A 72,089-nucleotide genomic window follows, 5' to 3' on the forward strand; every position below is an offset into this window, starting at 1 on the left:
TGCATACATTGCAAAAAAAATTCTCAATTCATTTACAAAATAATAATCATATTTTTTTTGGAGAAATTCATCACATAACTTTTTGCAAAATCAATTAAAATAGTAAGAGACTTAAATGGCTCTCAATTATAACTAAAATGTTAAAAATTAAAAATTAAAAATGTTAAAATCATAGTCTAAAATATAATTTATTCACTTTTTGTTAAAATTTTTATCTAGAAAATTGTTTTATTACTTGATATGGTAGCACAAATCTTACGAAGAAAAAATTTCAAATAAGATCAAAAAAACTTTAAAAATCCATTCCATCTCAAACTTATTTTATTTTACATATAAATTATTATTATTTAAAAATCATTAATGATACGTACGAGGTTTAATTATTAACAATAAAGCATACACGTACATTCTCTTATTCTAAGCAATTTCTTTCTTGGAAAAGGTCAAATCTTGTGAAACTATAACAGAAACAATTATTTATATATTAATCTTATTTTATTTTAAATATAAATTAAATTATTATTATTTAAAAATCATAATGATATGAAGTTTGATTATTAACAATAGAGCATACAGGTACATTCTCTTATTCTAAGCAATTTCTTTTTTGCAAGAGGTCAAATCTTGTGAAACTATAACAGAAACAATTATTATTTCCGTTGAAAAAAGTAGCAATTATTCTTTATGTTGATCAGAAATTAAAAATATTTATGTTAAGCATCTTCTCTGAAAATTTTATTAATTTTAAATTTTTGGTAAGTCTGTCAATTTAGAAAGTTTATGAGTGTTGGATCATCAAAGTTTCAAATCCATATATTTAAAAACAACAAAACCTAAATTAGAAATGACATGCACTTCAACTTATAATTTTGAGAACCAGTGATATTATAATGCACTCTACATAACCAACATCTTTGTTTTAATTTCAAATAGAATTTTACATAGTAATGTTATGGATGAATTAGAATTTTACGTAGTGTTGTCTTGTGTCAACAGTGTCATAATCAATGTACTTTTTCTATTATATAAAACAATAGTAATTGATTGATGATTTCTGAATTTGATTCTGTGATCAATTTTTTCATAATGTTAAGGGTGAATGCAAAATATTCTCATGTTTCCGTGATGAGGTGCTATGTTAAACTTAGATTGCACAACCCAAATCTTCATTATTGAAACACCACCTTTAGAAACGTGCATCCCCAAGCTATATTGAATTTTGTGCCTTGGGTTTCCGTACAAAGCTTCAGCTCCCACACAAATATTTTTATAAGCCTTTGATTTGGAACGCGTGTTATGCACCTAATTTTGTTTTCATGTGATATGCTCTAATAGTAGTCTGGCAATGATAATGTCATTTTTATGTTCAGGTTTCAATTTTGTTTCATTCACCCAGGCCTGTATGCACGTTTCAACTTTGTTTCATTCACCCAGGCCTGTATGCACCATTGCCAATTATATAATATTTGGATCTTTGTGCTTCAATTTATTACATGTTTGAATCGATTGTGGATCTGTTTTCCAGTAACATTGGCTATACCAAATTTGGTTTTATCCCACCTGATTATGATCTTTAATCCAAGGCTATTTAAGATGGGTTTCAAGGTTATGCTCGTTTCATTCAACATTGATTCACGACTAATAAAACGTTTGAGACCATAAAGTGGTTGAAGGTTTGTACAGGCATTTGCATGCAGTGATAATTGTTAGCTAATTCTGAAGTGCACAATCCAGCGTAACTGAGTGTAACAAGAAATTTCAAGATTGTTTTTTAAGGATTATATTTAAGATGTCCATTTTCTGATTTTGATGTGATCTCAAGCTTAGCAATTCCATACCACATTAATAATAATTCTGCTATTTGTTTGTTGCATACAGCAACAGGTTTTACCGCAGAAATGGTAACTAAGAGAAAGTAAAAGACTCCTGATCCAAAACAACGCAAAAGAGAAATGTAGCCATTAATACAATCCAGAAGTCTCTCATACAGAGAATCCAACCTCTTGAACTTACCATAAGCTTAAGCCCTAAGTGACCTTCGCTGATTTAACACAGTAGACCTAACAGCTCAATAATATGTACATACTGACTTGCCCGCTTATCTTCAACTGTCAGAAATGTTAAAAAAACAAGCACCACATAAAACGAGGTTTCAGTTGAGTTGCACAACAAAATATAACATGGAGTATTCGACACAGTTACTGGCAAGGCTCGGAACACAACCTTCCATGGGTAACAAAGTAATTGTTAAAGATTGCAAGAAGCACAAAATTTTGAAATATGTAAATCACTCGAGCCTGTCTTGCTGTGATTAATTTGAAGGCAAATACATTATGCTTGTGAAATGATTAGGTGCGTCTTGTATCCTCTTATGTAGCAACTGTTCAATTTGCATCCAAATCCCTCTTGAGCACGATTCTTCAAGATTGTAGGAATGTGTACAATGGCAATAGCTGCGCAGGTTCCCATATATTTGGTAGTTACATTCTGCTTGAATTACATGCAAAGTATAGAGGAAATTAATAACATAGTCTGCTTAGGGGAAAAAAAATGTTTTTAGTTACAACTGCATGTATATTACCCTCAGGAAACCAAATCACTTCGTCATATTCCTTCTTGTTCATGTGTCAGATTTGAATCTCAAAAGTGTCAACCGAAAATTGGAAAAAAGAGTAGTTCCGTCAAGTATTTATATATAATTTAACATGAACATGCACGGAGCAACAGAAGTCTATATGTTCAATGTTTTAACATGAACCAGTTGTTTAGAGGAGCGTGTCTTAGTTTCGTAAGTGATTTTGAAAGTTGGATGGAAAATATATATGATTGCATTACAATTTGTGCCTTGTAGTAATAGAAATCCATGTGCTCTTTCATTAAATTATTGCATTTTTAGAAAATTCCAGGAAACAATAAATAGACTTATAATGATGATCTCAAGAACAATTCATGCTTAAAAAATTGTTAGGAGTGACGGCAATGATACTTGAAGTAAATGTTTCCTGCAGATAGAAAGATGGTTGTTGACTTATGCTTATAAGATTTGTTTTAATGCTTGATAGCTAAACAAAATGATAATTACACTAGCTACAGATGTAAAACGGTTCCTTATCTAAGAAAATTTTACCTTATTAAAGGATCAACCAACATCCCTATATGTTTTCACTTGAACAAACAAGAATTATTTTCATTAAATTCCTAAAATGCAGAATTTCTAGAAGTGCGTGATACAAATAAGAGATTAATGATTATGTAAGAGCTTGAAGAATCTAACCTGTCCTACTTTCCAATTTTGGACATGTTCAAAGAGCATTGTCCAAATCAGTCCAATTAATCATGTTTTTTAAAGTGTATAACTAGATATAAACCAATGATCATATATTACAAAAATTCAATCTCAATGGTGCTGATACTAAATGCCACTAGAACTCTTCTAGAAGCCCTGCAGGTCAGGCAGGATGACATGAAATAGATTCTAAAGTTGCTATTGGCTCATAATGGTTCAGGCCGCATCAAGATTTAATAAATCCTCCTATGATAATCACTACCGACTGTTGTGTGGTGATGTCTTCTTTTGTCTTGGAATTGACTTCTTATGAATTGACTACTTACTTACCTGCTGGAGTTAGTTCTGAGAGTTTATGACAGTTCCAGAGTTTATGTTTTTGTACATCCACAGGAATCTGAACATAATGTAAATATTTTAAGCTGGGAGATACGGTCTAATAAATAGATGTCCCTTTTTAGTTACTAAAAGCAAGTGCTTGTGGTAGAGTATCCAATGTAGAATTAGATAATGAACTTTCCAACTATTTCTTGATTTCAAAACTCAGACAAGTCCATAATTTTCCGGCAAAGAAAAACATCATTTCTTCACTAATTTGCAACTAAAACATGTCTTCATGCTTCAGTGCAAAGACAATTGATGATCCTGGACACAGCAATGTACAAGGGAAAAATCTCTACGTGTCGTTTTATAAATGGAATATTTCTCTGTAAGCAAATATATAGCATTTATTCTTTTCGAGAGCTGCATTCAAAACTAAGATGAATGATGCACTCTTGACTACAAAGATCCCTTCCAAAACAACGAAAAAAAAATCTTGCAAGCACCTTGATCCCAGCAATGGTCCCTGTTTAACAACAATTTTTTAGGGTTTACTAGCTTAGTTGTGGGCCAGAGCACATTTGCATGTATCTAAATGACCACACCTCTATTAACTGCTGTCAATAAATGTTAATATATTTTCTTGTATATCAATAGTTCAAACCCATGCATACAAAGAGAGGGGATGGTAGAGGAGAGATCAACAAAACATTCATTCATAGTCATTTGTTTGTATTGATGTGCCTGCCATACATGATTGCAATATGCATGGAGTTATTACATTTGTGCATGCACAGTTCAAAATTATTGTGTTATATACATTATATATGAAAATACTTATACCCTTAATGCCTTATTATGTGTTATATATACGTATGTCTGACAAAAACTAGAAAATATGCTAAGTCCAACTGACCAACCTACACTTCACCTAAAAACTATCAAAACGAGCATTAGGTTAAATGATAGCGATGATTAAATGAACCAGACAATATTTATAGAATAGAATATAACACGGCTCACCAACTTCTGTATGTGGTACCAGCATCTCGTGGGGAAAACGTATTTCAAAGTGATTTCATAATAGATAAAATCAAATATCAATCTATGACTGATACTCACAGCGAGAAAAGATACACAAAAAAACAACATAAATAATAAACTAAGTGACCAGTGTTTCTCTGAGTTTCTGGAATGGAGACATGGGGGACCTTGGAGCAAAGTTTTAGGGGACAGTGAAAAAATTTCAGATTTTAGGGCTGGTGACAGGAGAGCCGTTAAAATATTTTTAATAAAATAAAAGCAGATGAAATTTGAAAAAGTAAACTGAATGTTAAAATATTTTTAATAAAATAAAAGCAGATGAAATTTGAAAAAGTAAACTGAATGTTCTCAGTATGTAATGATAATCCTTCCTTTAACTTTTTCGGGTTTTCAGCATTTTTCCTTAAAATTTTACCTTTTTTAATTTTTATGTCATCCAGTCCTGAGAAATGAGGACATTCTCTCCAAGTCCCAGTCCATCCAAAGGGGACAATGACCCAGAAACTCAGGAAGGCTCTCTGTGGAATACTGAAAATAACAAAAAGAAATATCTTCCATTTCCATTAAGGCCCTAGAAAGTTTTAGTCACGTAAGTCTAATCTGTATATTAAATTAAATTTTGAAAGTGGAGCAGGGGACAATCTAGGACCAACTGGTAGTTGTGAAGTTTATTGGAATTCCGTGGGCCAACAACTTTCAATCTATGCAATTTGTGCGAGTTCTAACAATAATAACTTTGGTCAGGCCATAGATATGGTAAAATAACTCAAATTAGTAAACTGGATGGTTTCTAAATGCCAACAAATTCACATAGTGGAATCATCCAAAGTGGCAATCAAATCAAGGACATAGCAGCAAATTAGGAAGCTGGGATAAAAATATCACTAGATTTCTAGATCCGGTACAGTATTCTATGCATTCCAAAGCAGTAGTTAAAGCAAGGACTTAGCAACGAATATATGATCTGAGATTACAAGACCACCAGAATTCTAAATAAGGTCTGCGATTCTATATGGCTTAAATAGTTCCTTGTCTAACAAGGTTCCTATAAGACTAGCATTTATTAAAAAACTGCAAAGCCCATGCAAGAAACCCAAATATATTATGGTCTTGAATTGTGGTATCAACAACAAAAGAACACACTAAACTCTAAACAAAAAGATGTCAAGAAGCGTGTAGAGATCCTCTTCACATAAATCTGTAATACCTAGCTTACTGAAAGAAAGGCACTGCAAAGAGTCCTGGGCCAAGTATATCCTTACAAAGAGCATAACTGATGTATTCGTTATACCTGTAATGCCAATCATTTCTGAAGCATCTAACAGGAAAACAAATTACTTTTCTTGAAAAGCATCAGACAAGATGTTTGCCTATTCATAGCCCAGACTAAGCTCTTACCTCACTACATCGGATTATGGAATACACAAAAACCAAATCATTCACGACTTAAAGAAAAGACATTTTCAAGCACTAGTTTGTTCTGAAAATTCTTCTCTAACATGCCCACTTGTTTATCATTTAATAAGCCCATCCCAAAATGAAAATTCAAAAAACTAGAATATATTAGATTCTCTCTACCTAATTGATTAGAAACTCTATCAAAAAAAATACTATGCCACGGCAAATATGCAACAAGGGTTTCAAGTATAAGAAAGAATGTAGGATGAGAGAATAAAGTTTCAAAACTATTTGTACCTCATATTTTGCATTATGTTTGATCAAACAACTAGTTATTATTGTTGATCCCCTGCCCTAGATTGCTGTTGAATCTGTTGAAGAAGAGCAGCTGCCAATTGCAATGTTGCTTGCAACCGCTTTTGTGGATCTGCTTCTGTCTCTTCTCTACCATCATTCTGTTTTTGATTGTCAGGTACTAGGGATTCTGCTGTTCGAACATCACTCAAATTCCCTGTGCGAAGTAGCATACCTTGTTGAGATGTTTGTTGCTGTGCTTGCTGACCATAACTGAATTGAGACGATGACAAGGGCAAAGGCACATTTGGCTGTATATGAAAGTTTGCCTGTGGAACAGAACTGAAATTTGGAGCTGCTTGAGGTGTTGGAGGTGGCGGTTTCTGCTGGATTTCCAGAAGAGGTTGTGTGACAGAGAGCTGTACAGATTGTGTTTGTTGACCTAAAAGGTTAGCAAGCTGAGCTAGATGTCCAGATTGTAATGGAATGTTAGCCGGTGCAAGAGGCATAGGGTGGCGCAAATGCTGATTTTGATCACTTGAACCAGCTATAATGGGATTATTTGCAACTCCCACAGACTGTTGCACAGAATTTGGTGCTAGAGTGAAGCTTGGTTGCTGCTGCACTGTAAGACCTTGTTGAGTAGATGAAAACTCAGGCTGTGATGCCATAATGAAACTGGAAGAGTCAGATGCAAATGTTCCAGCTCTTGAATTTGGAACATGTGATCGGTCTTGATTTAGAGCAGACCAAGGTGAGGCAGGAAGTTGACTTTGCGGTGAAATATTATGATGCATGTTATCATTTACAACAGTTGCATTCATGTTTCCTTCAAAAGAGCTGGAGGATGGAGAAGTCCCAGACCTGTGAGCCTGGTAAACAACTGGAGCACCTGCTGAAGGCGGAAGTGACTGCACTGAGGAAAACGATGTATTAGGGGCCTGATAATGTTCTGAATAGAAATTTGCATTGCCATGGCCTGCATATTGTTGTGGAGGTAATGGAGAAGGTGACTTTGAATGAATACTATCTTCATGCATTGGGATCCCATTTGTAACTGATGGTCTATGTAGGAAAGGATGTGGCTGAGCATTCACCAATTCAGAAGATGGGTGAGGAGGAAGACCATGGCCTGAGTTTGGCTGATCAAATTTCAAAATGACTCCAGAAATGCTCACTTTCCCTGGCACTTTCAGAACTTGCTCAGAAAATTGGGATGGTGGAACCAAGAACAAGGTAGTCCCTTCGCCCAGTTTTGTAACAGCAGCACGTTGCTTCTCACCTAGATAATGCATAAACTCATTGTATGGAACAATATCTGGATCACTTTCTGGAACAAAGAAAACAACTCCCACACTCCCTGCCTTATTAAAATGGGTGGCAAGCATGTCCAAACCAGTTCTAGCAGTGCAATTTAGAAATTCAGGCCTGCAGTGAGAAATATTTCCGAAAGACATGATTAAATGCATTGTATGATAAAAGGAAAGGCAACAAATGTAAATAGTAAATACAATATGCATTACAGCCAGAAAGACAAGTTATGAAAAAGCCTATTAAGTATGGCAAGATACGCAAAGTATTTCATTTAGACCTAAAACTTGGATCTGTAGAACTTCAAATTTTTCATGAAGAGAAACTTCAAAGGTTAATCTTGAGATTTCCTTCAAAAGCAAAAACTAGGTAAACTGGTTTAGAAAAGCCCCAACCAGTCCTACAAGGATGGGAAATGGTGTTTCTAGGTTTCCAAAGTTAATTTGAAAGAGATGAGATCATTTTTAATTTGAAAGAGATGAGATCATGTTTTAATGTCTTCTCTAAATTTGCATCTCTTTAACCAGAGGACCTTTTGGAAATTTCTGCAATGGTTCATTATTGGTATAAAAAATTTGTCTGACTACAGATTGTAGCTTCCTATGTCAAACAGTGTAACTAAATCAAATTTTCATCTTCAAATACCTAGCTCGTTTAGCATGCATGTTTAATGTTCTTATTGTTATTGGTTATAAAGTTCTTAAAACTATAAGCCCACAAACTTACAAACGAAAAAATTCCTTTGTATCTCCTTACTGCCTGAACTGTGTGATATAACCAGATATCCCTGCATCCTGTCAACTTTTTGTTATGCAATTAACACCAACTCCAGTTTCCTTATCCTCCATTTCTATATCAAGTGGGCAGTATAATGCTAGAATGGAAGGTATAATGAAGAAGATATGTAAAGAGTGTAGCCACCTCTCAGACTTCAAGGCTTCTTCTGAACCCCTCAGCTGCTATACAAGTAGGTTTGTATGGAAGGCTTTTCTGCTGTCCTCAATTACAAGTGGTACCATTTTTTCTCCTACAGCCCAAACTTGCACCCATTTAAACACAGCTGATGTTAAAAACATACAATATATTACTTTGAGCATTTGACAGGTTGCATAAAGGAAGTTCCTTGAAAGTTCTAACAGAGTTGCATTGCAAACAGGCTGTCCTCTGTAAATGCACATATCACATTCCTTCTCACCATTTTCATTTGATTTATCAGTTTTTGGCCTCTCATTTTTGGGTTCTAAGTTTTGAATTTCAGCTATTACAGGTTAAGAAAGCAGTTAAAAACCTACCAGATCATGACTTTTCTTTGCTTGGTCCGACCTGATATATAACCAGCATTCCATGGTAACATATTACCCCAGCCCCCCGCATCACCGAATTAAAAAATAAAAACTAAGGTTTCCAAGACAGGGACGACCACAGGGCGCACAGATGGGGCAAATATGTCCCCCTTCCAACCCTCCACTGTAAGAAGAAACATCCCTAAGATATTCTTGTGGAGAGGGGGATTGTTATTAAAATAATGTTAATATCTACTCTATAATGGTCATCTTTTATTCTCAGTGGTCATCTTAGTTGTCGACTTAATTTAGCTATTTAGCTTTTTAGTCGCCTTATTTAGTTTGTTTAGTCTTTTAAGTATAACTATTACTTCTTTATTAAAGCCGCATAGTTAGCTTTTTATTATTTAGTTTTTTCTAAGTTACCGGGTTCGCCCTTGGACCCCCCTGGTACCGGTCCTGGTTCGAACGGGTTCGTGGTTCGGGTCCGGTTCGGACTGGGTTCGACCAGGGTTCGAAAAACCTAGAGGTGGTTCGTCCTTGGTCGAACCCGGGTCGAACCCGGGTGGACCCAGGTCGAACCCAGGCAGCTGGGCGGCCCAAAAAAGCAAATTATATGCAAAATTTAATTTATTTTTGAATTCCGCCTACTAAAAAGTGAAACTTATATCCTAAAAGTGACTTTTTTTCTTGACAAATTGTCCAAAGGTTTTCATGATTTTTTCTTGACAAATTGTCCAAAGGTTTTCACGATTTTTTCCTCAAAAATCATCTGTAATACACAAAGTTCACGTGGGATTTTATGATTCACAAAGTTCTCAGGGTTTGACGTTTTTTTCCACAAAAATCGTGCTTTGTTGCAGTTGGTTTTGGGTCGCACCTGGAGTTGTCAAGGCGAACATCTGCAACCGTGGTATCTTGCAGTCTATTTTGGAGTTGCTGGAGCAAACAATGCTCAGTACTCTTCTGCAAAAAGGTTTGCTGATTTTTCCTCAAAATCATGGTTTCAAGCTTCAGTAATTCGCATGTGTCAGATCTCTAATTCGCATGTGAGGACTACATCAACTTGGATGGCTTTTGGTACTCTTGGTCATTTATATTCTGTAGATCTTGGGAGGGTCTTCGTACCAGCAGAGTGTTCTTTGCATTTGTGATCGAAAGACATGCAGTTTCTTCTGTAGGGTATTGAGTACGATGACCATGAGGGAGGGTATTAAAATAATGTTAATATCTATTCTATAATGGTCATCTTTTATTCTTAGTGGTCATCTTAGTTGTCGACTTAATTTAGCTATTTAGCTTTTTAGTCACCTTATTTAGTTTGTTTAGTCTTTTAAGTGTAACTATTGCTTCTTTAATAAAGACGCGTAGTTAGCTTTTTATTATTTAGTTTTTTAAAGCCTTAGCTTTTTAGTTTTCACTTAAACGACTAGTTCTTAATTTAGAACGTCGTCTTTGTAAACTCTTTATATAGGGTTGTATATAATTGATTAATTCATCTGATTATTTTGAGCAATCAATTTTTCAATTGTCACCTATAGGGTTGCCAACCAGGGTACTGGGGTTAAACAAAACCCTATTTTTTAAATTGTTAAAAACCATAAATTTGAGTTTTAAAGAACCATTACAGTTCTGCAAGTTTTCTTTTTGTAAGTGCTTGCAAGTTTCTGAATCTTCAATCTATTACTATTTCCTGGAAAGAGACATAATGAAAACAAGAAAAAAATAAGAAATATATTTAAAATAACTGCCTTCCAAAAGCTGGTGGGTAATGGGCTATTCCCTTAAGAATGTGTTTCCCATACCCCTCTTGTCGATTTATCCGAGGTGTCTATTCTACACATACCCATTTCCTTGAATGGCTACTACAATCTAAGAGAGGCATTTTTAAGAGTGATCTCTCCAATTTGTGAGACACGATCTACCCCCATTCTTGGAGAAGATAAGTATCCAGATTGCTTACACTAAAAAAGTCCTCCAAATTTCTAATTTTTCAATTTTCAATTTTTATGTATGTGCAATAAAATATGTATTTATTATTATGTTATTGTACATTAAATTTTGCAAAAAGGAATTATATACTTGATGCACAAGAATTATGGATCCCCACCCTGAAAGTTTCTGTAAAAGCTAATTTTGAAGGGGGCACCAAAGGAAATCCAAGTAAAACAGATGGAGGAATTGTACTGTGTGATAGCAATAATAAATTGTTATACAGGGGATCTTTATACCTTGGCAATAAGATGAACAAAGAAATTGAGTGGGAAGCACTATTGGCTGGGCTGGGATCAGGGTTATCTCTTAATTATAAACAAGTGATATTGGAAGGAGACTCTTTATAGTAGTTAATGATTTGATTAAAAGTCATTTCCTTAATAGGAGATTTATTTGTTTTGTGGAAGAAGTGCAAGGCCTAATAAGACATTTCACGGATGTTCATTTTAAGCACTGTGAGATAAGGGTGAATGCTGCTGTGGATTTTCTCACCAATCAGAGTGTGGCTCAATCACTTCTACATAATCCTGTTTGGGCAATTATAAGTAGCCACCCTCCTTGATTTTATATCTTCCTTTGTTTATTGGGTTAGCCTTTCACAGGCTTCATCCCATTTCTTTGTGTTATTTTCTCAGTGGAAAGTGGTAATTGTCATCATGGAGAGTACTTGTTTTAAATGGCTTGGCGCTTTCTGTATTTGATTGTGGGCATACCTTAGCTCTTACATGTGGAATACTGACAACAAAATAGGTGGCAATGAATGAGGGTTCTAAAGTCTGATTTCCTTCTCTTCTTATAGGATTAAATACATGTGTTTGCCACAGCGTGGCTCCAGTATTTGGTGCTTTTGGATTACATTGTTGTAAAGTGTGTATGACTTTTCTTTGCAAGGATGGCTATAAAAGAAGTGATGAGAAGGTGAAAGACTGAAAACTTTCATGATATGGAATTGAATTGGATCCATCATATTTTTATGCCATGAAAATAATGCAGCATTAGAGTTTGTGTATCAAGTGCTCAAAGATGTCAGTAGTAAGCATGATTATATAGACCAAAGGCAATCCTGCATAAGGAATTCATTGCTAATCTAGTGATGTGTGTACCAGATGTGGAGCTTCAGTTGTGTCTTTTAAAGAAGGTTCTTGCCAATGCAATTTGGGGATGTGTTACCGACCATGCTAGCAGAAGAAACTAGGGTAAGGTGTTGGTTTCTTTACGAATTATTCATTGTAATCAGGTTGCAAAATTGGACAATGATTATACAATGCCCATATTTTGTGGCTATTTGCTACACAAGACTAGGCGTCATAAGGATATGGTATTGGGACTGTGTTTCCCACCTCTACTATTGCACATAGCATCCCTCCTACGAGGTAGCTTGTTGGTCCAACAATGTGGGTTGAGGACTACGTAATTGATCAGGAGGATGTTGTTGTTGCTGGTTTTGATATTCTTTATGTCATGTTATTTTTTTGTAAGCTACTTGTTAGTTGCAGCCTCAAGCAATTATGATAGTCCTTGATATCTTCAAGAGACAAGTTTCTCATATTCGTCAAAAATTCAAGCTTGACAAAGGGGTGGTTGAAATTTGTTTTAAGCAGAGAAACGGGAATCCCCTGAAATCGCCTGGACTCAGCGACTCCCCAGCCGAGTAAGCCTTGGCGAGTCCAAGGGGCTCGGACTCAGACTCGGCCGAGTCTGAGTTCGAAATCGCCTAGACTCGGACTTGCCCAAAATCGCCGAGCTTGGCGAGTCCTAACTCCCAAACTCGGCCAGCAGCAGTGCATTTTAAGTTTTTTTTTTTTAAATTACAATATGTTTTCAATTGATTTTTTTTGTTTATATTATGCTTTTAGCCTAAAAGTGCACTTCGTTTCATTCATTTGGCAAAATGGGAGGAGAAAGGTGAGTTGTGAGGAGAAACAAGGATACATTGGAACTGCATTATAGTTTCATTTGGTGCATCAAGAGTTGGAAGGGAAGAGTTTGCATCTCATTTCAAGCTTGTTGCAAGAGATAAGATTGAGTTTTTGAGTTTTTTTGTTTCTTGTAAGCAAAATTTCATTGTAATTTGTTTGATTAATTTTCTATTCATTTCATTTGAAAGTTTTACATTTTCTTCCAAAATCTAATGTAGGTAAGCCACAGGGTTTGTAAATTTCTTTTTTTAGTTTGAAATTTTGATCAAACCCTGCATTTCTTTTTAAAGAAATTTACAAACACTACCTTAGTACCTACATTAGTAATAATGTCTTATTGCAGCAACCTTGACTAAGGGGACCAATTTTGTCTGAATCTGATTTAAGGGGACCAATTTTGTTAGATTTAGTGTGTGATGTGAAGGGTGAATTACAGGATCAACACCAGATATGGAGTAGGACAAGTTGCACCATCGTGACTGATGGTTGGACAGATAGGAGAAATAGAACTCTCCTTAATTTTATTGTTTCTTCCGCAGGTGATTGATTAATTTTAATTTCATTTGGTCATTAATTTTTTATTTTTTTTTATTTAATGATTTATTGAATGATCATTGATCTTGCTTTATTTTTAATTTCAGGGGGCATTGTTTTCATCAAGTCCATTGATGTCTCCGCACACTGCAAAAACGCCACATTCCTATGTGAGAAAATAGAGGAGGTGATACATGACGTGGGTGAGGAGAACGTGGTGCAGGTAGTCACCGATAATGCAGCAAATTATGTTGCTGCAGGTAGATTTTTGTTGGAGAGGCACCCATCTATATTTTGGACTCCATGTGCCGCCCATTGCATTGACCTCATGTTGGAGGATATTGGGAAACTCCCATGGATTAAGAGATGTGTAGAAAGGGCAAGAAATGTTTGCAAATTTGTATGTAATCATTCATGGGTATTATCTCTTATGAGGCAATACACGGAGCAGAGGGAGTTAGCTCGTCCTAGAATCACCAGATTTGCCACTAACTTCGTTACATTACAGTCCATGCTTCGATGTAAGGCGACTTTGAGACGTATGATTGTTAGTGAGGAGTGAGCTTCCTCATCCTATGAGGTATCGTCCCATTTGGGATATCATTGATAAGAGATGGCATAACCAGCTTCACAGGCCCATCCATGCAGCAGCATATTATCTTAATCCAACATTCCATTTCAGCCCTACTTTCAAGGCGGATGAGGAGGTTCTTAGTGGGTTGTACTCAGTCATAGAGCGGATGGCACCTGTTGGTTGTACTACTGCCAAAATTATGCGAGAGATACAGTTGTTTTCTAGTGCTCAAGGGGAGAACTTCTCTAGTCCTGTCTGCAAAGAAAGTAGGACAACTATGATGCCAAGTAAAAATACATTCTAAGGCATAATTTTAAATTTATTATATATTGTTAAATGAGAGTCAAGAGTAAGACTGATTTTTTTTATTTTTCTCATTTCAAATTCAAATAATTGGTGGAACTTTTTTGGCCCAAAAACACCAAATATTCAAAAATTGGCCATTCGCATTTTGAGCCAACCATGCAATGCATCTAGTTGTGAGCACAATTGGAGTATGTTTGAGCACATACACTCCAAGAGGCGCAATAGATTATCTGTGGAGAAGTTGAACGATCTTGTCTTTGTTCACTACAACCTCCGCCTCAAACAGAAACGGAGTGCACAAAATGATATCTCCCCTATCATTCTAGAGGAGGTCGATTACATGAGGACTGCCAAGAAGTAGTTTGTCATCATCTTTGTTAATTATGACCAAAGGATTGCAAATGATTTAAATTAGTGAGAAGGAATATGTAATGCATGGGAACAAGTATGAAAATCTAACTCCCCCAAAAAATACCTTCATTGGTTGGCCATGGAATAATCACACTTGGCAACCAATTGAATATTAGGATAGGGGCCTTCTACACTCTTACCAATCAAAAAAATATATAATATACTTCTTATATAACCTGATTAATGGAATATCCAAGAAAATCAAGGAATTGTATAGTTTGTAAATAGCAACCACCCCAAGAAGGTTTCATTAAACTTATTTGGATGGAGCTGCATAAGATAAGCCAAGTCTAGCTAGATTGGAGGTGGTTATTTTCTCTCATTCAAGCCCCTTAAAAAAAATTATATCTTCTTTGGCACTAAGATGAACATTAGAAGCATTAGCACTCATTGAAGGGGTTAAATTAGCCAAATCTCTATATGTAAGCTTTTGGAGGTAGGTGTCTCTCAAGTTATCATTTCTAGCTGCCGATAAAATAATTTGAAGCATTGGAAATTGAGAAGCATCAATGACAAAGTAAAGTTGATAGGTGGCAACATTGAAGTCATAAGATATAGTCAGTGTTTCCAAAAGAAACATCCTTTTTCTGCAAAGATAAGTGTTGATCTAGGTGAGTGGAAGATAGAGGACCTTCTATATGCCCAAGGCTTTGCATTGTTTTCTTCCACTCTCCAACATAGTGATATATCTTTAAGATCAGTAGGTTGGGTGTTCTAATTTACCGATTGCTGTTTTGGTCCATTATTATGGCTACCATTTATCATTCAAGTTAAATGTGACTCCTAGTTCCTACATGCATGCTTATACAAGATGGAAATAAATTCAATATAGATCTTTTGGCAATCCTCAGCCCAGATTTTTGCAATGCTTTCCTTAAAGTTTCTCTACAAACTTCATGAGACAAGTTCATGTTAGTGCATCAAGACAAAAGAGGCAAGAGATTTTGTGATTCTACTTATTGTACGGCAGTTTCCAGCTTCTAGTACAAGCTCACCTTTCAGATTTGAGACCTTACATCTTTAGCTTTCGTCAAAGATATTCTCACCAAATATCTTAGGCAAAACTTGAGTCAAAAGTGCAAGGCCTTACTATCTGAAGATTTTGGTACCAAGCTTAAAGCTAGTTGTGAGAGAATGTGTTTTAAATGCCCTCGCCTTGTCTGCTAAGGTATTGTGTATAGAAAGCAAAGAGGAGGACATATTGTTGTATTCTACAATCTAAGTTGTATGATGGAAGATTTGGCTCATTGTAGATACTCTCAAGGTCATTGTAAAGGATGGCAACTTGACAATTTCAAACATTTTTACCCTTTTGTCCTCAACATGTGGTGTAATCAGGACTGCCAAGGAGTAGTTTGTAGAGCATGTTGTGATCATAATTAACAAAGATGATGACAATTTTGCAAGCAGATATACAGACAAAAACATGCAAATACTAAAGGAGCTTATGTGAATCCTTCTCTAATATACGTAATCTTCTATTTTATTCTAGCATTTTAATTAATGACCTACACCATCTTTCTTCATGTACTCTCAACCAAGACACGATGCCTCCTCCACTCCTTTGGTGGGGGTGGACCTCCTTGTCCTTAGGATGCTTCTCTAATCCCCACGAGGAGCAATTGAGGTCTTTCAAAGACTACATTTCCATTTTCTATAGAGAATGCCCAATTAGCATCATATATAATCTACACATAAAATATAGCTCCTTTTTTGAGCTGTAGTTAAGATTTTAAAGGTTTATCTATGAGAAAAAATTGCCAACCTCCATCTTTAGAGTTGGGACTATCCTTGAGAAAATGTTGACTATGGAATTCAAGGAAGAAATAACCGAGGGAGGGGTGATTGGTATAAGCAAATTGCCCTTATTTGCAAATTCCAAAATTTATGGCCAAATTTGAACAAGCTTCGTGATTGGGAATCCTTTCATTGGAAACCCCTAATTAAATAAGGCATGAGAATTTGCCCTTGTGCAAAGGGCTAATTTATGGTTATTTGGAAATCCCTTTCTAATTGAGATGAGCTACTTAACAATGGTCCATGGTTCTAGGCCAAAGCTTTCTTGGGGATCAAACTCTACTATCCATAGTTTAATCTTCTCACATAATCATTTTCCTTTTCTCCAATGTCATGCCCCATCAAAGTTACATCTTTCACTGTCATATCAGAAAATTGTCTAAATTTTCTATAGCCCATGTCAGACAAGACGAACTCATAACAATAGGAGTCTGTTAAAATAAACAACAATGTCAAAATATGAATGGTAATATATGATCGACCTCACAGCAATAAAGACCAATATGAGGCGATCCAAGACAAAGACTGACAAAGCATTGACTAATAAAGAAGATTACCGAGTCAACATGAAAGAGACCTGTAGTTTAGTTCAAATGATTATTAAACAAATATGAGGGACACACTTAATTGGTAATAAATGATTATTAAACAAATATTATTATATTGAGGGTTATTCTCTATGACAGCAATTAGGAAAAGTAAAGACACATCTCTTCGGAAGAGATGTCCTTTCCAAACAGTATAACTTTTAGAAGGAGAAGATATAAATGTGGAGAGGATAATATGAGTAAGGGGATGGGATGGAATAAGAGGAAAATAATCATCATCGAAGAAGATAAGAAAAAGGAAATTAACTTGATATTTAGAGCCATACATGACAACACAGTAAATATGTATCAGCCATAAGAAGTAGAAGATTATCAAAAATAAACATTTCACTTTTGTTGTAAACAGATTCTAGCTTCATTGTGCTCTTATGCAAATACTTTGAATACAATTTAGAATGAAATCCTTGCCAACATCAATGTGGTGAAAGCAATCAAATTTGCCACTTCGATGAGCCTTTATTACCACCTTAAATATTCAAATTAATTCAATAATGATAACTAAATTTATGGAGATTACACATTCTATTTAATTAATAAGAATATATCTTTTAATATATAACAACACATACCATCAGTAGAATTATCAATAGCATACAACCACCTATTGGTTAAAAATATGGCTCAAAGAAAATTAAAACTTGAATAAGGAAAACGAATGCGAATAAATTCAAAAGAGGCAATTGCAGTACAAAAATAACGAGGCATCAAGAAGTCCTTCAATTCACAGCTGCTCTGCTTTTAGCTTTTCTGGTTCTTTGAGGATGCATAAAATATCAGAAATATAGACATGTGCCTCTTCATTTAGTTATCCATTTCATTGCCACATAATTTGCATCTTATTTTCTATAGCTTCAAACGAATATGACAAAATGAATGCATGTAATTTAAAACAAGAAACTTACAAGGTGACATCAAGAACTTTTCCCACTGGAAAGCAACGGGCTCGACAAACTGGGGTTCCTCCTTTAGCGATTGTCCCCTGCCACTTCCACTCCTCATTCAATGGTCCATGATGTGTCTCTGAAACAGATCCATCCCACTTACCAGAGTCTAAAGAAGGAGTAATAGTAGATACAATCCCTGATTCAAAATTATTTGGCACATTCCAAGGCCCGTCCAACTGCTGAGATGATCTGTTTGGATGCCTTGTATTTTCAGAAATAAGATTGTTACTGGAATGGCTAGCGCCAATGTCATTGTCAGAGCCTACAGAAAACCTAGAAAACTTGTAGGATTCAGACCCTGGATTCATTGCACCAGTTCTTGGGGAGCAAAATTGTTGCATATCTCGCCCTTGCTCAGAAAATGGCAGATCGGATGAATCACTTCTGGAGACTGGTGCAAACCTTGCCCGTTTAGCATCCCGGCTTGACACATCATCACTAGATGAGTCCCACATATCCTCATAATAAGGACCACCACCACGAGATTTATCGAGGGCATTGCTGCGCCAAAACGAACTCCTTTCAACACGAGGACTATTCATGGGAAGATCTGGTACTTCCTTTGCAACTCCCATCTCTGAACCTATCCTTGTTGCTCTTATTTCATCATACCCACTACCAATCTTGGACACTGCAGACATTGCCCTTACTGAATTAGCACGACTAATAAGATTGGCGTTAGAACTCGAGAGCATTCTATCAGTATTAGGACCAAAACTTGCACTTGGAAGGCATAATCCGCCTGAAGTCATACCCTGATGCCTTTCCTCTCTGACATTCTCCACGGCTTTTGAACCAACTCCAGAATTAGAAATTGCTTTATGAGAGAAAGGCAAGCTGCCATTTGTTGAGTTCCTACCATGTTCTACAGGACCTACTTCACTTTTTGAAAAACAGATGTTTACTCGTGGATTGTTGAATAATTTCCCTTGGAGAGCTTCTTTTGCTCTACAAGCAGCAACCACACTTCTGAACTGCACAAAGGCATAAGTACGACCAGGAAATGTAGTAACATGTTCAATCTCGCCGAAAGGAGAAAAAACTCTTCTTAAACTTATTTCATCCACCTTCATGTATGCTGGAAAGCCTATCCACAATACTTCACTTGGTTCTGCATCCTTATCTCCTTTATGTTTCTCAGAGAAAGAAGCTTCAGAATTAGGACCCAAAACTCTTGAATCTCTGGTACCTGAGAGACCTGCCATATCAGAAAAGCGCCTCTCATCTCGAAATCTTGTAAGATCATCTGCATGCTGAATTGACGATGGATGACTATCCTGCAATTAGGAAAGACTTCGTCAGACAATGAAATCGTGCCTCTATATTTAAACTACAGCACGAATGAAATTGTCTGCAGATTAGCTGGGGTGGGAAACGACATTTTTTCAGAAAATTAATAAGCAATCCATAAAAAACCCAAGGTTGATCAGAACTAAATTGAGATTTTTACATTATCTCAAGGCAACCAAACATGCTCCAATCACAAAATTCAGCTTGAAAAAGGCATCAATGAAGCTATTTGAAATGGCAACACTGCTTTGAAATACTCTAAGATTTTATATACTTTTACCAGACAACGAAAAAAACATTGAAACAATCTGCTAGATATAATCGTCAATAATTCAGTCAAACATAGTAACAACTGTAATCATCAACCCAAGATGAAAGGATCTTTTAACGTACATGGTCAAGAGTTACAATAAAATATTTGTACCTTTCTAGGGTGAATACTACAAAACTAAACACAACTTCATGAAAAACACATGATGTACTAAAGGTTAAGGCCCAGGAACCTACTATTATATTTCATAGTACAAAAGTCATTTCAGGAAATTTTAAACAGTATAAAAACTTTCAAGTAGCCTCTCCAAGATACCATTGGATGATGTCATTGTCAACATCATTTACGTAAATTCCTGATCCTTTCTAAAATTGTAACCTAGAAAGGACCTGTAATAAATACAATTTGAGTTATCCTGCTCTTACACTTATATGTACTAGTCCAAATAGAATCACTCTAAAATTTGAAATTTATTTTTTCTCCACCCACTTCCTATACTAAAAATAGACATTAGCACCATCTAATACATAGGAACCAAGATATAACCAAACCTCAATTCCTATGTTCCAGCTTAATTTTGTTTTAATAGCATAGCCTAGCTTCAAAAAAACCAATGCAATATAATTTAAATATCACTTACAAACTCAAGCACGTCTAACTGCACCTTGAACTCATTATTAGTAACAATCTGGATATATCAGAGATTCAGAAACACAAGATTCTACCAGCCGTCACATGTACCAAGAGACAAAATTAACAATGAGCTAGCCATCCAAACTAGAAAATAAATATTAAACATTATGAGAGTTGCAACGCTTTTTCCCAATACAAATGCAGGTCTAATAGGAGATGGCATACAGATAAACATTCATGCTTTATTTATTATATTTTTGCATGGAAAGAATTGTAAAAAAATGTTTAGGTGGTGATGAAAGCCAGATGCATTTAAGTATTTCCTATTTAATAGCTTCTGCTGTATACAAAGAACTTTCTAACTATCTAAGAGCTGCACAACCTAGAGTCTAGACTATGGTGCAATTCTTCATTGACACTTCCATCAAAAACTGATTGGCAATTTACAGTATACTGCAGTGGTTTGTGCAATGAACTCTCATTTAATTCTTGTCGATCATCAGATTCTGTTGCCCACTTATAAAATTGCAACTGATGTTGTAAATTAGTGAAAACGGATATGAAGAAGTTGAATGTCCACGTCCCTTCAAGTCTCAAGTTCATCTTGGGAGAAAACTCTAGCAACTAAAGCATGTTACCAGGAATTTCAACTTTAATACAAGGTGATGAGCATTCCTTCTCATTCCCAAAATATCTAAGAGCTTCACAACCTACACTACAGTGCAATTCCACATTGGACACAATCGACAAAAACTGATCAGCAATTTACAGTAGACTGGAATAGATTGCGGAATGAACTCTCCTTCGATTCTTGTAGATTATCAGATTCTCTTACCCTCTATAATGGAATTGCAAGTTGTGGTGTAAATTAGTGGAAGCAGAAATGAAGAAGTCGAATGTTAACTTCCCTTCGCATTCTTAACTTCATCTTGGGAGAAAAGTGTAGCAATTAAAGCATGTTAGAATCAAGCAGACACAAGATAACCAGGAAATTTCAACTTTAAAACATGCTAGTCAGCTTTGCCAATTTCTTTTACTCGTTCCTAAACCTGTAGCAATATGTACTACCAGGAATAACTACTAGCATGGTGACACTCGATACTTTTCACAGATTATAACTCGAAGATCCACAATCTCAAATACCACTTTACACGTTACAAAAATTTCTATAATTTTCTGTATTTAATTTTATACTTCTTTAAATGTTGACCGTTAAATATTGCAGCAATGATTGATTCTTGCAAAAGATATTTTATTGCCACTTCAAAGTCTAGATTCTAAGGAATATGAATTTCTATACCTAAAATAACAAGCATCGCTATCTGTCTCATTTAAAACAACATCTCCTCTCAGGTATTCAGAAATCTCTCTGATTTCTATAATATGCCCAAATCAATAACAGGAAATTCTGTTAACAAAGCATCCTAGATCCTTTATATTAAATTAAAGAGCACATAAATACCATTGACCAGTCAAAAAATATTAATTTTGCGACAAAATCTCTTCTTATTTGACATAATTTACTGAAAACCCATGCTGAAATCTAATTATTATAGAATTAGCAAAGCGATTCTTTGCTGTTCATTGTGACAATACGATCCAATCCTAAAATATTTTCTCAAACTGCAAAGGTGAGTGTTACCTATCTATAATCTTTTCAAAGCAATCAATGATCATCTCACTCCAGCATTATTATTTTCAAAACTGGACAGGCCGCTCCCATTTGGTGCATCAAATTTTTTAAGGAAAATAATGCCAAAATCCGCAAAAAGCTATAGAGGAATGACTATCATTGCAAATACAGCACACTGTATTTCCTTTAAATCATTTCAGCTGTTTTGTCTCCGAAGTTTAAAAAAAAAATTGCTCTCACTGAAACTATGTCCCCTTGTGCTGGAAACTCTGAGAAACACTGCTGATACCAAATAAACAAATATCATAACAATATTCACATAAGTGGGACATAAGTAAAATAATACCCTGTATGTACCTTTACAAATGAGAATCAACTTCTGTTCCTATGTAGCGAACACCTTTCCTAGGGTGATCAAAATTGGCTTGTTTTTTATTATATGCCGAGAGTAACAACAGGATGAATTGGACTTGAATTCTGTTATAAGCATTTAGCCCTGGAGTAAAATGAACCAATCAAAAAAAAAATGTGTGCAAAGCTCTTCCTATTTGATTTTCTTTAATGAAGAGCAAGAACCCAAATTTAAATATTCTAATTATTAGAATTTACAACTAGTTGTAGAAATTCTTTGGTGGAGTAATTATGATCATATGCTTCTAAAATTAGCTCTCAACTTCAAGTCCACTGATAACTGTATTATTTTTGTAAAGGGGTCAATGTCCATCTTTCTCCACCCAAATTATTTCTTATGGCAAACAATCAAATATAAAATATCACAACAAGGTTCCCATAATGGTAAGTTAATTTAGCCATATACTTGCACAAATGAGAGCTAATTTCATCATGCTGCTGTAACGTGCAAATCTTTCCCCAGTATTATAGCCATACTGTACTAAACTGTATGCATTAGATCTTCACTCCATTAGATTGGAAGAAAAATACTTCTAGAAAAACCTGTGTATAATTTGATATAAACGGTTTTTTCCACAAGCATTTCCTGTCATAAATTCTGCCGATATGGAAGTCACTTTATAACGAAAAGAAACTCAAATCTTCATTAAAAATGCACTTTTCTAAAAATTGGTTTTTTGGTCCTCATGTAAAAATTGGCAATAACATATGCGATTTTTTTTCACTAACTTCATCATGTAAATCTAAGTCTATCCTACCTAGTAAATCTTTCCCCACCGTTATATCCATACTGTACTAAATTGTGTACATTAGATCTTCACTTCATTAGATTAAAAGTGACACTTCTAGAAAAACCTGTGTATAATTTGATATAAAGTTTTTCCACAATTTTTTCCTGTCCTCAGTTTTGCCAATATGGAAGTCACTTAAGGAAAACCAACTAATATCTTAATTAAAAATGCATTTTTCTAAACTTAGTTTGTTGGTTCTCTAAAAATTGGTAGTAACATATGCTTTTGCTTTATTCCATTTACTAAATACATCACAAAATTCAGCTACAATCTATTGCAATAATAATTAGCCATTGCAAAATAATTGTCGCCTATCAACTATGAGTTAACATGTTGCCCAATAACTTGATCTGCCCTGCTTCTTCTATTGTTAATAAATCTATTGCTATTCCCTAAGCATGCAACATCAAGATAAACCACTGAACTTTAAGAATCTTTTGCAGCCAAAATTCTTTATAGCAGAAAGCTTTTGCAAAAAGGGAGGTAATTTCAAAAGAACATATACTCACCTGTCAAATTGTCAAATTCTTTACAGTCAGTATTAAAAAAATTGAGTTAGAGCCTTAGTGGAGTCCTGCCAGATATGCCAAATACCAATGAAAGAACAGAGAATTGATTATGACTGGCAAGTGACAGTGATTAACTAAAATACAAGTAACAGATTTTCAGATCTTTCAAATTTAACACTTCTTTTCCACAAACTTTATAAGATTCACGAGTTAGCTATAGAAGAGAACAAAGCAAGCTAACGTGTCATTTGTCAGACTCTTAACACACAGAATAATGTCTTACAACAAAAAGTTTGGCGTGTAATACAGTGTTTTGAGTGTCACAAGTCCTGCATGTTTGTTGAGTGTTCGTGTTTTTTATGAACTTTCCTTAGCAATTTAAGAGAAAACGGATACATAACCATCCATGTCATGATCTGATATCATTCTGGTAAATGACTGTTCTACATTTTCTAACTAATCATATCTGAACTTTTGGGGACCTTCCAAACTCATTAGAGTTGCAGTTACTATATACTATGCAGACTAAAGTATGGTAATGTAGTTAGGTGCATTAATTAGATTATCTCAATCTGATAGTTAGTGCTTGATATAAATGGCAATAGGTTTCACTTTTTTCTCACAATAAGTGTTAACAATGACAACTATAGCTAAAAACGTCGATTCACACTCCTTGCTTCTTCCACCTTTTTTGGCACTGAATTTTTCAATTATCTACCCTCTAAATTTCCTCCATTCTTGCAACACTCTGACAAAAGGTAATTCCTGAGATGGGTGATGCCAATATTTGTGGAAGAAAATGTTTTTAAGCACAACATTGTTTCAGCTTTTAATAGCCCCCAGAGAGAGTGCACGGCAATTGTTAGGATCTTTGTATAAGAGTCATCAATACAACTCAAAAAGATACATTGGTGCCTATTGCTGCTACCACTGTTGCTAAAGAGGCCGATTTCTGCTATTGAATGCTGCTCATCAGATGACTGAGAAATAGTGACAGATACCAATCATTTAAATACATGAACATGCTTTATTTTCACGCAATGACAGGACAGCCCTATTCCTGCTAAAATGTAGGCTGGCCCAACTTTAATTTGCACCAACTGAAGACTAAAATCTGAATTTGACCCTTATTTTAAGTGCCTAGATCTGCTATTGCTGGTTACTTCAATTAGCATTAAAAGCCTCAAGTATCACCATGTCCCAATCAAGCCTCACTTGATCTTTAAGTTTATCACCATGCCAAATATGAGAAATAGTAAGCAAACCAATTAAATTCAATCAAAGTCACACCAATGAGAGATCAAGTTTCGAGAAACCATACTATTTAGAGAACAGCTGTCAACACAAAAATTAATGGTAACCTTAGTTAATAATAAATATCAACTGGATGATATTAACAATCTATAGTTGATGATATCAACTGAATTCGTGATATTAACAGTATATTTGATGATATAGACATCATAAAGGATCATAAACATTCATCGCTTGTGCCAAACAAGGTTATTTTAAATGGTGCATTGGCTTTTTCTAAAATTAAGGAGCGAAAAGAAAACAAAAGTCCATAGGTAAACAAAAGATTAACAGATACAAATACTATGATAATTAAGATTTTCCAGAGCACATTAAAAGTTGTGATGTAAATTTGCAACTGAATACAAAAGCTTGACTTCATAAAATAAAAGTTTGAACTACATATAATATTCTTGTCAAAATCTGAGTGTTGATATACATTTATCGGCAAGATATAGCACAAGTATACCTGTAATCGTTTTTGGAATAACAATATCAGTATTGATGGAGGCACACAACACCTCCAGATATGGGGCTCTTCAAGCATAAACTTGTGTAGAATGCCACACAGATTATGGTTTGTACTGAATTTGGCAAAAATTGAAGTTCCTAGTTATAGAAATTTTTAAAAATAAGATTTTGCAAATATACATTTGTAAAACATCAAAACACCTGTCCACAAATCTTATCTTCAAATTTGATGCAATGAGAAATATTAATTTTGACAAAATGGGTCATGGAGAAAACGATATGCGTTTTAAAATCACCTGGTTAAAGAGTTTCTAAATTTGTTTCATTGAGACATAGAATTTTCATATTTGTAGCACAATGCCATGCCATGCAGCATACAGCAGAAATTATTTATATTGTATAGCTTAAGAAACGAAAATATTAGTTGACAGATATTTACTATTAATAGATCATAGTGACAATTAGTTCTATTGGTCTATTAGTCGAGATATTACTGGAAATTCATTTGGTTTAAGATTGTCAAACTTAAGTGCTGCTGTCCTTGCTTATTTCACCCTTGTTATATGTTTTTGCTACATCTCAAATCCATTGGCCATTATCATCATTGATGTTCCTTTTTTATTCTTGATGTTTATTACAATTTACAACACTGTAAAGGAAAACCTCCAATGTTTTGTAAATGATTACAATTACAAATAGATTAACATTACCTTACGTCTCAGTCAGATTTTTGCACATTCGCTTCTGCTCATATTTCAATAGGAGGGCAAGTTGCAACAGTAAACACAAAGAAATGATTTCCTTCATAATATTACATTACCTTAATATTCTATATCCAAAACTAAAGTATAGGTAACAACTAAAGAGGAAATTTACACATTACAATAAGTGCATTTTTAAATTCAGAAAATCTTGATTATATTTATTTATTTAAAAAATCTTGATTATATTTATTTATTGTCAACAGGGTTAAACAGTCGAAAAGTTAAAGCCTCCGTGCAAAATTATAAAAGTTCAACATATTCTGATCTAATTGGGCTTTCTGTTAAAGCATTCCAATGGCATCAGAAAGAATGACATTGGGTATGGTCTTCTTGTGTATAATGAAAATTTTGTAAGACTAACATGAGTCGTTAAAATGTAGTCAATGTTAACGAATGAGGAATAAGAGATGCTCAATTTATTTAGTATAATGGGATATCCATGTGAATGATAGAAAATCCTATCTTGAGTTATCAAGTTTTTATCAGTGTTGTTAAGAAGCATGATGATGTTATGTTGTTTTGATCAACATTTAAGAGTATATGTTGATGCTTGAGTTGATTACATACATGTTGTTTATATGTGACCAGAAGAAACAGCAAATGGTGAGGTTAGAATGACCCAATACAATGTTAGATAACGAAGTTATATTCCAATTATTTTTGACAAAAAAATATAAAGCAAAATAATTTTCCAGATTAATGAAAAACGACAAGTGAAGATTGCTTTGATTTAGTCTTCTAAAAGAGGCAAACGATGGTTTGATAGTTGGTTTGGGCAAAAGAGTCAGGAATTACAATCTACATCTCTCAAATGTTATCTATCTGAGCCACTCTCAGAAACAAGTTAGGGAGAGGGACCAGTAGGTGATAGGGGTACCAATACATGTTATAGTACATAGATACTTTTAGATCAATAGTGGTGCCCTAAAAATGTCATGTCAATGCTTATCCCCAAAAAAATACCTCTAAAATTCAAAAAATAGCTAATGATGTGATGCCACATCAGCGCACAAGTAAACATGACTTAGTGCACACCTATGGGTCTTATGACAATTGGGGACCATTTTGGACACCTTCACAAAAATGCATGCTGATGTGGCATCATATTTGACCATATGGACTTGAAATTTTGTTTTTGACTAGGGGACTTGACAAGTAAGCTGTTGTGGAAAATTGAATTTTTTTTTAAATGTCCACATGATTTTGAGAAGCGTGAAATTAGGATGAACATGTGTTGACTCCTCTCCCCTAGTATAGTGAAAATTAGTTGAAAACATTTCAAAATTACAACACCACATGATTTATATGCTTCCCCGATAGAGATTTGTCACTAAAATCTTTCATTCACCCAATTTACTGGTGCTCAGAGCACTAAAGTTTCCTCTCGTACAACTTCTGACAACAAAGAAGACCGCATTAACCCCAGACACCATAGCTTCTACGAGTCATAGCTCTATTTTACCAGATTAAATCATCATGCTTCCTATGGTCTTTGAAAACAGACAATGACTCTTTGTATGGATTAATTACAGAGTTTCTCCAAGTTTCAGGACAGGAGCATGGGGTTCGGAGACAGCAAACAATTCCTGAACTTGGGGGACATCAAGGGGCTGCTATTAAAATAAGACAATTAAAATTTTAAAAACAGATAAACAAAAAATATATATATAATTAATTTTGAGAAACTAAAAAATGAAAAAAAAATTAAAATACTATTCAAATTTATCTTTAAAAAAAATAAACATGAGCCTTAGCAAGCATATAACACTAAGAAAATACTCTGCAATTAAAAGGGAGTGATAAAGTAAGTTTCTGAGTCAACATCAGTCTGTAACAGAATCAATTATGGTGCGGTGATTTTTGGTCGCTTAGTGAGGCAGGTTAAAGTTATAATTAACCAAAACTTAAATTTTATAAACTTCCACAATAAAGCATAGGATAGTGATCTCTTCTTATTAGCAGCTTCACATCCTTCAGTAATTTAACATTGATTTGGCCTCCAATTAGAAGATCTCTTCTTATTAGCAGCTTCACATCCTTCAGTAATTTAACATTGATTTGGCCTCCAATTAGAACAAGGCTCCTAGCAGACATTCAAATAATCATTCGAGGACCAACAATAAGATGAGAACATGAGATTTGATTTGCATTCCATAGGTCTCAAATTTTCAATAATGATTGTGCATTTTACTCCTTCCTTCTAGCCAGCAAAGCCTCCTACCTACGTTCTTTTGTATAGCGAAATGGATACCTTAGATTGGATGTTTACCATTTCGATTGTGAATATTTTTTATTGAATGCAATTTGTGTTGGTAAAGAGTCTTCCAAGTTTCCATGCAAATGGACTCGAATCAAATGTGACAAATTTCAGCAAGTAAACCTGTTATCTTGGGTATTTTGCAATTCAACCTGTGCGGACACCTTAACGTCCCCGAAAATTGTTGGGGATGCTTGGAGGCTGGCTCCCCGGGCTGTCCCTTGAACGGAAACACATTCTGAGACATTTTCTCGCTCTATGGTATCATTCCCCTATTGATGCATGGGCACTAGGATGGCTGAGACATTTCATCCAGGATGCAAGGTCTAGGGCCAAAAATGTGTCCGCATGGACCCTTGATTCGTTGGTTATTTCTTTGGTAAGAGCCTTTCTCAAATTGATTATTTGCAATATTCCATGAAATCTCAGAATAAGGGAACACAGGAAAGTTTCAAGGACAGCAAATTTTGGGAGCAGCAAGCGTACAAAGGCTAAAATAGTGTTACAATATTTTACTTATAAAAAATTAGTAAAAGGAATTGTAATTAAACATTTATGCAAACAATTTGAAAGTCAATTGGACCAAAATTCCAATACATATATATATTATATACCATTTTCAATTTCATGATTTCATCAAAGTTTGCAATACAAGTTAGTGTTCCACGTACAATGGACCAATGGTTAACAGAAGTCATTTTCCGACTCATTGCTAGAGCTACTAAACCCTATTTTAGTCCTAAATCCCCATGGCAGGTCATTTCTTCGCAGTTTTTGAGTTGGTGTTTGAAAAGAGATGACAAATGTACTAAAGCTTATGTTGTTGGAAGCTAATATGTGCAAGATCAAAGAAATTGAAGATTGGATTAAACATGAAACTGAAGTGCAAGCTCTCCTAATTGGCCTTCAAGTTTGCAAACATACTAATACTATGGCCGATGCTTGGATACTGTAAAGTCCCCAATTTTGGGGAAGTGACATTAATTATTAATTAATTGTCTTAAAAAAATATTATTTCACGAGGATAACTTAATATTAATTAAATTTAATTAAAAATAATAAAATTGAAAAAACACTATTTAATTGTCACTTTATTTAATAATGTTCATCTCAGCCTCAAGCATTAAATGTTGGCCTATTTCTAGAAGGCTAATGGGAGTCTTTATAAGGAAGGTTTTGTATATTGAATTGAACCTTGTTAGATTATTATTGAAATGAAATAATGTTCATCTCAGCCTCAAGCATTAAATGTTGGCCTATTTCTAGAAGGCTAATGGGAGTCTTTATAAGGAAGGGTTTGTGTATGAATTGAACCTTGTTAGATTATTACTGAAATGAAATTCATATGTAACTCATTTCCTTTCCTGGGAGGAGTCATTTCCTTTCCTGGGAGGGGTGTGATGTTTTTGGAGACGCAAACCATTGGAGCTTCAAAGTTTGGATGAAAACTTGGAGTGACTGAAAGTCAGCAATCACTACAGAGCAAATTTGTTAAAGAGTTCCTTCGAAGACGAATATCGTTATTAAACATATTTGCTATTATATTAACTCAGACAAATCTGAAATTATATCTGTGTGCACATGATAATTTATAGGGGTCGGTTTAGTGAATATCCAGTTCTGAGCATGATGGCAGGAGGATTATATTAATGTTTGAACCTTGTTTGCTGGGTGTGGATACATTCCTGCTATTGGCGTGGACTTCTAGATAATGGTGTTGCACTTTCTCTTAAACCTTTGCGTGAGGCTCCAATTATTCTGGCATAGTATGTTGGAGACATCCATTTCTGGGTAATGAAATCTGGAATACTTTCTGTGCTGGCTGTGCAACTTTTAATTCTTTTCTGACTCCTGAGTGCTGCATTGTATACATCACTTCAGTAAATTCGCCAATAAGGCATACTACTGCTGTCAACAAAGGACGGTTATTATTTACTTCATAACTCGATAAATTGTTTCAATACTGTGTTGATTGCTATTAACTGAGCGAATGTAGTTTACATCTGTGTGAGAGTTATGTGCTTGCCATCTGGATTTATTTTTCAAGTTGTATATAAATCTGGAAATTATTCGTTAAGGTTATTTCACATACATTAGGGGATAGGTTTGTACTCTAAGTAAACTATATGGAGGATATCAAAGGCAGGCTGATATGATAATATCATAATCATTATAGATACAAACCATTTCCATCATATTAGGGTTTGCAAAGAAAGGTGTTAAGAAATAAAAGCAAAGAGATGTGAAGAATTTTAAGGATCAATGAATCATCGATGAGCAAGCAAGTGTTTTTGGTTAAGGATGGTGAAGAATTAAATGATTCATTTGTCTCCCAGTTTCATCTCAAATGGCTCTCACTCTCTAATAATGGATTCAAGCATTCATCTCAAAAGGCAATTTGGGTGGAATTTTCAAGGTCTGCCTCAAAAAACTTTAAGATAAGAGGTTGTCGTGATTTATGTATTTCTAATGATGGATCGTATATAAAGAGTCGATTCAAATGTTGCATCAATGTTTATTCAAGTGTTACTTAAGTAAAGAAAAGAAAATTATCAAAATCATGACCTCTCAACTATTTAAGAAACAATTGCTGGGAGCCTTGGATGTGCTACACGAGGCAATGCCATGAAGTAGCTTCCCATCACTCAATGGCATTTTACTGGTGAACGGAGGGTGGATAACAAGGCATTGGTGGCCATTCATCACCATTGCCAACAAGTAGAATGAACACCAAAGATGGAGAACAATCATCGCTATAACCTTTCTAAAATAAGTGACGAGAATTATGGATGTAGGGGAAGTGAGTTGGACATTTGTTGTGGATGAGAATTCCTCTTAAGAGGAAGACTGGTAGTTAATGAGATTTACAACTTGAATATTGTTTTTGGCTATCATTTAACTCTCTTTAGTAAAGTTTTGGGCCTTTTTTATATAGTGGCCTACTAGAATAGAAACTACTTTCATACTATAATCCCTTATAATCCCTTCAAAATGCATTTGTAAGAGCAACTTCCACTCTTCAGGGTAGCATTTTGTATATTTTCTCTATTAACTATAAAAGAAAGTTTTATATATATATATGGTCTTTGATAACGAATGTGCCAAGCTTAAATTGTAAAATAAAAAAATATGAATAAATCGATATATATATGAAAAAACATATATATTTATATCTGTATTATATAAGATAGCATATATACTTATACAAAGTGTGTGTATATATACATTTAATTTGATATATCTATGTTCCCTCATTCATGGGATGGAGGGATTATCCCCAACAAACCCTAGAAAGGAAATTAGCTGGTGTACTTCTTATCAGGGATGGTTCGAACTCAATTTTGACAAAGCAGGTTACCCTTATTTACCCTTATATAATATATAAGGGGTCACTATAGAAAGTTAATCAGCGCTGCTTAAAAAATTCAACCACAAGAAAGAACAATGAAGGAAGAGCTCAAGCACTTCTCACTAGATTGCAGATTTGCGAGCAATTTGGTGTCAAACAAGTTCAAATAGAAGGAGATCAAATGGTCATTGTCAAATTTATAAGGAAGAAAGGATCCCCAGATTGGAAGATTAATAATATTTTAAGGCAACAGTGGCCCCTACTTGAATCTCTCACAACCTTTGATATAAGGGATTTTTATATAGATAAATAGCCATATGGACACCCTAGCAAACTTTGCGATCGATGTAAAGTGAGGATGTCTAATCAACAACTTCAAGTAAAAATGGACAATCTAGATTTATCCATGTCCACACCCTCGCAACTTGCAAGGTTCACTCATGAGAAGGTGCCAACAACTACCTTTGGCACAAGAGAATGCAACAAAGGTGTCCTCCCCCTGCAATACTTCCGGTAAGCAAATCATTATGAAACAATATGTATATAGGAACCACTTGAGCTCCATAAATGCCTCCTCGTCGATCCATTTTATTAGACAAAATCGAAGGATTAACAAAATGCATGCGCAGTTAAGAGTAGTGATGAAAAATAGGCAGGTCACCTTTTTGGCAAACAAGACAAATTTAAGATTGAAGTTAAGATTGAAAAAGGTCTTCAAGAGGAATATTGTTATAATGCTTCACACCACTAGAGTAACTCTTGCTACCAATTTTCCCGTCAACAACTCACAAATATAGGGTTAACACGAATGTTTTGTCAATGTTTGTCGTAGTTTTTTTGGAAGCAGAGTAGGCTAAGGATTCTATCCAAGGAATCGTCAAATCATTGATCGGACCACAACGGCAGTGTGATCTTTGAGCAATGTTGGATAATGTAGTAATTGGTTTTGGGTTCCCTCTAGCTGTACGGATATCCCGTGCACAACATATCTTCTTTGAGTCCTTGGTACCATTCATAATGCATATTAGAGGTCAGACTGGGGCTGTCTGCAAAAACCAGGCTAAACGGGGGATTGAGTTCCTCAAATTTGCAAATTAAGCAACACCTTATTTTTTTATCAATTAGCCCTTCGCAAATGGAGAACAACACTATAGACAACAGGGGCAATGACAAACAAATACCATAAAGCATATGCAGATAATTAAAAACTACAAACAAAAATATGTGATGGACTATTTTTGTATAGATAATCCCCTATAGATAGTTCATGTTAGCACAGACCACTGTTGATTGTATTTTGACCCTCTACGAGAACCCTTGTATTGTAAAATATTATCTAAGTTGATATAATGAGTATGCCCCCAAGCCACACTCATCGATCAAATATGTGTATTTTACTTTTTAATATATTAAATGGAAACTTTCTAATTATACCTTGTCTGTGTATATATAAAGTGTGTTTTATTTAATTTGCATATAAAACTGAAATTTTCTATTTTTACCGATACCCTCATTAATGGATTAATCGATAATTCTTCGAAGCGTAATGTTGTTTCTTAAACCCTGCCTAAAGCAGGCAATTATAAACTAAATTTTGGTACTGCCACTAAAGTTAATATCGACCCAACATGCATTACAAAAATATTTTGGTATTTTTCTAGTGTTTTAATTAATGTGCCTGTTTATATTTGGGTTATACGACAAATAACAAAGCAAAATCTTCGGCAGTGTTAGAAGACATTAAAATGGCACCTTCTTTGGGTTGCAAAAAACTGTCAGCATAATTTCTTCACCGTGATTGATGGGCTGAGGAATAATTCTTTTAAAGATTGGGAGGTGAGTAACATTATAGAGGAAACTCACCAATTAAGTCTAAGCTTTGAAGCAGTCACCTTTGGGCCCTGTTATAGAGAATGCAATAAGGTTGTAGATTATCTTGCAAATGCTAGAATAGAACAACTCCCTTTTGCAGCAAATTTCAGCAACCTCCCAAATGACTGAAACTTATTACCTTTACTTAAGGATATTCAAAGATAATACTAATCCTTCTTTTAGATGACCTCCAGTCTTTAATGATGGTGGATACCAAGCTTTTAGTGATGAGAGGATTCTAAGGACCAAGATAAATTCAAATTGACCACCTGTATGATGTTTTATTATTTTTGAATGCCTAGTATCACGATATGTGTGATCTCTTCTTTCTTGTAGACGACAGTCAGTTATGGCAGTCTCTGCTGTGTGTTTTGTGTTGCAAGCGTGTGCAAGGTGGTGTCTGCTCACACCTTTGTAGAAACAAACGCAAGTATTCAATTCAGGATTTTTCCATACAGTGGTATGAATTCGGACAGCTTTTTTACTAAGATATTTTATATTCAATACATAATGACCATACATTTTGTTAAACATAGTACAGTGGTATGAAGTAGGACAGCTTTTATATTAAGATATTTTGTATTCAATACATAATGACCATACATTTTGTTAAAGATATTCTGAGGGAGCATGGTTTGTGCAAATTGTACTGGGGCCTCCATTACAAAGGATATCTTTGTCAAGCTTTGTGCCAAGGTTTCAAACGCTTCAATGAAAGAACGGATTCTCAACCAAATCCTTCCCAACAATGTCATTCTCCTGTTAAGAAATAATTTGGAGGAAGGTTTTCTTTAGCAGGCGGATGTTGTGTTTTGCCTTCAACGGACTGAGGAAGTAGCCGAGTTAAAAAAATAATGCCCATTCCCTGTCTAAAACTCATGAAGATCTGGCTCTTTCTTGTCAAGACATAGCTTTCTATACAGATAATCTTTGTATCATATTTCGTGATGTTGTTTGGAAATTTCAAGTTTGCATGCTTTGCCAGCCATCTCAAAAAGTGGGGTCTACCAAACTTCTCACAGATCTGTCATCAAGCCTGGTGCCCAGTTGGTGGCTAAGAAGGATTTTGCTAAAGATCACTCTTGCTGATCGAGTTAACTTGTAGGGGTTTAGTCCTGTTCTTGCTGTTTTCTATTGTTTCCTCGTGCTTAGCTTGATGGCTAGGATTTTTGTTTATTAGTGCTATTATCTACCCTTTTGGCCTATTCAGGTTTGAACAACTTTTTATTGTAATAGCGCATTTTATCTCTCGGCAAGAACCCTATTAGAACCCTCAGTCATCTATGAAAAACGTATATATAATAAATTAATTAATATATAAACATAATATATGTATTGAATTAGTTAATATATATTAAATGTAAAATATAAATATAAATTATATATAGATTTATTAATTATTTATATAAATTATATATTAGAAATTAATTGAATTTGTCTGATTCGTAAACAACACAACAGGAATGCATTGGTAAAAGAACCAAAATTTGAATTGTATGATTCTATTATTTAGTTGAAATTCAATATTTAAAAATAAAAATAAATCAATTGACATAAAATTAAAAAAAAATATATATATATATATAAATTAAGATTGAATGAAGAAGATGGTGTAAAGATTGTTTAGCTGCTGCGGATAGATCAGCTAGGACCGGAACCTAGGACTGCTTCTGATAGATCAGCTAGGACTTGAACCTAGGACCTTCCATTTGCTGCTGGAGTGCTCTAGCACTAAGCTACTGGCCTCTTGTGGCCAGTCCATCAGTGGTCCAGGTAATTGCTTATTTCCAACCAATCTCCCTTCCCCAGGCCCCTTTATGCCGCACTACAGGTGCTTGAGGCTCCTAATCTACTCTAGATTTGACACCACATTGAGTTGTTGCTGATGGACCAGCTAGGACTCGAACCTAGAACCTTCCGCTTGCTGCTGGAGTGCTCTACCACTGAGCTACTGAAGAGTGTCGCTTATTTCTAACAAAGGTTAGAGAGGAGTGGCTGTACAATACATAACATGGGAGCCAAAGATGAAAGCTGTTCAGTTGAACTGAATCAACATCATCATTCTCCTTATTTTCTTCTTTGTTTTTGTTTGCCTACTTGACAGGAAATCGTGATGAGGATTCATGATCTCACAAAAATTCATGAAAAGAATATTTACAGAGCTTAACTGCATTTTTAAAAACTGTGCTGTTTTTGTTTAAAATGGTGAGTGGAACGTCCCTACAAAAATAACCATTCCAAGGGTGCCTCCCTTTGTACGAGGCAACTGAAAGGAGGACGGGGATGTTTGATCCCAAATCCCGTCATCCCTGGAACGTCTCCACTCCAGGTCCGTCAGGTTTTATACTGGGAACATATCCCAAGGGAACACTGGTCATTTGTATTATATCCATCTGCCTGCCATTGGAATATATCCCAAGGGAACTCTTAAAAATAACGTCCCTATCTATGGCTTACGTTAGCAATCGACAAGACTGCATCATACCCACATGATAATTTCTTACAAATAAAACATCTTTCTCTTTGAAAGGCTTTTCTTGACATGTCATTTACTAAAGATGAGCAAGAACTTTCTACAAAATCCAGTAACATCTGACTTGAGCCTTGCATGTATTCAAACTTTTTAAATGCAAACAAGAAACCATATCCACTTTAACTGAAATGAAAGTCCCAGTCATCTTTTGGTTTGCCTACTGTAAATCAATCCACTTTGCCACCTCCTCGACCATTATTTTCAAACAAAGTTCAGATCACATAGTTAGTTCCTTATGATATTTCCTTAACAAGATTACAGCTATCCATTTATTCCACTGGTAGAAACAAACTCAAGGCTATTATTGTAATATGCATCTGCTCACCTCCAAAGCAACTCGAACGGCAAAGCTTCTTTACTGGTCACCTCCAAGCACCACAGAGGGTAAAGCTTCCATAAACATTATAGTCTTACATCTTAAGCTTCCATCCGCTCTTGGTAATTAGTAAAGATTGAGTTCACAACTAGATTTTGCTCAGATTTTGTGAACTTCGGAAAATTTCCAATTAATACTTTAAAAGAATCAATGTACCCAGAAAAAGGCATTAATTGTCATCTTAATACATCAAAGGCTTTCAGCAAATGAATATTTGTTAAAATTGATTGTAAGCAGATCAATTCACACAGTTTTAACACGGGTTCTGGCATTTTTTCAAGGAGAAAAATCAACTGACTTCAATAATGCAGAGAAAGTACTAATGGCCACAAGAGTACCATAAAATCGATTTTTCACCACTTCTGCACACTTGCACCTTGATTTTATGAATACAAGCAAAACAACTTTCAATCTCAAATGATTGACAATATCTACTCAAAGTTGAAAGAAAATTTCTCAATAAGTTTAAATCATAGAATTAGGTCTAATGAAAAGACAAGTGCTTCGATCCTGTGTTCTATTCATGCAATCAGCATTTCACCAATAGAGAAAAACAGCTAAAAACACAGTTAGGTCAGCATAATCCACAATCTAAAAGCATTCCATTTGCGTAGCATTAATATGGCATGGCAGAAGTGCAGCCAATTGCATAGATTTAAAGAAGGAAAAAATTGTTAAACTAAAACAAGGTAAGATATCCATAAAAATAGCGAAAAAAAAAGAAAAACTTGACAGCTATTACCCAAAAAAGGTATTTTTTCAAAAATTGAGGAATAACTCTGCAGTAAATCTCCAAGTAATCAAATACCTCTTGAGTTAATCCAAAGTTATAGATGAACTCTTGAGTTAATAAATAGCTCATAAGTTTTCCCTAGTTCTTTTTGGATTCGGCTGCAGAAAAAATGAATTTTGAACCGACACAAAAAATGGCGAGCCAGTATTAGTTGCTATTTTCTCCTGATTTCTGCTACCATACTGCTCAGTCAAGAGTAGCCCGAGGCACATAAAGGTACATAAAAAATACAAAAATCACAAAACAATAGAGTCAGCAGACCACACAGAATCAAGGTAAAACCAGAGGCACGCAGACATTATCTACGTTATATACTTCCAGTATCTCAAGAAAGGTGAAAAGAAAAAGAGAAGGGACACGGTGACAGAGAGCAGAACCCTCCACTCCTAAAACCTGTAAAAGCTCTGGAAGGCACTGATTAATAATTTGTAAATCTAATTGGTATGATTCTGAACCTTTTAAGTTTTCAATTCCAACTGTAAGAACAGCTTAAGCCTTAAACCAGCAATAGGAAATTGGTGAATTCTAACTACAGGAATTTTAAAAACAATGTATTAAATTTTAACTGTGGATTTTAAGCAACTAATTTATTTTTCTTATATTTTGAAGCATTAGTTTAGGAATTTTAACATTTATTCACCAATTACTTTGATATTCATTTGCCCGTTTTACAATTTTCAGTTACCAAAACCATTTGCAACCCTTGCATTTTTTTCATATTGCCATCCTGTCAGATAAAAATTGTTGCAATGATTTGATGAATTTCCTAGAGCACTCTCAGTTTGAATAGCAGCTATGATATTTCCCATGTAGGACCAACCACGTACCAAAAACCCATGTTTGACAATGTCTTAAGAAGTGCATCCCTTGTAGATGTCCCTGTCCCCGTCCCCCTTTTGCATCCCCCCGCGGCGAAGTCAATACGACACTGCACAAGCGTGTAACACAAAACCCAGTGTTCCACAGGCATTGGGGACGAGGTGACCAAGGGCCTAAGTTTGAGGACGGCGAGGGGACGGCAGCGGGGGGTGGCGGGGTGGTGGTGCTGATATAGTTATACATATACATATACATATAGTACTTGAAAAACTAGTTTTGAAAAGATGTATGACAGTATTACAGTATAAGAATTACATTTCAAATGAGACTATAGGAAATTTGAAATACTAAATCTAAATGCCAAGATTTCAAAGTTGTGTTGTTATATGGAGCCTAATCAGACGCGGAGACGTCTCCGGCGGCGCTTGGGTGGCGGTGGCGGGACGTCCCCTCCCCGTCCCCGTCCCCCTGTCCCGGAGACGCAGCCAAAAGGGGTGCAGCAGGGGACGTCCCATCCCCGTCCCCCCGTCTCGGAGATGCGGCCAAAAGGGAGGGAGGGGGCGCGCAGGCGCGTCCACGTGGAACACTGCAAAACCTGTATTAAATTCAAGAACTACAGCTAACTGAAAGGTGTCGATGTGCAACTGATCTTTTACCAGAATTAGCCAATACATGAATTTTGCAAAACCTTCTTAAAAATATGGTATTTCTTTATTTTCTTATTTTCGTGTCTTGAAAACAAAAATGCTGACATTTTACACAGCATAAAGTTCATTTATCAAAAAAGGTGAATCTAGATGACCATGGTCTAAATGCAGGGAAGAGATATTCCCATCATGATAACACAAACTCAAGCCTCTGGACGGAACTGTTTCCAATATAAATGTAACTGCGGTAATCATTTGTCGAACAAGAGAATCTTATAAAGCCTACTTCGAATTCAACTATTTGATTTCCCATATTTTGTTTAAAAACAGCGCTTTTCAGAGATTTGGTCCTCAATGCACCTTCATCTCTTCATTTAAATAACATCGTTAAAATGAACATATGCAATCAGTCATTACAAGTTGAACCTACAGCTCTATCACTACTGGGAACATATATTGCATTGAATGTTTCTTTGGTTATTATGAGGGATAAGAACAGAAAATATGATCTCTTTGAAGGTCACTTGATATACGAATTCAAGTTACACTATATAGTCATACCCTACATCTTCATATTTTCATGAGCTCGAAAATTAAATTACCAGAAATGGCATAGATGAATGACAAGGAAAATATCAAAAGCAACAGCAAGACACAAAAAGCGTGACCATCACCCAGTTTCTACTGAACATAAATCAACTGTCTATTTAGCCAGACTTCTCTTGTCCTTATTTTGGAAGGTTTTCTATTGCTAGACAAACATTTCTCATAGTACGATACAGAAAATTGTTGCTTTTCATAAAACAGTTGTACTTGTAGCTCAACGGCTTTTTCTTAAAAATGGCAACGTTTCGGCCATTTTCAGGTGTTTCGAGTCCCAATACTAGAAAAGGAAAAGAAACTCCCTTATTAAAACTAAAAGGACAAGCAGAGGGCTAGGTATGACCAAATAATCGCTCACCAGAAATTAATGAAATCAAAAAACACAATGAATCACTATACTTGCAAAACATTGGTGAGGGATTCTTGCAAAACATTGGTGAGGGATTTATAAGAGGACTTCAGCCCTAAAGACCAATCTTGGAGGCTAAATATCCATAAGTAGGGCTGGCGACACACTAAAAACATGCACTGTAGATGACTACAACTAGAATAAAATCTCAAGTAAAAACTTTTCTTTCAAGGTTGCAATTTTTATGTATTCAGTCGGTATTTGTCATTTTTATAGTTTCACAATTTTACAATATTTTACATTGATATTATATATGCCTTCCATAAGTTGCTTGTTTTATTATGGTGTAAGATAATTATTTCTGGTTTTGATAAAATTAACAACTTTTCTTCAGTTAAATTAATTTTATTATTGCATTCAGTCACCTCTTAATCATTTGTCTACAGCTCTCTGTCTTGGGAAGAAAGATCAATTTATATGCCCCAAAATCTCTCATCCTTGTTGCTCATTTTATAACTTGAAATGATAAACACCAATAAGAGAATTTGACCATCGCTTGATTAACAGGTAACATAGAGCTTCACAAAAACATAAATGAGGGATCAATGATGGTACAACAGTAAAAAGAAACACTGCATGCGAGGGAAAATCTTCCGTCAACATCCGGTAAAGTGTTAGACCTTGTGATTTAAACAACGGGCATTTGAAGTCCAAAAAAAAACAATAAATACATCTTCCACAGAGGGTTAACTCATGTATGGCTTCTCATTCCATAATCATATCCATCGAGAGCCTTCCCCAGTATTTGCTATAAAGATGCCAAGATCATCACCGACTGTAAACGAGAGCCTCCCCCACTATTTGCTATAAAGATGCCAAGATCATCACTGACTGTAAACGAGAGCCTCCCCAGTATTTGCTATAAAGATGCCAAGATCATCACTGACTGTAAATGACTGCACAAATAAGGGTAGTTAACTCCATAAAAGGGTTCAACATATTTGATATTTTCCTTGTTTCGTAATTCATCAATGCCATTTCTAGCTTGATTGTCCAATGAACTTAGAACAGCCCCCGAACCCTCACTTCCGGCCCCCTGGGAAACATAAGTGCATTTCCCCACACCCCTTCTATTGTTGGGTTTTTCTTATATCTAACACCGTGTGCAGTTAATCACGGCTGCCCCTCAAACCCATTAGGTTCTCCACTCTCAAACTCCTACTAGTTATTGAGTATGAATTATGAAATTTCAAATATTAAGTGTTTAATGATCATATGACATGTGCAATGTTTGAGTTATGACAAATTGATGATCAAAATAGGCTTTTATGTCCTCTAAATGCATTAATTTCTTTTTGTTTGTTTTTTTGTAACATTTCGAATGTTTTGTTTGATGAGTCCCAAGTCCAAGTCCTATTTTGGGCATGACCATCAACAAGGATCAATTACTTGAAAATTTTGGAATAATATTTTAGCTGTCTAATTATACAAAATATGCTTTTATGTTATTACACTAGTCATATCTTCTATATAGGCACTCTGTAGCTCTTAATAGACGAGGAACACTCACCATCAGAACTTCATGCATCAAAGAGAAAGGGATTACATTCAACGCAAATGGGAAGTAACAAAAGGAAAAAGGTAATCACGGAGATATCAACAAAAAATAATAACACCAATACGAATATAAGCTAAGGCGGCAAAAGTGAATAAGTAGAACTATTAAGATACAGTAAATTAAAACATGAGGTTAAAAAAGGAAACGATGGAAAGAATACAATTGCAACATACTGGATGAGATGAGGTGACAAAACCAGCAGGTCAGATGTCGATGCAAACTTGATTAATGTAAGCTATGTAACAATTTCTAATAACCTTGCCATAAATAGAGAGTTTTTATTGTCATACATTCTTTGAAAATACTAAAGCTTCTTGACAAGTAATATATATCAGGCAATTGTACATTTTGTAAAGGTTGCAGCACCATGCGTATCTAGATACACGCAAAGATCCAGCCCAATACCGTCATGTTTTTAAAGCTAATCAAATTTAAATCTCTTCGACCCTTTCATTTTTTCTTTTTTTCAGGTAGTTAAACCATTTGGAAAAAGAAAGACAGATTTGGAGATACATTTAGATATCTTGAGTCAGTTTACAACGGACACTGCAATTAATTTAGAAATAAGAAATAAAATGGTACCTTGAAAAAGCTTATCAATTATAAAAAAAATTCAACATGCCTTCTTGCTCTTAGCCACTGGGACTGATACTCTTATAATGGAACTAACATCAATGTCAGTTCAGTCATCAGTTCCACATCTTTATATTTCAATTTTGCCAATATAATTTAATATCGTTTGTGTATAGTCATGAAAACCTTCAATTTTTTCCTCGATGTCCGAAACGAAAAGCAGCACTGTAACTTTCCTCGAACGTAGAAACCGATTCTTCAAAAATAATGTTGAGGTCAGAACTTGAAATCCAATATTTTTAGAACTCGTGTCACATTGTTTGCAACTTCAGAGTTGCAAATGTAACAAGGACGCTTATACTTTACACAATAGTGAAAAATTGCTGGTCTTGCTTTGGTCTCAAGATATTTTAAAATTTCGGGTACACATCAGTTAATAAAGTCAAATGAGAAGAAAATATACAGCATGATGTGACGTTATCTTCTCTTCTTCTTATAAGCTGCTTATGCCAAAAGTTTTGTCCTCATCATCTGTGCCAATGAAAGTGTTATATCAAAACCATTGCGTCTGCTAATTCTAATTTCAATCTTATTTAAGTTCTTGAGAATGGATGTTTTACAGTAGTGAGAGGCAAAATCCCAAATGCTGGTAAATTTTGTTTTAATTTTAATTGAAGACAACCTATTTGTTTTTTTGTCAACAGTTATCTTCGTCTATATGGAAGGTGCATTAAGTTTTTTGTCTTGTGAAAAGTTATCTTAATCTTCTGAGAGAATGCATGACCAATGCCATAACCAGTAGTTAATAAAATAAAGTGGTAGTTGTTAATAAAATAATGTGGTAAATTGAGTTCAGTTAACTTTAAGTTCTCTATTAAACGAGAAATTTTTTGAATTTGAAGCCAAAATAGAGCATTTACTTTACCCGTTAATTTCACTGTTCTAGCATTCATAACTCATCTGTCTGGCATTTTATTTTCATAATATGATCTTCTCTGCACAATGCAACGCAAACCATATATTTATCAAAATTTCACTAAGTGTAATATGACTTTCTTTCATTACTTCACAGCATTCCTTGAACACCTTATGCACTGCAGTCCTTTAATGTCATGCGCTTCTCAGTTTATTCAAGCGATTAAGATTACTCCTCAAATAATGTGTTAATCTTCCTGGAATCCGTTTGTTGGTACACCAGAGTCAGCATAATGTACCAAAGTTTAATATGCATGGGAAGGGGCTTTTATTATAAATTAATAATTTAATATGTGTAAAAACGCATATTTCATTTCATTTCGTTCTCCTGCAAACCCTTTTAAATTTTGTCATTTTAGATTTTTTATAGGAATTTTTCAATAAGATTGAATCCATTGTAGCTTAATTATAAAATTTGTCATTTTAGAATTTTTACTGCAATTTTGAATAAGAGTGAATCCATTGGGGTTTAATTATATTTACCCAAAACATTCAAACAATATTAGCTTCCTGAATCATTTCTATATAGTGTATATAACAATATTCATCATCTATTTGCATTGCATAAGTTCACAAACTTCAAATATGAATTTAATTAATGTTCGTAGATTTTGATGACTTTTTATATTCAACAACTAAATGTGTTAATAACTTTTAATGAAGATACTGAGAGATTGTCTTTTAGAGATTAATGCAGCTAAGTGTGAATGACCTGAGTTCTTGATTGCAGCGATAAGGTTTGTGCTAATTATAATAAGTCCCTGATATCTTACAGTGGCTAGGTGTCGGCAAACTGTGGACCCAACAGCATGCAATGTATTATTATTGTAACATTTCAATCTCTGTGCCTGGTCGAGTAAATTTGCTGAGGGCAGACAGCGTATTATAAGTCTTAAGTTCTTAAATCATTTACAAACCCTTAAAAAATATACAGATTTGTTGTACTAAAAAGATCTCAATTAACTAAACTGAGGATGCTCAAAGGAGCTAGATGGCTTACCTATCGTACACGAAATTATCTGACTCGCCAATTTTACAGATGCTTAGAATAAGCCCATCATAACCATCAGATGCTACAAAACCCCACCGTTGAATGGTCTAGCCATACAAATTTTGATACACCTACAATTATTGACACAGTAGCTAATACATAAAATAAACAGCAAAAACCATTTGCAAGGCATTCATTATTAGTGGCTGCAACTTGGTAGGGAAAGGAATGTACATACACCTTTTGTCGTTTTAGTGATCAAATGTATAACGTATAACAACAATGTAAAGGTTTTAGCGATCAAATGTAAAATGTATAACAACTATGTCAAAGGCAGATGGAATTCTATATAGATTTAGTGATTAATCGAACTTTTGTTTATTGGAGATTCCATTACTTGGTTATATCTCGTCTTTTAATATTGTATAATTTGTTACATCTGATGAAAAATGTCGCAATTTGAAACAGAAGATGTGGGAATCTATAACAGGAAGTGGGCAGGAGAAATCAATTTCTAATAGGATGCGAGGGCAAGGCTATATCGCAATCCATTAATAATAATGATGTTCCCATGGTGCTAGACATGATATTAGTAACCAATAACAATGAGGACTGGAGTTGGGCATTCTAACAGTCACTCGGTAATACAAACAGCAAAAGCCAATCCTTGGACAACCTAGCTATACCAGTTTTGCTGAGCCTATTGGCACAGTTCAGCAATCTATGGATATAATAAACAGTACAATCAAACTATAAATCCAATAATTAGATTTTTATTAAAATGACGTGAAAGTGAATTTTTGTATTGTACATATGACCGTCCACTCACACTGTATGACAATAACATGACGGGCTAGGTTGTAGTTTAAATTGACTTTGGTGGTCATTAACGAGAACCGTCTTCAGTGATCATATATCTTATTGTATTATTTGGATTGTTTCTCGGATCTTATTAAAAATGTTCTAGTCAGTTCTGAAAATGCGTTGTGGATTATATGTTGCATGTGAAGAAATATTTCATCATCAAAAAGTCATGGATGTTTGTAGGTTGAGTACGGATTTAGTCTACTTTCACTTTCAAAAGCATATGTTTGCATTATCAACCCAGTAGGACAATAATATTTTATCCAAATGATAAATGCTATGAGAAATACTAGTCAACAATGGGAATATATTAAACCCGTGAGGGAAAAAACAAAGTACATTTAAGTAAAGGCAAAAAAGTTCAACACTGACCCCCTTTGCAAACTCTATCCTCAGAGCCAGACCACCGAGGACCAACCCTTGAAGACTTCTCTTTGCAATAACTGCATCCTCTTCTTTCCTGAAGTTTATGAAGGCATAATTGCGGGATGTATAGACAGTTATACTTTCTACTTCCCCAAATCTAGAGAATTGTTCTGCCAACACAGTTTCAGTGACATGCTGAGATACATTGCCAACCCAAAGATTTCGAGAGGTCTGAAGTGCATCATGTTCCATTTTCTGAACTCCAAAAAGATGAGCCTTTTCATCAAATCGAGGGCCTGGAACTCTGTCCTTTGCAAAAGATGTTCCCTGCAAAATTGTCAAATGTTATCTCACAGTTTGCCTTTATGCCTACAACTCAGTCTGTACAAAATTTTGTTAAAAACTCTTAAAGAAAACATCTTTTCACTGGATCTCGGCTAGAAGCTTATCCAGAACTATGGACAACAGTTGTACTTATGCAACTCTTGCCTTACAATAAAAGGCTTCAATAAATATTGTGCAATATAATAACCACTTATGCATGTAACAAAAATTTTGCTCAACCCTGAATATACTTACCATTGTGGACCCCTTGTCATAAAGAGAACAACATACCTCAAAAAACTAAAATAAAAACCTGTACAATATCTTCCATAATGTAATGCATTACCACTTAAGCATGTAATAGAAAAACCAATCTATAATAGAATATTCAATATTGTCAAAAGAGCTCTAACATGACACAAAGGAATTAGATGTGTTAATTGCATAATAGTATGCATGGCATTAACTACATATTTTCAACATGAATGCATTCACATGTACAGCACCTTGCTGAAGCTAGAAAAGAAACAAGATGCAAGATTAATCCGCATGAAATACATAGCATTCAGAAACTTGATTGATAGGCCATTTCTTCCACGGCCAAATTACCATCATAAGACCAACATCCAAAACAAACCTCTACATTTAATCACTGGTTAGAATCTCTAACCATTTCAAGAGTCAAATAATAAACCCAATCATTTTGTAGACAACTGTCCCTAAGTTGCCGAATCAGGTTATACCATTATAATATATACAACAGTGATCCTTTAAATTTTGGACATTATTCTTAAAATCTTCAAAGTTTTAAAAAAGTGACTATTTTTACAAACCAAAGGAATAAATACGGCCATCAAATACCCCGGCTTTATTCCCCAAATGATACCTCTGTAAGCCCGGTGTCCTCTCTCTAATAACTCTAACATCTCACATAATACATTGCAAATACAATCATGATGGATTGCTCCACAGGGAAAGAAATTTGTCGGCATAACCAACGGTCAAAAAAATTGAGAATAACTACAGTCAGACAAACCCACGGTAATAACTTGTATGGATTCATGGTAGAAACCACCATTTAAGCTTGCATAAAACCCCAGAAATGGTTAACAAAACCACATAAGTCGAGAAAGACAAAAAAATATAAATAACAACAAATAACCATGGAATAAAAAAAGATTTCTTTGCACTTTGTAATGGTAAATAAATAACCATGGGAAACGGTATAACAGCATACGTATAATGAGGTTAAACTTTTCGTGCAGTTCTGACAGCATACGTATATAAAGAGGTTGATGTTTTCGTGCAGAGGCACATCAAACATATATTAGCATGGCCCATGGTCACTATTATATATCCAGGCATAAGAACACAATCCAAATTTACACCATAATCGAATAACCCAGATATCCCTTCACAAATTTACCTTACGAGGGAGGGAAAAAAGCAACTCACATTCCCTGAAAGAATCCTTTTTCCTTTTGAAGTAATCGTCCATGCAAAGACACGCTTGTATGATAATTATTCATTGCTAAGTATTTTTCTATAAAGAACATTTTTTATAATATTTCGTTTCAATGTATTTAAGCTTTACAGAGCTCAGTCCTGATCCTTTCTTATTTAAAGGATGCAAATTTCAAATTCCCGCCAGACTTAGAAAAACTATGACCAAGAAAATCCACTGCAAACACTAACCCTAACAAATGAATAAAACAACATGTTCTTTCCAGCAACTATTTTTCTCTTTGCCTTCGATGATATTAGCTCTGTGAAACAGCGAGATTTATTTGTTCTCAAAAATTATTTTTTAAGCATCTTTTCATATTTACTTTCATTTGGTTTAACCTTCTGGCAGCTCAGTCTTGTTCATTAAAGTTAAGAAAATTTAAAATTTTCACCGGACTGCAAAAAATTATGATCTAGACTTTCCTGCCAATGCCAAACATAAACCCTATCAACAAAGATCACATTGGTTGTCTTATTGTTTGACATAACCAGGCTTCCTGTACACCAGGTATATCCAGCAACCATATAAAGACAAGTAAAATGACGAGTTTAAAAATACAAAAAAACAATTTCCTAATCTTTCTGACACAAATTTTCAGCAGGTTTGGACTAGACTTTTCTAGCACTGCTAAACATAAACCTTATCACAAGTAAAACAGGGTCAAGCTGTCCGGTTTTTAATAGTCTTAATCGAAGACCCTATTTTTAGCATTAACGCTATCGAAGCTAACGCATCCATGGAAAGAAACAAATGCAGAAACGATTTTGATTTTATTTATTTGAAAACGATCTAGGGTTTTGAAAGACAATGAGCTTACCCATTTTACTCCGATGCCACTCCTCTGGTCCCTTGAATTTGCGAACATGCTGAATCTCCCGCTAGGTAAAAGCCTTAAAATATATTTTTTTACGAAAAGACACAAAGATTCTAATCTTTACAAAAATCGCGCGCTGCAGCAAAGACAAATGTTAGGAGAAAAATAAAGACATTAAAATGATCAGAATAGCAAAAAGCTTGATCGATCGATCGATGAGACAAATGGAAGACCAGGCAGAAACTGTGAAGATAAAAGGGTGGGAGAACAACCGGATACACCGGATACCCACCGACACGCGTCCTTGCATGTGACATGTGCCTGCAATTATTATTATTTTTCACAGTGGAACTTTTCTAGGCTTTTCATTGTTGGGTTTTGATTTTCGGCGCCCTTTTAGGGGTTACCTGGTTTAAAAGAGTGGTACGCCGCATGGGTGGGGTTATGAAATAATGAGCGTCTTTTACAAATTATTGCATGAGTTTATTTCTATTAATGTTTTGGATCATATTTTGTGATATTAAAGATGAGGAGAAAAATTATGGAACGTGATGAAGTGTTGAAGGAGTTATTTGAAATTGTGATTTGATTTGTTGAAGAAAAATGGAGTGTGATTTGACATGATGAAGGGTTTTCTAATGAGTTGAGATAGCAGGTGCAATCTAGAAATAATTGTTTGAATGTTTTGGATTATATTTTGTGATTTATTATATAGGGAGAAAAACTATGGAATGCGAATTGAAATTGTGATTTGAAGTGGTGTCATAAAAAATACTATATTTTCCTCGTTCATATGAATTGTAAAATATTATATTATGAATTACATGTGTATTGTCTTGTTAATAAGAGACCAATAAATGTTTTGTTCCTTTATATTAGTTTTCGAATTGGAATGTGATATGTGAAAAGTATTAGCAATAAATAATTTTATGTTATTATTGATTGAACTAACAATCAAGAAATTGAATTACTTATTTGTCAAAAACAATATATATTTTCAAGTTAATGGGTCTTTGGTCTACTATTGGAGTTTGAATGGTTCTAAATAAGTTCACCAAGAATCAAGTCTTCTGCCCGTTAAGGGGCTTGGTTGGGTTAATTCAACTTTGATGGTGTATGTTGAAGTTGTTTGGGAAAAACCGACATAAGAGTGGTGGAAAATTCACTTTGATGGGGCTTCCAAAGGAAACCCGGGGCCATTAGGAATTGGCTTCATTGTTCGAGATTGGGAAGGCAATATTTTGGCCCTAGGAGCGAAAGAGTTGGAGGAAGGGACGAATAATGTGGTTGAAGCATTAGCGGCTTTGGTAGCTATCAGATTTGGTAAGAGGTTAGGTTTTTCAGATAATTGATGTCTGGCACCTTCGGAATACCATTGCAAATATTGTGGAGGAGTTGATAGCCTTTGAATATTTTTTGAATTAGCCACATAAGACGATCTGGGAATGTGGAAGCAGACAAACTCTCAAAATGGGCATTAACCTTTGACAGGTTAGTGAATTTCATGTTAAAGACTTTAGGAATGTATGTCTAGAAGGGAATTTTTAAAAGAATGTTTGTAGGTACATAACATTTATGAGACTACAGAAAGCACATAACCGAAGCAAATGCAACTTTTTGGAAGGGTAGCAGCATAGATTTCATACTTGGCATTAATGGAAAATTTAGGAGATCGTGGAGGTTGTTTTAATGCGAAATCAATTCATTTTTCTTTCTTGATACTTCAGTTGAGTGTTTTGTGGAGGAAAAATTGTGAAACAGAGAAGGGAAATGCAATTTTATTGCAGACATGGGAAAATGGAAGCAAATTTCACGCTGAGGACAAGAAAGCGATTATGCCCTTTTCTCGGCTCTGTGTCAAAAAGGAGGCTTAAAGGAATGTTTCTTTACAAGGATGACAGATTGATGAAGTACGTACAATTGATTTCAGGTGAAGGTTTTGGTGATTTAAAGCACAAATACCGGACAAACATGGATGTTTATTCTTTAATAATGGTGTGGGGCTTGGATTTGGAGGACTCGGTAGAAACTGTTAAGGGAGTTATGGTAGCAATTGTGCCTCAAGGTAATCTAGAAGGGATGGAATCAATACTTGAATGGGCAATCCCTGGAGTAGGGTTTGATGTGTGGGAAGGCATTGAAAATGCTAATCATGAAGTCTTTGAGAATTGTATTGCCTTTATACAGTGACCGAAAGGAAGATACAAAGCTAGTTGCAGAGAGGAAGCTTGATGGGGGTGGGAGGCATTGAAGGTGTTCATGCAATTGATGGAGGTGGAGGTTGAGTTGAACCAGAAAAGGTTGGAGGTGGGACTCATGAAACATAGAGCTTCTCGGCCGAGAAAGAGGAAGGTGGCGGATTTACAAGCTTGAGTTTGGTCCCGGGTAGTTGTTTTTTGTTTTAAAAAAAATGATGCAAAATGTATTTTGTAACAATTCTTGGTGTATCGTTACCCTGTAAATGTTTAGGTGTTAACTGGTTTGATTTAGGGTAGGAATATAGGTCTTTGCTAAGAATATTCTATTAATTTGTACTTTTGAGCGATTTTTTGAGCTCAAGGTGATGGTTTAAGTGGTTTTTTAGGGGGGTTTCTTTCCATGGGTGGTATAGGCAGTGAATGGTTGTTTTTGAAGTCTAAGGGTTTGATGGCCAGTCCTATGTTTTTACAGACTTTTATGATGTATCTCTTTCTCTTTTATAAGCAATAAAAATCAACTCTTATTACCGACCAAAAAAAAGAATCAAGTCTTGTTGAGTACAAGGCCTTGACACCATGAGGGATGTATTGTCCCTTTATTTCCAAAAATAGAAACCTACAAAAAATAATAAGTCCCCCCTATAAAAAAAAGTAAGTCGAGGCCATAGAACAGTTTGGAAAAAATAATATTAATTTAATATTTTCTTTATTTTGATGCAAATCACATTTTTTAAATGAATAAATATAAAATTAATTTCCTATTATAGTGGTGTTGGTTTTTGGAAGTTTCATTGCATCTAGTGGCCTTGTAACAGTTATGGCAACTTATTGATTGTTAATGGTAATTCTTTATGACAATTGCCAAAAAATATTATTTCCATTTCATGTAATTTTCCTCCATGTCAAGTAGTGGGATTTCGGCATCCAATTTGATTTTGAATTTGAATTTCACATATTGACATAAACCAGCTTAGAACTCCTACTATTTGGGCTACATCTAGTCTAGTATTAACCATTACATACATTAAACTACCAATAGCACTAACATAATAAACATTAGACATCTCTTCAATATCATCATCAAAATTAGGACACATGTCTAAACTTAACTCAGTACCATCCAAAAATGGAATATTTACTGATTTGCAATCTTGCATTTTAAATCTATACAAAATGGTGTCAACACACTTGCTCTGACCTAACCAAATCTTTTTGTGAGCCCAATCCCTATTGATATCCATCCCAAGAATATATCTAGTAGCCCCCAAGTCCTTCATATCAAATGTGCCAGAGAGTTGAGTTTTGAGCTCTCTAATCATCGCCTTGTTGTTTCCAGTAAACATGTCATCAACATACAAGACAATAATCAATATCTGATCATCAATTATCTTAATATAAACACAATGATCCTCTTTACTTCTAACATAACCCAACTTTAATGCAAATGCATCAAAATTTTGGTACCACATCTTGGGTGACTATTTGAAACCATATAATGACTATTTTAACCTGCAAACCAAGTTTTATTTTCCTTTCACAACAAAATCATCAAGTAGTCGCATATAAATCTCTTCTTCAAGATCCCCATGTAAGAAATCAATTTTAACATCAATCTCCACTATCTCAAAATCATAAGAAATGGCAATAGATAATAGGAATCTAATAGAAGATAGCCTAGCAACAAGAGATAGTATTTCACCAAAATCAACTCCCTCTCTTTGGGAGTATTCCTTGGCCACCAATTTGGCCTTGTACCACTCTAACTAACTATCTTTGATCAAACTTAGAAGAACCCAAGTATCACAACTATCCAAATTTGTCATCTCCTCCTGCATGGCTTTCATCCAAGACTCACTTTCTTAAGAAAATAATGCCTCCCTATAAGATCTAGGTTTATCATCAATACTTGGTAAAGAAAACTTACAACAAAAATTTGATGGGCTATACCTGTCAACAAGATTTCACTGTATAGTTGACCTTCAAAAAGGTGGAGTAAGAGGTTCTTCTTCGTGCTCTTCATTGTGATCGACTTCTTCTATCACAATTGAATCTTCAATATTTTCACTTGAACTCTCTTCTTTTTCTCTATCTTTGTGTCCATCTCTTTGTTCTTCCACATACATCTTCTTACCTAGTTTCAAAATGCATTGTCTTTGAGTTTTCATTTGGTTGTTCTTCACCCGAGTCATCTCTAGATTAACTAAAACCATATCGCTAAAAAATTCTTTTTATGGGTTAGAGGATTTCAAAGCTTATAACCTTTTACATTCTCACCATATCCTATAAAGATGTATTTTTTAGTTTTTTGATCCAATTTAGATCACTTCTCTCAAGGCACATGAACAAAAGCCTCACAACCAAACACCCTTAAATGTGAAACTAAAGGCTTTTTACCCAACCACATTTTATAAGGTGTTTTATCAAGAAGAGCTTTATAAGGAGAACTATTAATTAAATAGCAAGCAATACCAACAACTTCTACCCAAAAGCATTTGTCTAGTGTAGCACTACTTAACATGCTCCTATCTCTCTCCATTAATGTATGATTCATTCTTTTTGCTACCACATTCTATTGGGGAGCGTAAGGTGTAGTGTTTTGCCTAACAATTCCTGAATGTTTATGAAACTCATCAAATTTCTTAGAGCAATATTCACCCCCATTGTCAAAACTCAATACTTTTATCCTATAATATAATTGTTTTTCAACCAATGCCTTTAATTCCTTAAACTTAGTGAAATTTTAGATTGTGAATGCACAAAATAAATATACTATATCTCAAGACATCATCAATGAAGGAAACATAATATCAAGATCTATTTAAAGAGTCAAACATCCACTGGACCACATATATCTAAATGAATAATCTCTAAAAGTCTCTTAGCTTTATTAACTCCTTTAGGAAATGAATATTTGTTTTGTTTGCCAAACACACAATGCTCACAAAAATACTCCTACTGGCAAAATAATCATAAATACCCTCAACTATTTTCTTATCAAGAATGATCTTAAGACCATTTTCACCAATGTGACACGATCTACGATGCCACAACATACATGATTTTTAGTCCTAGTTACAAAAGTTGAATCATAAAGAGTATAAGCATGTAGCTTAAACAAAGTCACTATTTAAGATCCTTTAGCAATTACCAAACTTCTCCTTGCTAACCTGCAACCAGACTTAACAAATGTCACGTGAACTCTATAATCATTTAACTTGGAAACCAAAAGTAAACTTCTTGCAAGATCTGGAATATATAAAAAATTATGAATGGAAACAATCCTCCCATCACCGAAACACAACTTTACTTTTCCTTTGCCAACAATCTTCAGTAAGGTGTTATCAACAAGAAAAACTTCTCCTCCATCATATCTTTTATACTTATAAAACTACTCCTTGTGAGAATTCATATGGTATGAAGCACCTGAATCAACAAGTCAAGCATCATTACTAATAGAGTTAGCTGAAATAAACAAAGCATAAAAATTAATGTCATTTGAGGACTTATCCATGGAAGTTTTGGTATTCTTTTTCTTATTTCTACACTCCTTTACTTGCCCTCTTTTACCATAGTTCCAACACTTCACTTTGGTCTTTTCAAGGGTCTTAGAATGTCCTTTTCACTTATCCTTCCTTTTATCTCCTTTAGGCTATGTTTCCTTAGACCTTCCTCAAACATGCAAGGCATCTTGGGAGCCAACATTCATGGTTTTTATTCTCATCTCTTCTTAAAGAAACAAGGGGACCATATTTTGTCCATATTAGGCTCCACATCACCACTTCACACGACAACGACTAGATTTTTCCAATAATTAGGCAAAGAGCAAATCAATAAGATACATTTATCTTCATCTTCAATCTTAACATCTATTGAAGCAAGCTGACTTATGATCAAATTAAATGCATTCAATTGTTTAACAATAAAATCACCCTCTTTTATTTTTAGAGAATACAATCACCTTTTCAAATATAACTTATTAGCCAAACTCTTAGTTTGGTAGATTTCACCTATTTTCCTTTATAGCTTGTATGCAATGTCTCCTATGGAGACATTCATGAGGAAAAATTTGCAAGACACAACCAAATGGTTCCTTATGCCTTCTTGTCATTTTTGTTCATTCTTCACATAGCAATCGAGAGTTAGTTGGTTTATCTTCTTTAGAAACTTACAACCATTATCTCTCTCTTCAAGGAGATCTTCTGCTTTCAACTTCCACATCTCATAAACAGTGCCATTGAACTTCCAAATATCCTAATGAGAGGTTGAGGCCATGGTATACAACCTTTCTCAAATCTACAAAAAACCCACAAAGCAAAAGCTTCCATTGCAACCAAAAATTTCAACACTCGAGAGAAAAGCATCCCTTTCTCAACATAATTGTTAATTCTGATACCAAATGTTGTAAATAAAAGTGAATAAATATTTCAATATGAACTTATACTAAAAGTTATTGCGAATTTGAAACTAAATGTTAACCCTTAATAATATGAATACAAAATCAAAACAAGAGGAAGAAAACCATAACATATGAAACACCAAATTTATGTGGAGAAACCCTTTCAGGGAAAAACTCCTCCATAGAAAGAGGGGCAACTAGAATACTTATCCAATGAAGATTAAAATAGCAACACGCTTCTTTATAAACCTCTATAAAATTCAACAGCACTTCATTGTCTTGAAAACTAAACAAGACTAAATGAATAACTCTAGCTTAAGGGACCAATTTATAGGAGTATGTGAGGATGAATGCCAGTGTGGTATCACCAAACAACATGCAAAAGAACCATCTAGAACCTCCTTGGAATCAGTCAAATCAACCAAAAATAGCAATTTACAAATGCTCTTACAACTATCATAAGACATATCTCATGCATAGGCACATGTGTAAGGATTATGTCATAAATATTATCATAGATATTGCCATAGTTGTCATAGCATGTTATTAAAGTTGTCATAGATATCATATATCCTCTTAAACAACCAATGACGATTGTCATAACCCCTAGAAACAAGAGATTCCAAATGGGATGCCTAGCTATTTTTTCCTTTTCCCAAAAGACAATTGATAATCGTAAATTTGCTTTTACATGGTCTTTTTCACCACTGTTGGTTAAATAGTTTAACCTATTATGGGTAAATTACAAATGAAATTAGGAAAACAATAAATTTAAAGAATTTATAAGGTTGGTGGCACCTAAATCCCAGCATTGATACCATAGTCATAAAAAAAATATCCATTTTATACACTTGGATAGATGGAGAGTTGATTATAACCTTAAGAAAGTGTAATATATGATTTGAGTTCTTTTCCAATGAGGTTATTTAAGTTCAATGTCTACAAATTTTGGAAAAATACCTCATTTTTTTAGATAAAGAAATGATAAAGGGAAACATAGTTGTAGGATGATTTCAATAGCGTGTAGTATGGTTAACAAGAGGTTTGGAAATGGTTAATGTTAATGATTTCATCTTTACACATTATAATTGTAGTCACATAAATCTGTCCACTTAATTAAATGAATACTTGGTATTTATTTGATTATTTAACCATCAATTAATGAATTAATTAAATTAATATTTAATTAATTCATCTCAACCCTCTTCTCCAATTAATTAAATAAATTATTCAATTTATTTGATTTAATTCACTTAACCAAATTCAGACCATTAATTAAATAAATAAATCATATTTGTTTAATTAAATCTTCTCTCACATTTAAATAAATTAATATTTATTTAAATCCCCCAAAATCCCACCTCTCACATTTAAATAAATTAACATTTATTTAAATCACTTTTATCCTCTACCCACTTGTATTTTCCTACAAAAGCAAGTTGCACAATTATTTTAAATAAATAATTTATTTAAATCACCTTTATCCTCCACCCACTTGTATTTTCCCACAAAAGCAAGTTGCACAACTATTTTAAATAAATTATTTATTTAAAATCCTATTTATCCTCACCCACTTGAAACCTTTAATGGTTTCCCTTAAAGTATTCAAACTTGATGGCTTTAAAGTCTTCAAACTTGATGGCTTCCTTCTATAGTCTTCTTAAGACTTTAATGGTTTTCCTTAAAGTCTTCAAGTCTTTAATGGTTTCCCTCAAAGTCTTCAAGCATTTTAATGCTTTGTCTTCATTTTTCTCATTTAAATAAATTAATATTTATTTGAATATTTATCCAAATGCAAATTACACCATTTAATTGAAATAAATGATTTTATTTTAATTGAAAATACCAAAATTTCTCTCACTTGCATTTTCCTACAAAATCCACTTGCATGCCTAAACCCCTTCTAGAATTTTCTAATCACTTCTAAATAACCTAACCCCTTCTCTAAACTTTGTCACATTCCTAAGCAAAAGGGAAGTCACTTCTCAAACCCTCAAAGTCTTTGATAACCATTAAAGGCTTTCAACCTTCAACCACTAAATGGCTCAAAGTCTTTGATAACCATTAAAGGCTTTCAACCTTCAACCACTAAATGGCTCAAAGTCTTTGATAACCATTGAAGGCTTTCAACCTTCAACCACTTAATCCCCAAAGTCTCCAATAACCATTAATGGTTACCTCAAACCCTCCCACATGGTTAAAACATTTGTTTTGACTCAACCTCTACCCAACCCAAAGGTCTCATCAGGCCATTAATGCTTTGACCATGATTATCTCTTAAACATTTGCACAAAGGTTTATCCTTGGATTAACTCTTAATCCAATGGGTAATCTTAATTTGGACTTGACCCTTAGCCTCTAGATAACCATGAGGTCTTCTCAGGCCTTTAATGCCTCCAACCTCTTCTCTCAACCCAATCCTATGTTGACACTTGTCACCATTTTATTGGTGCCAATTGTGCACATGGATCCCCAATTTTCAAACTTGGCCCTTGATTAAACCATTCAATCTTAACCCTTCATTTCCCCATTTCTTCTATAAATAGAACCCTTCTCCTCAAGCAAAAAAAAGGAAGCATTAGAGTATTGTTGTTATACTGGCATTAGCATAGAGCTTTCTCATAGCATTTGCTTATCATATTCAACCATCTTGAATCTCCATATGGCATCCATGGCTAGTGCTAAAAGCTGAGAGCTACACTCATTTGGGACTTGGAGAGGAGAGGAACAAGAGAGGAGCAACTATGAGCATCTTGATTAGCTATTTTATTTTATGTTTATATGCTTTCTATTTCATGCTTAATATCTCTCTTGATATGCCTGTTTAGGATAATATTTTGTTGCTAACACTAACGTTTGTTTCTTGTGCTCTTGTGTGTGTTGCCATCAAACAGATTTTCTAATCCTTTTTGTAGAGCATCAATAATTTTTTAGGTTTGTTGTATTTATTTGATGAGCTTTTTCAGATGCAAAAATATAAGGAGGTTGAGTTCACAAGCGAAGAAGTGAAAGTGTTGAAGGAATGTCCAAAATCTACATAAGTGGGGGATGAAGAGAAAAAGGTTGTAACTAAAAATATAAATCTTTATGACTCCATGATGATTAATATTTCATACTTGAGCCATATCATCAATACTCTTGAAATGCAAGATTTGGCATCACTCAAGGAAATTGAAACTTCTTTCAAGGCAATTAACTCATGTGTTGCATTTCACATTTCTAATTTTTCACATCCATATGTAGAAGAGCATAGTGTTTTCAAAGAAGCTAAGTTTGAAGAAAACTTTTGGGTGGTGAAAATTATGAAAGTTATGTTAATCATCGATGAACATCAGAGATCTCATTTTGTAATCCCACTACTTCTACATCAAGAAAAGAGAATTTTTGGATATATATTTTTAGGATCACCTTTGGAGAGGAGATACATGACATGAATTGTGCACATACTAATTTATCATCTCATATTTCAATTTGGCATCATTTCGAAGAAGTGCATGAAATATAGGTTCTTTCCTCATAAGTTGACTTTCCAATTCATGGTGAATCAAGAGACATATTTTAATTTCATTTATTTTGATGATATTATGATCTACAATAATTGTTGGAAATTGATTTGGAGTATTGGGATTAGCTATGGATATATTTAAACAACAAGATCTCTTTCCCAAGGCATCTTCATGGGACATTGATAATACACACATGGGGCAGGAACTCAAAAATGCAATGCTAAAGGAAGGAGACATGATGATAATTCTTTTCTTTATGAGAAATTAATCTCTACCACATGGAAACTTCAAGGATATGTCTAGTATGACATGATAAAATTACGTAATCCTTAGGTATTTATTTTCAAAGGGTGTTGGTTTTGATTGTTCTTAAGAGTATGCAAATGTTCTTGGAAGGATGTGAAATTGTTGTATGGTTAATTATATTTTAATATGGCCTATATTACCTTTTTACTACTATTTTAATCCATTTGTATTGATTGTCATAACCCTCCTTGACTTTGGATGGCTGATTGCATTCTCACACACTTCCATAAGAGCCAATATAAATACATTCACGAGTGTTGCGTCTTATGTTCAAATAGAAATTTCAAACATGGGGATCAATTAATTTTAGTTTATGGTTGCTCATGGAGATATTGTGGCCCTTACATGGTCACTCACCCATCTTACAAGGTAGAAATTCTATTTTTTTAGTCAGGTTGGTCATTGCATAATTTTATTGTCAATTTTAGCAACTCTTGTTCTGAATAGTTATAAAATCTTGTACTTAGAGATGGTTTCTTTATATAGAAGTTTATCATTGTCGATGCAAATTAATATAACCATAGCTTTGGTTTGGAAGAGATTTATGTCTCTAGTCTCCATTGGAGGAGATCATATGGATATGGGTGATGGACACATTAGTTTTAATGATGAGTTCCAATAAAGGTTTCAAAAAGATAGACATTGAGGTAGATGACTTAAGTTCTCATATGGATACAGAGTGTTTCTTTCCTAAACCAAAGATGAAGACGAGAATGTTGAGGACAACTCGTGACATTTCATTTACGAAGAATGAAAAATATGCATTGATGGATGATTTCAGAAGGTACATCATTCTCCATCGGTATAAGATATACCTAAATTATTATGGAGTGAATATTATTTTTGTTGGCAAGAGACACTGTACATATCATTTGGTGTTGTCATTGATGGCAACCGAAGTCAGATATTTCATCTGCAATATATGATCTGATCCTACCAGAAGTCAGAATAAAGATTTAGTTAAGTCCAGTGAGTTAGAACAGTGCATCTGACAGAATATAGTGTTTTGGTTGGCATTTCATTTCGGTTGAATATTTTGTGTTGTATAGCTAGAGGAAGATATCTAGATGTCTGGAGTACCTTATTCTAGAATCTTAGCCTCTGGTGATGATTGTCATGTGAGTTAGAAGATTTGGTGTATAGCTTTTTGGGTTGAACAGCATGGTATGGACATCTTGGATAGTTAATCGTTGTACGAAATTGATGGAGTAATTTTGGTGATTGTTTTTGTGATTGAGGATATGTAGCTGACATCTAGGAAGTGTGTGGACAATTATTTTTGGTCCGCATATGCATTGGAGTTCAGATTGAACCGACTATGTATGCACATTTCATTATTTGGATAGTGTTCTTGAAGTCGACATGTATTTTATGTTGCGTATATATAAGACTAATGGATATGATCATTTTTATATCGATGGGTAAGTGAAATGTGTTTGTGATCGATTGTGTGTAGTTACACATGTGCAAGTGAAGGATTTGTACTATGGAATATTGCATATCAACATAACAGAGCATTATAACAGAGCAACAAGAGAATATGTGTTATGTGCTTAACCAAAAATATGATTTGGAATTGGTAGATGCTATTCATTAGTTCATCTCTCTCTTTTGATCTTTGTAGTTATTTGTAAGGCAGCGAGCCTTCCCAAGGGTTGTATCCCTCCTTGTTTTGTAAATTGAGTAATGATCTCTGGGCAGTCTGCCTGAATGCATGAGTATTCCCTTGTAATACTTTTAACAAAGTATAATTATCTTGTGGGTCTCATCCTCATCATGGTTTTTCCCTTAACGGGGGTTTCCATGTATAAAATCGTGGTGTTATGGTGTTGTTGCTGATTGCTTTATATTTTTGCATCTTTCCTTTGTTCATTTGCATTAAGTGGTTGAAAGAACAAGTCAATAATGTTAAAAATTGCAAAACACTTATTCACCCCCCTCTTAGTGTTCCTTGATTCCAACAATTGGTATTAGAGCCTAGTTCCTTGGAAGAAGCCTAGTAGCTTGAGGAGGATCTGGGAAGGTGAATCAATGGATTTTGGTAGTCTTTAGCATCAATTTATTGTGGCACTTGAGGATCTTGATCAATCCCAAGCTAAGGTACGACAGATGAAAGCGAATCTTAAGGATGTTGAGAACTTCATCCAGCCATTGAAAGAGCACTTGAACAAGTGAAGAGAGAAGATAAAGAAACTTGTTGATAAGCTAAAGGACAGAGAAAGCCAAAGCATAGATGGCCAAGCCTTGAAAGAGAAAACATAACAATGTGAGAAACTTGCTAGAGACAATGCAATTCAGAAGAATGAGATGGATTCTATTGTGATGAAATTGACAAAGGAGATTGAGGAAAGGAAGAAGAATGAAGAGATCCTTGTTCAGTTATTCAAAGATAAATCTGATGAATGTTGCAGACTTGATTGTGAGAATGGCCAACTAAAGCTTGACCTACAAGAATCCATACAATATGAGGAAGAGCTTGGAAAGTTGATCTTTCTTCTTAGATATGATCTTGAAGCTGCAAATGAGTACAATGAGAAGTTCAGGATTAGTTCAACCAAACTTAATGAGATGCTTAAAAGTCAAAAGAGTGAAGATGACAAGCGAAGACTTGGATTTGAGAAAGGTGAAAGCTTTGGTCTGGTCAAAGCAATCCTAAGTCTCAACATCAGAGAAACAAAGCTAAAAGGTCTCTGGTAAGACAACCTAATGCTCATAAGTTCAATGGTAACTGTTTTGTTTGCAATAAATTTGGTCACATGGCTAGTCAATGCAAAAATAGAGTGAATCAAGATGGTCCATATTTCTCCAATCAATGTTTTAAATGTAACAAGTATGGACATAATTCAAATGAACACAAAAGTATGATAATAACTTTCCAAATAGAAGGAATATCAGATGTTATACATGTGGTAGGTTTGGACATGTTGCTAACCAGTGCAGATCAAGAGGAAACCAAGGGAACTTCAAGCCTAGACAAGGAAATGTGGTGCGCTACAACAATTGCAACAAATCCAGTCACATTGCAAGATATTGCATAAGCAAAAATGTGAATAGGAATGATTAGGTAGACAAGAATAAGAATGTGCAGGCAAATGAAAATGAGAAAGTGAAAGTGGAAGAGATCAGAGATCAAATGAAGAAGACATGGGTTAAGAAGAGTGATTCAGATGTTGTAAGCGGGTCTGCACCTGAATTTGGTGCTAAAAATTCCTCCGAGAATTGAGTTAAGGCCTCTAGCCTAAGGGGAGTTTTCATAAAAAATCTTATGCACCCCCTCTAGTAGATAATACCTGAATCTGATAGGTTGGAAAATGTTGTGATAGGGTATTGCAAATGATGTGAGATGATCTTCAAAAGAATCTGAGAAATTATGAAGGTAAAAAGATGATTCTTTGTGAGTTGTCCAAAAAAGTTGAGTATTCAGAAGGTTTAGGGCTAAATGCATTTAATGCACCCTAAAAGTCAGATAAGTGAATGATAAAAAGCCATTTTGCCTTTCATTCTTCACTTTGCATTCCAGATAAGAAGAAGAAAATGCTCTGTGAGAAGATTATCCAACAAGATCAAAGTGTGAAAGAGATTTCTCAAGCAAAAACCTAATCCGGTGATCAAGGTATTTTTCCGTGAAACCTTTCAAGTTTGAAGTTTGAAATTTATGAAATGGCTACCTTTGGAACTGCAACCCCACTAGTCGTAGATACCACTAAGAGAGCTAGACCAAATTTTAAGAAGCACCCATTTATTTCCGGGGAAGATGATCTGAAGAGTGCGTTTTCATTGGTTCCACATGGTCTTTTGCACATCGAGGATATTAGGGTTTACACTCACTGTAACATCAAAGAGTTGGGAAGCTCTGATCTATTGAATCTCTACAATAAACAATTGATTGATGGGAATTTCAGGCTAAAATCAGAATTCAAAGTGTTGGAGGATAAGGGTTTTGTGCAGATCGTCAAAAATTTTATGTTCGATGAACAAGAATAGGTCTGGTATGTTCTTAGCAGAATGCATGATGAGTTCATGTGGTTAAACAAGTCTTTCAAGCTCACCAAGAATGATATTAGGGTTGTAACAAGGTTGTGTTCATCTAGTGAACTACCCTCATTGAAGTCGGTAAAGAACCAAATGGTCACAGATTCAACTGGTTCAAAGTTCGACAAAAGAAATGACAATCAATCACATTTTGGAGTATGATGTTAGATTTTCTTTAATGATGTTTTGATATAAGATATAATACTCTAGAAACGAGAATTCTATATCCGAAACAACAATATATGCATCTTATGAAATGGTCCGGGAGAATAAAAAGTATGACCTATGTGAGTTGCTTCGGAGTGAGCTAATGAAGAACTTGGCCAAAATCAAGCAAGACAATAATCATTCGTTCAAGAATGGAACTTTGATCCCGTGTCTGTTCATTTATTTCATAAATGAAGTTTCAAGAGTTAGACAAGTCCAATGGGCTTATGTCAAACATGTGGGAGTACAAATCAGAGAATTACTATATAATGTTGGTGATACTAAGGCCCGAAAAGCTATTTTATGGGGTTACTTAAAAAAAAATCAGAGTGAAATGCATGATAGGGAGAGGATCCCTAAGTGTGTAGTTGAGAAGTATTAGGACACAATTTGTTTCATGGTCGATACTAACCAATGTCTAATGGAAGAAGTTGAGCCCAAAATTTTACGGATCATGCCCATGGGGTATGACGTAGATGAGAAAATATTGGAGCTATATGATCAACACTTGTTAATAAAACCGGTAGATCCCTCAGAAGAGAGATTTGGAACTTATTATGAGAAGATGTTGAAATTGCATAGTCGTTTCAAGAAGCTAGAAATCTAGAGGAAAGTGAGGAATGAAGTGGAAGCACATGCAGAGAGCATAGGGATTACTAAGGAGGTTGTTCAGGAAGTAAGAAAGAGAAACATTCTATCTGAAGAGGAGCCTGTCAAGGAGAAGAAGGACAAACTAGAAGTCTCAGCTCCCAAGCCAAAGCAAACAAGGAGCTCTACACCTTCCTCTGGTTCTCAAAAGGCAGCCAACACAGTAAAATCTCTAGCCAAGCCATCCGACAAAGGTGAGAAGAGGAAGGAAGTAAGATTTGTGATGGTAAAGGATGATGAGGAGTTGGAGTCGGATGAAGAAGTGAAGGAAATCAAGCAAAAGGGCACCAAGGCATCCAAAGTCATTAAGGACAAGCCCTCTGGTGGTAAGAAGCCCAACAAGGAGACAAAAATTGAATATGAATAATCCGATATGACAGTAAAAGACATGGAGAAAGCTGTCATGGTACATGGTAATCTCAAGTCACTCTCTGAATTCTATGAAAGTGTGATAATGATAGTCAGATGATTTTAGAAGAAGCTACTATCAAGTATTTGAATAAATTCAATAGGGCTCTTGTAGAAACAATGTCAGAAATTCCTAAAAATTTATATGATGTCCTGGAAATGAGGAGAGTAAGTGTTGAAGCTAAGGATGAAAGGCTAAGAGAGATTATCTTGGTTAATATATGTTCGGCAATATCTAAGAAATAAATTAATAGAATTCTTAAAGAAGCCAAAAAGGAATTCCGAAGAAAAATAATGGTTAATAAGCTCATGATTGGATATATTGAGGAAGTCATGAAAGACACTGAGACAATCTTGAGGAAAGTCTTACTCAAAAACCAATATGAGGTTGTTCCTAAGAAAACTCATAAGTCATCTTCTCTAGAAACTCAGGATATGCCATCCAAGATGAACATGTTAAAGTAGATACTCCCTCTGTTTCATAAGTGCAAGCAATGAATTCTCAAGGTGAACAAGTTGTGGTAGATGCTTACCTTATTCCATAAGAGGCTAAAAAGGAAGATATGGTGTATAAGGGTTAAGAAGGAGAGCAAAAGACTGATGATGAATCGGTGCATGTGGATGCAGTGGAGGAATCTCATAATCATCTGGTTGACACTGTTGAGACAACAAAGAAGGATGCTGGTGCAGGGCATCTAACACTCCAAGCATGCAATTTTGTTTTCTTCTAATTTTATGTGTTGTATTTTATGATGTAATAATGGACCAACCATTTGGGACTCAGTAGAGCCATGGTTGAGTTGTCCAAGTTTTTGATTGTGTCATTTGTGTTCAGGATACTATCAGCCTAAGAAGTTGTAATGCTAATGTTGATCATAGGAGTAATACTCTGGATCATTGTCAACATGTAATAAGGGTCGATTGTTTTTTGTTTAGGACTTCTAGGATTCTTGAGGGCCTTCAGGAGCCTTGAAATGCACTTGAATGCAAAGTTGCATCTCAGGTGTCAAGAAGATGTAAAAGTTGCTGAGCAACATTTTGCAACTTTTTGCAAAAGTTGCATTTTTGAGGATTGGTGTTGCAAATTTGGTTGAACCAACTAAACCATCAGCATATAAGCCAAAATATACTTCATTGTACGGGTTGGAGAATTTGGAATGCAAGAGCAAGTTTTGTGTTTTCAAGAAATCTTGTCTTTTCACTGTTTTTAACAGTTTTTTCTTTGTTTTCATTGCATAGTACGGTCCAGTACAGGCTTGATGGTAGAATCTTATTTCTGTGCATGAGTAATTATTAAATTTACTTTCCATCAAGGTATATTGGTAAGTTTTTTTGTGTTTGGTTGCAGAAATCTCATTCATTCTCTAAAACTAGTTGTAAAACCCTTGCAAGGTAGGGTTTAAGAGCAAAATGGCTCTAACCTGAGCATCCATTGATGGCACCTATTGAAATCAAGTGGAATGATAGGTTACATTCTTTACATATGAGTAGAGTAGGTTTTGTTGTCTTGCAAGCCTTTGTGGAGGAGCAACAATGAAGCCCTAGGCTCACCGCTAGGAGTTGGTGAGTTAGGACAGCAAAAGATGTGCAAATTCTGAGCACATATGGATTGGAGGAAGACAAAAAGACACATGGTTGTAAATCCCTCTGATTTCTCTTAAATAATCCTCAATTTTTTTGAGCAGGTGTTTTGACTGGTGAAGGGTTTTAAAACCATCTTTCCAAGTCACCCGGGTAGGCCTAAACCCTTGAAACTAGTACAGTATTGGAAACCCCATGTGTACTGATAACCCAGATGCAATTTTCCAATATTGTCTGTAACTTTGAAAAGGGTACTTGAATCTGCAATTTTTTTGTGGCCTTGTGTGGAAATTTTTTAAACCAAGTCCTAAAAACCGCCAAGGGAGGGCTAATTGAATTAGGCCTATTTGAGCCCGATGGAGACAAAGAGAGGATAGGGAACCTTAACGATGGGTCTGAAGATTCCCAAACCCCTCAAAGACATCAAAGACCTAATGTAAATGAATTTTGAACACCAAGAACCAATTAGTGTATTGTGATCCTTTGCAGAGGTGATTGGAGCCTTAGAAGTGGAGTTGGAGATTGAGGTGTAACCCTCAATAGACAGTTATTTGTCAAAGCTCAAATGGCTATACCTTGGAGGCAAGCCAAAATGGATCAGACCTTGGAGGTCTAGATAGAAAAACCCCTACCAAGTTCCATTGGATGGGCTTGAGGAGTTAGAGGGTTGAGTAGACAAGTAAACTAAGAAGGTGATTGGAACAAGCTCCAAGACTCTCTGCATTGGATGTAGTCCCAGTTAAGGGTGATGCAAAAAAGATAGTAGAATAGAAGAAGGTTGAGGTTAAGGAAGAACCTACTTCCGAAGCAAGAGACACTGTCGAGGATGTCAAGGGGTTTCTTGAGAAGGACAAGCAGATTTTTGATGATCTGACATTGTCTCGAGGGCCAATTAACTTGGATTCTCTCTCTCCCATCTAGAAGATAAATCTAGCATCACTTGCACAGGATAAGGCAAGAGAAGAGATCTTAAATTCTCACATAGAGGACAATGAGCTTGTGAGTCTTGCATCTGGTATCCTGGAAAAAATAATGCCTACATTTCAAAAGGATACATCTGATTCCACTTCCAGGTAGTTGAAAAAGTTTGATCAATTCGGTGAGTACTCATTTTGAGTCATTGGAAAAGTCAACTGAGGTCAAGGTCCGCAGTGAATTTAATGCTAAAAGGCTTAGGACATTGAAAAGAATGATTGTCTATGATAGAGTTACATTAGATACTTGTATTAAGAGCATTCAAGATGCATTATATGGGGGTGGTGGCATTTACAAATCATGTCCATCATTGTCAAAGTTAATTGAGGATATTAAGAATAAATCCAAGGAGCATGAAAAATATTTAGCCGACATATCTCAGTCATTTGATCCCTTGTCAGTTTCTGTGAGCAGTCAAGAAGATCGGGTAATATCCTTACTTGACAAAATCAAGAGTTTGAGCCATGACAAGGAGAGGATTATTGGCAGAGTCGGTAAACTTTTGAGTCACATCACTCCCAAGTTGGACACATTACTTAGTGCCTTGAAAGATGCTCAAGATGCTTAGGCCGCCAATGAACCCTCAGATCTTAAATCAGTAGAGATACAAGCATACCTATTCAGTGGTCTCATACATGTTCCAGAGTGTCTTTAGAAGGGTTGGGACAACCATTTGGGCTCATTGAAAAACAGTTTTGCAGATATCTTCAAGTTTTTACAAGGCAGTAAAGTATGTGTATATATGTAGTATGTATATAGAATTTTAGCTTGAATTTTGGCATTTGGATCCATACCTTTGTCATTGATGTCAAAGGGGTAGTGTAGAGTAGTGAAAAATATTGTATTTATCTTAGGGGGAGTTCCAAAATTTTGAGATTTTTGAGTTTTGCAGTGTACATACGTTGGTGCTGATTATGACACTTAGTCATTTTTCACTAAGTGTTGCCATCAATGCCAAATGGGAAGATTATTGGAAAGAGACATTGCATGAATCATCTGGTGTTGTCATTGATGGCAACCGAAGTTAGATATTCTATTCATAGTATGTTCTCTGATCCTATCGAAAGTTAGAATGAAGATTTGGTTAAGTCTAGTGAGTTAGAATAGTGCATCCGATAGAATGTAGTGTTTTGGTTGACATTTAATTTTAGTTGAATATTTTGTGTTGCAGAGCTAGAGGAAGATAACTAGATGTTTGGAGTACCTTATTCTAGAATCTTAGCCTACGGTGATGATTGTTGTGTGAGTTAGAAGATTTGGTGTATAGGTTTTTGGGTTGAGCAATGTGGTATGGAGATCTTGGATAGTTGATCGTTGTGCGGAATTGATGGAGTCATTTTGGTGATTACTTTTGTGATCGAAGATATTTAGTCGACATCTGGGAAGCATGTGGACAATTATTTTTGGTCCACATATGCATTTGAGTTCGGATTGAGCCGACTATGTATGCATGTTTCATAATTTGGTTAGTGTTCTTGAAGCCGACATGTATTTCATGTTGTAGATATATAATACCGATGGATATGATCATTTTTTATATCGGTGGGTATGTGAAATGTGTTTGTGATCAATTGTGCGTAGTTACACATGCGCAAGTGAAGGATTTATGCTTCAGAATATTGCAGATCAACATAACAGAGCAGTATAGCAGAGCAACAACAGAATATGTGTTGTGTGCTTAACCAAAACTATAATTTGGCAATAGTAGATGTTATTCATTAGTTCATCTCTCTCTCTCTCTCTCTCTCTCTCTCTCTCTCTCTCTCTCTCTCTCTCTCTCTCTCTCTCTCTCTCTCTCTCTCTCTCTCTCTCTCTCTCTCTCTCTCTCTCTCTCTCTCTCTCTCTCTCTCTCTCTCTCTCTCTTTGTGATCTTTGTAATTGTTTGTAAGGCAGTGAGCCTTCCCAAGGGTTGTAGCCCTCCTTGCTTTGTAAATTGAGCAGTGAGCTCTAGGAAATGTGCTCGAATGCATATGCATTCCCTTGTAATACTTTTAACGGAGTATAATTATCTTGTGGGTCTCATCCCCATTGTGGTTTTTCCCTTAACCATGTTTTCCAGGTATAAAATCTCAGTGTTATGGTGTTGTTGTTGATTAATTTATGTTTGTGCATCTTTCCTTTGTTCATTTGCATTAAGTGGTTGAAAGAACAAGTCAATAATGTTAAAAATTGTAGAGCACTGATTCACCCCCCTCTTAGTGTTCCTTGATTCCAGAAATTTTTGTATGATACTAATGTCTGCTCCATAGATATGCATTTGCTATTGCATATCATTCCATGAAACCAAAAACATCATCACTTTGTTTAAGGCAATGTATGGGTCTAATGTTGTGAATTTCTATGATATGTATTTTAGCAATGCATAGGTGAATGAAAGATTTATTTCTATAAAGTGTATTGGTTGTAATAGTGGATGTGTTTGATATTATAAAATTCCTAATAACAACAAAAATCATATCAACAACGTCATCAAAAGTATCAAGAGCTTTTGGTTCAACTTGCTCAATGCTCGTGCATCAATTTAGTTTGGAAGTCAAGCTTGGGAAGATATGATTTGAAAGGGAGAAAAAACAAAACTAATGGCATGGAAACTTTGGTTGTTCATTGAAGGTAGTCGCAACCAAGCAACTCAACATAGTTACACCTCTCAAAGTCTCTTGAAGATGCTTGGAAAGAAAATGCAACATTTTATAGATGCATAGACAAGGTTTGGTATGCAATTTGTCATGACATATCATTTTGGCATTAGGATTTTTTGATTATTGAGGACTTGCCATATTCCATTTTTTCTAAAAATATAAACTTACTAAAAATAGTAAGTCTCCATTATCAAAAAATAGTAAGTCATGGATATAAGACAATTTTAAAATTTTAATAGTAATTTAATAATTCATTAGTTTTGATACAAATCACATTTTTAAAACAAATAAACATTAAATTAGTTTCCTATTATGGTGGTGTTGGTTTTGGGAAGTTTCCTTGACATTTAGTGGCCTTGTAATGGTTATGGTTGTATGAGATAAAAAATAAAAAATCAATTTGAAACTTCAATGGGAAACCGCAAACCATAGGAAACACACTATTGCTCACAATCTCAAAATAATTAGAGAAATATAAGAACACAATGCATGAAATCAAATGAATACATGCAATTATACCTTTCAAGCAAGCATCAATGTTACCTCCATTACTCTTCTTGACCTTCATGACATATGGTGATGTTGCTCTCGAACTTGTATCTCAACACTATTTCAGCAACATGTTTGCACGAAAGCCCAAAGACTATGGTTGTTCATTATTGATGATTGAATATTGCTTTAATAGATATTCTAATATTGATCAACGATTGTGATCTAATGAAAAAGATTAAAGATTTGTGGTTAAGATTCAATGAGAAGAATTGATTTCATGATGGAGATAGACATAATCAATTAATTAGTTAAATCCAGAGTGAGTGATAGTTGAGAGGTGGAAGTGAAGACTTAATTAACATTAAATAATTAAAAAATATTTAATTGAGTGCATGAGAAGAATAAATAAATAAAATAAATATTTTATTTATTTTTATAGGAGCTATGTTTATAAGAATGAAATAAAATAAGGAATTTATTTCATTACAGAAGACTAGAATAAAAATAATTAAAAATTATCTAATCATGTGCACGAGAAAATAATTAGAAAAAAGATCAAATAATTTATTCTTGTGCGTGTGGGAAATAAAAATAATAATATTTTTATTTATTATTAGAGGAGATATATTTTTTAAATGACAATTCAATACATTAAAATAACTTATTTAATTATAGAAGAGAATGTTAGTCAAATGAATAATTAAAATAATTATTTAATTATAGGACACCAAAAGAAAATAATTAATTAATTAATTAAAATTGTTTAATTCACGAGGAGAGATAAAAATGAATAAAATAATTAAATAATAAAATTATTTAATTAATTTAGAGGAATAATTAGTGAAAATGTTGCTAGCAAGCATTGGACATTTTTTAGTGTCTATAGTTTGCCTCTCTTTGAGACAATGCGTTTTAGAGTTGTTTAAAAGAAAAATTGTGATGTGGTTACTACCCTAAAGTGCCTTGATGGAATGCAGGATGGAGATAGGATGCCTTGTCGAGAGATTGTTTGTGCATTAAAGGCATGGATTGTCTCTCAAAAAATGAAGAAGATTGTTAGATGAAATAGAGGAATGACTAGTAATAGGTGAAGAATGTTTATGGTATACAAGGTTTGTTAATATTATATTTAGATATGCTCAAAATGGATTGAGATTAAACATTTGATTGGAAATTGATTGATTGATTGATCAAACTTTGAGCTTTCATTGTACTTTCACTTATACACAAAAAAAATCATCATAGAGCGTTTTTATTTTACAAATTGATATATTTGCACCAAGGTATTGAAAAAGCAAGGTGAGGACACTATCCCTTTGTATAGATAAACATATTGCAGACAAGGAATGCCCTTACTCATACAAGTGACCATAGAACCTTATCGGAATATGTGAGGAAGTAACCACAAAGCGTGTTAATTCTTATGCAAGAAAGTGTTAGATGACCTTTTACTTGCACAAGATGTTTTTATTATGCTAAATGGAATAGCAATCACACACACAAAACTTAGTTGGTCCAACAATATTATTAAGGAAAACCACAAACAAAAATCAAGTGATAAAAATTATGATTCATCCTTGCTACTCTAATCACTTGTAGATATCCTTGAGTTGCATGAGGACATGATATGAGATAAATCAAATAAAAAGATAAGACTCATTTTACCAAATGAGTCAACAATCATTTAGATATTCTTGCCAAATATAAGTGTTTCTTGATAGGATGATAAAGATGATGTTGTCTAGTTTCAGTAATGAAGCATCTCGTATAAGACAAGTGTTTGGTTTCAAGTATACAACAACTTGTAAAAGACTAATGATAAATCATAATGATAATGCCTGATTTTGAGAATTCAATATCTTGTATAAAGACATGTTTGGTTTCAAGTATGCAACAACTTGTATAAGATAAATTATAGTTGAATAGGATTGCTAATGTTGATTAGGCAATTGATCAATAAGGTTGTAGGCTAGCTTGATAGTTTTTCTTTTGATATGTGATTTGTTAAGCTCAGTATTTTATGTGACGTCATGTTTGTGTCTGTTTAAAATATCAATGTCTTAACAAGAGAAAATTTATAATGGATGATAGATTTTTATTTTTTTTTGTTTGAATTTTTTGAATTTTTGGATTTTTTTTAAGGTGAAAGATGTATGCCAATATTTATTCCCAATCAAGATGTATTTATTTACTCCTAGTGTCTAGCAAGACATAAATCATTATGGGTGAATTGATGGGATGGAAGTGGATAAGTGAAGGATGGAGCTATCTTATTATGGAATCAAAGCTTATTTGACTTTCAAGGACTATCTTATGATGGAATACGATATTTATCCAAGTTAAGAGATTGGATATGGATATGCAAGGTAATGGTATGGTGCATTGAATGACACGTGATCCATAGAAATAGACATGTCAAGAGGTTTCTAAAAACATGTTTTGCATTTTATATGTCCTTAGTTTTGATCAAGATCAAGGGACAGATTTTGATAGGATGCAGATAGGATAAGCAAGATCAAAGGTGGTAATGGATAATGAAAGTAAGAAACATATAAGATAATGGATATGAAATAAAGGGTGTGGATAAGGTGAAGTAGATAGGATGAATAATGCTCATGTATATCCTTAGCCTTGTCAAGATCAAAAGTGAAAAATTTAGATGGATGCAAATAGGGCGATGGACAATGGAGGATGTTGGATAATAGAGGATGTGGTAGGTAAGATATCATGGATTGAACTTCCTCCCAAGTGTAGATTGCAAGAGAATAATGGATTAAACATGGCATCTGTTTGCTAGGTTTTCATCACGATACTTTTCCAAGATGCCACAAGAAGTGGTTTTCACCATTAGATGGATTATTTATATTTACTTTTTTTTTTCTTTTTCATTTTTTTTGGATATCATTTTTTTTTCTACTTTTTAATAGACAATGGATGGATGATAGGAGATGGAGGAAGGACTCAAGCATTTAATTTTTTG

The 72,089-nt window shown here is 34.6% G+C and overlaps 1 protein-coding gene across 3 annotated transcripts; it reads right to left on the bottom strand.

Annotated features, from left to right (window-relative positions):
* Positions 1–1,938: 1,938 nt before the first annotated feature.
* On the bottom strand, positions 1,939–48,141 carry LOC131044864 (flowering time control protein FPA). Of its 3 annotated transcripts, none has more exons than XM_057978330.2 (6): positions 48,014–48,141; positions 47,725–47,857; positions 45,083–45,403; positions 17,984–19,302; positions 6,347–7,771; positions 1,939–2,487 (listed from the first exon to the last, which is right to left on the bottom strand). In XM_057978330.2, the coding sequence occupies exons 2-5, from the start codon at positions 47,770–47,772 to the stop codon at positions 6,385–6,387; spliced, it is 3,075 nt and encodes a 1,024-aa protein (XP_057834313.2). In that variant the 5' UTR covers positions 47,773–47,857; positions 48,014–48,141; the 3' UTR covers positions 1,939–2,487; positions 6,347–6,384. The 3 variants fall into 3 exon arrangements, with proteins under 3 accessions (XP_057834313.2, XP_057834314.2, XP_057834312.2); XM_057978331.2 differs by having other exon boundaries at positions 47,994–48,129; XM_057978329.2 differs by lacking the exon at positions 48,014–48,141 and having other exon boundaries at positions 47,725–47,957.
* Between the last annotated feature and the right edge of the window lie 23,948 nt (positions 48,142–72,089).

Source organism: Cryptomeria japonica, chromosome 1 (assembly GCF_030272615.1).
Source record: "Cryptomeria japonica chromosome 1, Sugi_1.0, whole genome shotgun sequence".
In the NCBI taxonomy this organism is placed as follows: Eukaryota; Viridiplantae; Streptophyta; class Pinopsida; order Cupressales; family Cupressaceae; genus Cryptomeria; species Cryptomeria japonica.

Coding starts and splice junctions, on each gene's coding strand:
- LOC131044864 (XM_057978330.2), bottom strand. CDS start 47,772: ATGTTCGCAAATTCAAGGGACCAGAGGAGTGGCATCGGAGTAAAATGG. Junction 45,404..47,724: donor GTGGCATCGGAGTAAAATGG/GTAAGCTCATTG, acceptor ACAATTTTGCAG/GGAACATCTTTTGCAAAGGA. Junction 19,303..45,082: donor GGATAGAGTTTGCAAAGGGG/GTCAGTGTTGAA, acceptor TCCTAATTGCAG/GATAGTCATCCATCGTCAAT.